The sequence below is a fragment of the Vipera berus genome (genome assembly GCF_964194415.1).
Source record: "Vipera berus genome assembly, chromosome: 2".
NCBI classification, from domain to species: domain Eukaryota; kingdom Metazoa; phylum Chordata; class Lepidosauria; order Squamata; family Viperidae; genus Vipera; species Vipera berus.
Window position 1 is genome coordinate 59,212,537 of NC_138203.1, and position 72,089 is coordinate 59,284,625.

The 72,089-nt window shown below is 38.8% G+C and overlaps 1 protein-coding gene across 2 annotated transcripts; it reads left to right on the top strand.

Moving 5' to 3' along the window:
• The first annotated feature begins 2,013 nt into the window (after positions 1-2,013).
• AUH (AU RNA binding methylglutaconyl-CoA hydratase) lies at positions 2,014-31,099 on the top strand. Of its 2 annotated transcripts, XM_081319357.1 has the most exons (10): positions 2,014-2,253; positions 4,231-4,298; positions 4,381-4,468; positions 8,976-9,062; positions 10,689-10,781; positions 12,075-12,131; positions 23,124-23,311; positions 28,326-28,376; positions 30,123-30,170; positions 30,507-31,099. In XM_081319357.1, exons 1-10 carry the CDS (start codon positions 2,055-2,057, stop codon positions 30,582-30,584), a joined length of 957 nt encoding a protein of 318 aa, XP_081175483.1. In that variant the 5' UTR covers positions 2,014-2,054; the 3' UTR covers positions 30,585-31,099. The 2 variants fall into 2 exon arrangements, with proteins under 2 accessions (XP_081175483.1, XP_081175484.1); XM_081319358.1 differs by lacking the exon at positions 12,075-12,131.
• Positions 31,100-72,089: the final 40,990 nt, after the last annotated feature.

A 72,089-nucleotide genomic window follows, 5' to 3' on the forward strand; every position in this document is an offset into this window, starting at 1 on the left:
TTTTTAATCTGTACGGTGCCCAGAGTCTGATTCAAATGGGAGACTTTCTAAATCTAAATTAGAAATAAAGAAATGGGGTGTACTTAAGAAAGCAGCTGACAACCACTGTATCTCCTTCCACACAGGATGATATGGCATGTCTAGTGTCACTTAATGTAATGGAACCAGACCATTAGTCACAAGCGGTGACAGCCATTAAGCAAGACAACCTCAACAACTTCCTGATGCAGATGTTAAATGAAAGTGCTAGTATTGAGTGCATGGTGCCTTAGGGATGGGAGAGGCCCTGGGAGGCCACATACAGAGACACCCCGGGCTCGGGTACTCAGCCCTCAGGGATCCTCACAATCCATGGGCCTTCACATTTAACTGGGGGAATATGTATTGTTTATTTATTGATTGATTGATTGATTTTATATACCGCCCTATTCCCGAAGGACTTATGGAATAAATATGAAATGTTTTAACTCAGGGCTCTTCAAACTTGGCCCTTTTATGACTTGTGGACTTCAACTCCCAGAATTCCTCAGCCAGGCACACTGGCTGAGAAATTCTGGGAGTTGAAGTCCACAAGTCATAAAAGGGCCAAGTTTGAAGACCCGTTTTTAACTGGTCTGCAAAGACTGCAGAAATGCAGATTGGTAGAGTGCTATAAGAAGGTAGCAAGAACAAATGCAAAAACTACATTACTATTTGCTTAAGCACTCTGAGAAGGTCCTTGGCAGAATTTTTATTGAAAAAACCCGCAGTAAAATTTGGAAATGGGGGGGGACATCATGCTTAGCTACGGTACACAGATCAGTTTTGGTTTTCAGCAAGCCATTGGGAAATATATGCATATAGGGGGAAAAAATTATGTGCATTTGCTTATTTAATCAAAACATACAATTGGCTTGCATCATGAAATTTTTGCATGAATATAGACCGCTGAAATTATATTGCTGAATTGCTCTATTATGTTGCTGAATATACAGAAACATACAAAGCATATATTCCACGCTACCATTCCTGTGTTTTTGGTCACCATTAAATGATTTTACACCTGAGAAGGAAGGACTCACTGGAGATGAGCCTAATGCTGGGAAAGACTGAGGGCAAGAGAAGAAAGGGACGACAGAGAATGAGGTGGCTGGATAGAGTCACTGAAGCAGTAGGCATGAGCTTAAATGGACTCCAGAAGATGGTAGAGGCCAGGAAGGCCCAGAGGAACGTTGTCCATGGGGTCACAATGGGTCGGACACGACTTCGCAGCTAACAACAAAATGATTTTAATATCAATTTAGAGCATTTTAAAGTTTTAATTACACTTTAAATAACCAATACGTAACAATGTTTTATTAATTCTATACTGAAACTAGAAAATAAAATCGGTGAAAATCCCGACGATTACTGATCTTACTTATATATCAGCACCACAGCCCCCTAAAAGAGTCGAGGCACCAAACAGTAAAAGTCACACCTCCATTTAAAAATGAAGGAAAACGCCATTCTTTTCGTTGGGAAATATTTCCACCCTCCCTTTTCCATCCGGTGGGAAGCTTTTTAAAGTAACAGGAAAAGTTGGCTCGTAGCCTGGCAATACGAAAGGCACGTAAAGTTAGGGCCATTCTTTAGTCCAGGGGTCTTCAAACTTGGCCCTTTTATGACTTGTGGACTTCAACTCCCAGAATTCCTCAGCCAGCAAAGCTGGCTGAGGAATTCTGGGAGTTGAAGTCCACAAGTCATAAAAGGGCCAAGTTTGAAGACCCCTGCTTTAGTCCTCAGGGAAGGGCGAAGGGGTATAAAAGCCAGGGCTGGGGAGACGCAACCCTCCCCGAGGGGCAAGAGGATCGCTTTCCGTTCATTGGCTGGAGACTCGATCGACTAAAACCGGCCACTGGAGAGCTGGACTCCCAAGTTGGACTCGGGAGAGTCACGTGCCGCTCCAGGCCCCTTGGCGAGGCTGGGCCCGCTCATTTGGCCGGCCGCGCTCAAGGGGCGGTCACGTGACCGCGCTGGAGACGGGCTCGGGGGTGCCGCCGGGCTCGGCGTTTGCGTGCTCTCGGACAGGCAACATGGCGGCTACCGCGGCAGCCCGGATAGCTCTTAGGCTCTCTCACCATCGAGGGGGTTTAGCCCCGGCCTCGTCCTCCCTGGGCCGCCTGGGCCCGAGCAGCTGTTCAGGCCTGCTCGCGGCCGTGAGAAGATACAGTTCCGAAGCCAAAGGACTGGAGGAGGAACTGCGGGTTCGATATTTGGACGACGAGCATAAAGGTAACGGCAATAGCCGGCGTGGAAGGCGCGGGCGCGTCTTTTTTGTTGTTGTTGTTGTTGTTTTAACCTGTCGGTCGGCCCGTAACCTGAAGCTCCATTTCCCAGCTCCAAAGCCATCTGTCCCTCTCTCCCTCCTTCCCCAGTTCTGCCCAGCAGGTAAGGTTTGGATGTCCCTTTTTGCTTGTCAGCAGCGGAGACTCATCTACGGGACGCGTCCGTCTCCAATCACCTATCCCAGGGGTAGGCAACCTCGGCTCTTTTATGACTCATGGACTTCAACTCCCAGAATTCCTGAGTCAGCATAGCTGACTCACTCAGTACGCTCACACAGAGAAGGCCTCCTCAGGGTACCGTCAGCTAAGCAATGTCGGCTGGCGACCCCCAGGGGGAGGGCCTTCTCTGTGGGAGCGCCAACCCTATGGAACCAGCTCCCCCCTGAGCTTCGGATGGCCCAAAATCTCCAATCGTTTCGCCGCGGCCTCAAAACACTCCTATTCCACCAGGCTGACCTAGACTGACAGGCATTTTAATTAATTATATTTACATTTTTTAATTTATTTTTAGTTTTTAATTTTAATTTATTGCACAGATGATTTTAATTTTATTTTTATCTTAATTTCTGTACTTATTATATGTTTTGTTGTTAGCCGCCCTGAGTCCTTCGGGAGATAGGGCGGGATATAAATCCCATTAATAAATAAATAAATAAATAAATAAATAAATAAATAAATAAATAAATAAATAAATAAATAAATAAATAAATAAATAAATAAATAAATAAATAAATAAATAAATAAATAAATATTCTTATTTGAATTCTTATGTTCTGCGTATTTGAGAATGCAGGACTTCTTGGGAAAAATATACACCGATAAATACTCAAAATCATTTTGAAATCTTAAATTTATAAATGTATCAAGAATTTCTGCCCAGACCTTAAAACTAAAAGCACAATAAAGTCTTTGCATTTTAAACTGAGCGGATTGGACGCGCTGATACAGTTATACTGATTTCTGGAGTGATGTACAGATTATCCTTTGAATATCATACTTTTGAATTTTACACTATATTCAGAGATCAATATAAATGACTATTTTAGATAAGTAAAATGAGAAAAGTGCACTTTGAGAGGAAAAGCATTAAAAATCATGCTTTGTGAGAAAATTCATCTCTAATTTTATGTTTGCTTTAATTCACTTCCTGTCTTTAATAAAAATGGAAGATTGGGACATGAAACACATCTATTCTGATTTCTAATGTATTATTTATAGTGAATAGAGAGTTCTAGATTAAATTTTCAACTAGTCATGCAGCTGGTGAGAGACTTTGAGGTGCATAAAGTATAGTTTTCTTCTAAGAGATGTTTACTTTCTTAAGTAATTTGAGTATAATTTATTTCATAAGTATATAACAAATCTGCAATTGTATTTTTGTCTGAAGAAAGTAGGGCACAACTATTGGTTTGTAATTTTTTTTGCCATTTTGTACTGTTTTTCTTTTACAGTTTTGCAAAGTAGTTTTATAGTACTGGTAGTCCTCAACTTACAAGAGTTCATTTAGTGACAGTTTGAAGTTATAATAGCACTGCAAAAGTGACTTGTGACTGGCTTTCACACTTACGACCATTTCAGCATCCCCAATTCCCCATGGTCATGTGATCAAAATTCTGACTTGGCAACTGGCAACTCATATTTATGATGGTTGCAGTGTCCCAGGGGCATATGATCATCTTTTGTAACCTTCTGACAAGAAAAATCAATGGGAAAGCCAGATTCACTTAACAGCTGTGTTACTAACTTAACCATTGTAGTGATTCATTTAATGACTGTGGCAAGAAACTCAGATAAATGCCCAGCAATAATGATTCATATAAATTCCTGTATTTTTCCCAAAAGACAAAGAAGTCTTAAAAATATAGCATTAAATTTTTCGGAATGCTTAACTGAGTCTTGTAAATTTTTTTTGTCCTGCATACAGGAATTGTTGTACTTGGAATAAACAGAGCACATGCAAAAAATGCACTTAATAAAAATCTTATTAAAATGGTAAGTAAATGAACCTTTAGCTAATTATTAATGTGAAAAACTGAAAATTAGTGTTGATACTGTCCACACCTTTTCTCTGTAGATATCAAAAGTTATGGACGCTTTGAAAACAGACAAAAAAGTACGGACAGTTATATTCCGAAGTGAAGTTCCTGGGGTATTTTGTGCTGGTATGAAAACTTAATTTTTACTATCCATCTGGAAATCCATATTTATTATACTCAGCAGAAATAACTCAGAATCCTTTATTTGGGAACTAAATATAGATAAGTTCTATATCTAAGTAATATTTTTTAAAAAGTTCCATAATATATATTGAGATATAGAGAGAGCTTTCCTGACTGTGTGTGTATATGTATGTGTGTCTAAATATCGATATCTATGCAGGTAGTCCTCAGATGATGACCATTTGTTCAGCAATTACAAGTTACAACAACGCTGAATGAGGAGGACTTAAGATATATGCTCGGAATTACAGCCCTTGCCATGTCCCTGAAGTCATGTGATCCATATGCTTGCACCTGGCTTGTGATTATGACATTTATTTCTTTATAATTGAATTTCTATACCGCCCTTCTCCCGAAGGACTCAGGGCGGTGTACAGGGCAATAAAAGCACTACAAAAGTTACAAAAGTTAAAAGTAAATTAAATTAATGAAGCCCTAACAATAAATAATTAAAAACCCCAAACCCTTAAACCAGGCCGGCCTGTTCAAATAAATAGGTTTTCAGATCCCGGTGGAAAGAGCGAAGGTCGGGACATCTCAATGAGCCACAGTCACACGATCACAATGACCAGCATTCCCTGATTGCTTCCTAAAAGCAAAGTCAGTGGGGAAGCTGGCAGGAAATTGCAATCAAGTGAGGTCCTGCTTTAATGACCCAATGCTTTATATAGCCTCTCATCACATTCATGACTCTGGATGACTTATAGTTAAAACATAAACATTTAAAATTGCCATTCTTTTAAGGACAGCAAATATTACTTCCATAATTGTCATTGTTAAATGAGGCAATCATGTGACTTCACATTTTATAAGAGTGATAAGAGTTCCCAATCCCAATTGCCATTGTGATCCATGGACTGCCTTCTGTTTTGAACTGAAGCCTCTTAAATATTCCTCAATAGGAATTAATTAGGGCCTGAGTGATTGAGCATAGAAACCTCCTGATCTAGGATTGGGTGCGACTGGAACACAACTGAAAGCTGCACAAAGACCCTTCTAGCTACAACATTCACCTCTTCAAGCAACATGTCAAAGCAAACAGAACAGTTGTGACTCCAGAAGATATGCCTCTCCCCCAATTGCATATCTGGTCTGCCTGGGGAAGTGCAACCACGTATAACTTGGAGATCAGTAGTTCTGATAGATTATGACAATCCAATATAGTATCTGAAATTAAGCATTGAAACAAGATCTATCACAAAGGACAAATACGGTGAATTTTGTATCTGTTTGCATTGTCTAAAGTTAGAAATGTAGTGTATATTGTAGCTTTCTAAAATTTGTTAGTTAGGGGTGTTTTGTCTGACTCTTCAGCTGCATCTTTGGAGCATCTTCTGATCAACAAGAAGCAACACACTCAAACCAGTAAAGAAACTTAGGCAACCTGTGACTCACTGGATCACTGTTTCAGAGATATTTCCTTACTTAAACAGATACAGAATGACCATGGACAGCAGAAACGCAGTGGGAGGAGAAGTGACTTTTGAGATTCTGTCAGCTTCCCCACTGAATTTCCTTGTAGGAAGCTGGCAATGAGCATTGGAAATCTCTTTCCTTCCCTGCCGTACCCCGTCTTGCCTCACAAAGGATTGTGTGATTGGCTAGGAAGCTGTTAGAGAAAGTTGGAAATGAATATCACATGACTATAGCATTGTGATGGCATTACTGAAGCAGTAGTAACGCAGCGCTGAAGCAGCCACAACTTTCCCAAATTTTCATTCCTTTGGGGAATAATGGGTCCCTGCATTCTGCAAGTTAGTCATTTTAGATATCTTGGTTTAAAAAGATTACAGACAGAAGAGTTGTAATAGTATATGGGTGCAATAAAGAGCTACAGAAAAGGGTTAGCCTCCTCTCTTACTAATCATTTTACAGTGTTAGATTTATATTGAAGAAATATTTTTGAAGTAGAGGATCTAGTATATAGCAGCCAGTAAAATATTACTGTTTACTCCTCATTGGGAATGAAGCAAAACTATATGTTTAAATACTCAGTTCATTATTTTATGTTGCTACCATGGTATGGCATCTTCTCTCACGTTTTCTTTAAAGTTTCAAAATTTAACTTGAGCCTTATACTCAGATAATTCAGTATTGTTTAAAGTACAGTGCTACAGTAATTGCATATTCATGCAGCTCACCATTATTAATTTTTATCCATTTTAGCTAAACAGCAATTGTAAAGGCAGTACATATTTTATTGTAAGTGTAACTAGTGGCCAAAGCAATAGTTTTGAAGAGACTTTTATTTCTGTTGCCATAATTTTAGCAGAGGTCTGCTGAGTTGTGTAGGCTGAGAATAACCAGAACATATTGTAACGTTATTTTCTCTTCTGATGCCACTGACTTAGTGCTTTGTCAGTTTAAATTTTCTGATACTTAAGCTTTGATTGCTAGATACCTAGATAAGAATATAAAAAAGGTATATACTCTGCTATTGTGACTGAAACATTTCATATAATTATCCCACTCATATATTAAAAGTCCAAGATGACTTAATTAGAGGCAGAAATTACATAGCTATTTGCAAAATTATTCTGAAATTGATTTTGTAAGAAAACGTGTGAATAACTTGCACCTTTTTCAGAGAATAATTTCTTTAGATTATGTAAGCCTTATTTTATGTCTTAATAGAGCTGTTAGATATGATCACATAACTGCAAACATTCAGACGTTTGCAATAGTGGCGTATATCTGTAGCTTTGGTGTAAGATGAGGTCAAAGGTTCTTTCTCCGAGCCTGTGAGTTGGTTTCTGAATGTTTCATTACCAGGCTAGCTAACATCTTCAGCGGTGTTTAGGGGATGTCTGTGTCAGCACTGACACAGACGTTCCCTAAACGCCGCTGAAGATGTTACCTAGGCTGGTAACGTAACATTCAGAAACCAACCCACAGGCTCGGAGAATGAAGAACCTTCACCCTCATTCAAATGTTCTTCCATCTAATAATCCTTCTAATTATAATCTTTCCATAATTGCATTCCTCAATTTCAAATCCAATGAAAATAAATTACAGCTAGTTAAATGAAGACTAATATAGTAATCATTGAAATAGACAAGATAAACTGAATATTTTTCATTTCTTGAATTAGGGGAGCATATAAATTATATATCAGTAGAAAATACCATAGTTATTCTTATGTCCTACTCCAAATGCCTGATATTTATTTATTTACTTAAATTTATATGCCGCCCTTCTCCCTAAGGACTCAGGGCGGCTCACAACAATAAAAATTTAAAAAGAACAAACATAGAATGAAAATTTAAAAAGAATTAAACTAGTAGATACAATGATAACATGACAATTTAAAACCCAGTAAAAACCTAATTAAAATACGTAGTCAGTCCAGACCCACTTGTTGAAACAACCAAGTCTTCAGGTCACGGCGGAAGGTATCTCTGAAAATGTACAAGTGGCACTTTTTAATCTAGCTCTGACTCAGATTTTTTTTTACTTGTTATTTTTATAATCTTGGCAGAAGTAAAAATGGCTATTGCATCATTAATTTTTGTCATCTTGGACTTTTAATATATGAGTGGGATAATTATATGAAATGTTTCAGTCATATTTAATTATGGATACGCATGCATGTGGGCTACAATCATAAAACTTTATATAGCTTTTACATAGAAAACTTGTTTTTAATTTAAATTTAAATAACTGGCTGTAGACTTAGCAAATTTCTTCTCTTGTTAAATTGACTGTATAAAGTAAAGCCTCTTAAGCACTCTAATGGAGTGCTTTGTCTCAGTAGAGATTTAAGCATGAAATTTGAAACAATTATTTTTCTGGTGTTGGATAAAATGTATGACTTTTATAAATCATTTGTTGGATTGTTAAAGAAGCTGTGTTCCTTATTTTCATTTTCCTTATTTTGTTTGTAAAATTATTCATTCTGTCATAACATTCAAAAGATAGGGTCCTGTTTACTGTATAACACCAAGAATTAGAGCTAGTTTTGTTATCATGAATAAACAAATCCCTTTTTACATGAACAGTTGCACCCATCTGAAAATTACATTGATTTGTTTTGTTAACTTTCTCCTTTTCTTGTTTTGCCCTTTATGAAATAAGGACTGGTTTATTTCCATGTTTTTTATGAAATATACATATAAAACATGCAATGAAGTATGTTTTAAATATTTTGTAAATTGTATATTTTTTTTGCTTAATATCCAAATGTTTGTAAAGAGAGGTGACTGAGTTTCCACATCTTGTCAAGAAATAGATTTACATTTACATTTGTTCCATGTTGCTTTTCCTGAAAGTATGAATGGATTATGCCATTTTGGTTTATTTCACTATATTGCCTAGAATTCCTACCCAGTGTGACCATTCATGAAAATGCTGAGGTTCGTGCATTTGAAGGATATTTAGGTTGGGGAAGATGGTTTGATTCAAACAGAAACTATGATGGTATTTAAATATGACCAGAAAATGTCATTTGCAGGTGCTGACCTTAAAGAAAGAGCTAAAATGCATGCTAGTGAAGTAAGCTCTTTTGTCTCAAAGGCCAGATCCACTATTAATGAAATGGGTAAGTACAAGTCTCATTGAAATATTGCTGATAGCTAATCAATCATGAGTAGTAGTAGTAAGTAAATTCTCAGTGATCAAAAAAGCCTGTTTAAATTTTCATAACTCTGTAACAAATTAAGACTAATTATCATCAACATGACAAAGAGATATATAATATAATTGTCACTAAAGAACATTAATTTTATTTTACCTTTTTCTGCTGTTAGATACACTCAATACTGAATTGAGTGTAAATAACCCCTCTAAATATATAGACAGTTAGATAAACTTAGTTGGCAAGTAAGTTAAACTCTCAAACAATTTCAATAGTGTCAAAACAGAAAAAAAATCAAAATGTTTCCTACAAAACTTTCATCAGAAACTTCAATTGACTGGATGTTAAAACAAATGTGTTCATTTCTGTTGATAATGAATTAAACTGGATTGAGGGAGATAGTCAAAAGGAGTAGAGCCTAAGGCGCTTCTTTTTTCAACAGTATCAGAATATTGTAAATAATTCAAAGAGCTTACAATTTTTTTATAATTACATCTCAAACTGTCAGTTCTGTTTTTTATCTATTTTATTTATTTATTAAATTTATTTGCCTCCTATCTTGCTGTGGGGCTACTCTTGGTGGCTTACAATAATAAGAAAGAAAAATGAAAAGAGTGTAAACAGAAGTAAAATAATAGAACAGAAAAATAAACAGTGAAAAAGGAAACAGTGAGAATATTACATCAGTGTGATAAGCAAAAAGATGGATGGGTAGAGACCAGAGGGCAGGGGAGGATGGAATCTGCCATCAATCTAGCAGCTACCTCTGTTCATGGATCCATCACTGAACATGCCAGTTGCTAAATATTCTTTTGTAGAGAGGGAAATTAAATTAGAAGGAGTGTTTCCAAAAATTCATAAAAAGTTTTTGATAATGTGGTTAAGAATTAATATTGTAGGTATGCTTGAATATGTACCTATTGTTACCTAAAATTGGAATGACTGTTTTTAAAGAATTTCTTGTCCTTCAGCAATAACTTCCTGTTAGGACTGAGTCAGTTAACTTACATTGAAACAAGCAACTAAGTAAAATTTACATATTCACTGGTAAGGTGTGTGAATGCTGGTGACAAGCAATGAATAGGGTTGTTATTTTCATGCCCTGCTTATGTGTTTTCCAGATCTCTGTTAATAACACAATTTTCATCTGATCCTTTTCATCTTATAGCTCCTACTTGAACAAAAGGTTGAGTCTGTAGCCTTGGCTGTTTGGAAATGGAGTGGAATATAAATTAAAGTAATAAAGTAAATAACTTCTATATGTGTTAGTTTCATGGATAGAACAACATATCTATTTTGATTTGCATATATACAAATCAGGATTTGCTGTTTTATCATAATTGCTCCTTATTACAATTAATTTTGATATCTTGTTCTTTTTATTGCTGTTAATATGCCAAATATCTCTGTAGTCAGAATTTATTTTGCAATTAATATTGGAAAGAAACAAAAAAATGCTATTATCCATAGAGTTGCCTTTAGACAAAATGGGTGGCACATAAATTAATAAATAGAAATTTTGTAAAATTAATTTTATCGTAGAAATATTGACAACTGGCTGAAAGTATTTTTGTTAATTTTTCCTTTTAGCTAATCTTCCAGTACCAACTATAGCTGCAATAGATGGCATTGCATTAGGTGGTGGCCTAGAATTGGCTCTAGCGTGTGATATAAGAGTGGCAGGTAAGATTTAGTCCTAAAAAATTAAAGCATTCTCTAAACTTTTTTAGTTCAAGTGTAGAGAAAACAATTTCTTAATGTTATTTTAATAAAATTTTGAACATCTCAACTGTGATAATTGTTATAATACTCACATTAGTGTTAATATGTATCTTAATTTTTGGATCCAAGGTAAATGTAATATAACAATTTTGTGATTTGTGTCATGAAAGGGTTTTTGCTAATAAGCACAAAAGAGGATAAAGAAAAAGGAACAGGTTAATGAAGTGTTCACATGAAGACAATAATTTCCACTTTACGAGAGTAGGTGAAGGGTTTTTAGCATGTCAGCTATCTTGGAAAGATCCTCCAGCTAGGAATATTGGATGGAGGGCCAGAGATGGTTGCCCCAAACTGGAATGGATTCCTCACCTCTTACTTGTCTCATTCATATACAGAAAATTACAACATTAATAAAACCAATGTTGGAAAAAGGTAATCAGCCTTTGTCTATGCAGGCTTTTCAAGGCTTTTACTCATAAAACCAAACACTAAATCTAGGCAAGATAATTGTATCATGGATATTGTTCTGTAGCCTTGCTCTAAATGAGGAAGTTCACAGGAAGGGAGGAAGAACTAAAACTTCTTGTAACTTCCTGCTCCTTTTAGAAGCAGTGTTTTTAATATATTAATACATTTATACCTTGCTTTTTTCTTTGTATAAGCAACTAAGTTGGTTTACAGCAATCAAAAAATAAAAATATAAACAATAACTTCAAAAGCAATAGCAATATATCCCAATTAAAATATTTAATCATTGTACTGTCCAATTTACTACAATTTGCCTAATTCAGCTGGAGATCAATATATTGAAAAACTGATACATATAGAAGAGTATTCTAAATAGCTGTATATTGTATGCAGAACAATTGCTGTACAAATAATTTTGTTTTTCTGGATATGAAAACATTAGAAAATCATGACTCATACTGGCATTTTACTGAGAACAGAAATGGATCTTTGCAAAGGTTGATTTCCTACATCCTGCATGCTTTTTCTGCAAAATGAAGGGCTACAGAGCCTACTGAGAGAAAGTTTCCCATACAACCTAAGGCACAGTGGGATTTGTTTTTGGTTACTAAGTGCTATAGCTTAGTGCTGAAGTGAAACATAGCCATTGACATTCTGCTCTTTTCAATGTTTTCACTTTTATCCAAAACTGTTACAGTGAAGTTACAGCTTATTTTACTAAGTTCCTTTTATTTTTTCTAAGTAATTTGTAGGCTTTTTAAAAAACCAACTTTGTTTTTTTTTTAGCTACTTCTGCAAAAATGGGTTTAGTTGAAACAAAATTAGCGATCATTCCTGGTGCAGGTATGGAATTTTTTTTTCATAATTATGTAACCGTTCTTTATGAATTTTTTTTGTTATGCTCCATCTCTTGTACGTTGTCCAGAGGCTGGCCAGTTTTGAACAACAATATTTTCATTCTGCATTCCAGGTCGTGAATGTACTTAATATAGTCCTGCCTCCTATTTTCACCACAGCAATAGCCCTGTGAGATTGGTTGGGCTGAACCAGAGTGACTGGCCCAATATCACCCAATTGTGTTTTATTCCTAAGGGAGGTCTAGAACTCACAGTCTCCTGGTTTCTAGGCCAGTATATCAACCACTTCATCAAATTGACTCTGAATACAGTTTTTCCATATCTATTGTTTGGTAACTGTCGTAATGTTGTGAGTGTCTTACCAATTTATAAGATCTAAAATGAGTAGTCACGGAGAATGGAAAATGAAGCCAGGTTGGGCTGGTGAGGATATCTACCTACTCTTAGGCTGTATGGCATTTTGCCCTCTAGTGCTATTGTACGAGCAATGTGTGGATATTTGCCCATTTTAGCTTGTGAAGATTTTTAGCATGAGGGAACAGCATAGAAATGCACTCCTTGGTACTTGGCCTGCTACTTAGTTTTCTTCAGTGCAGCAAAAGCCCCCAATTTATTCAAAGGGGAAGGAGAAGTTGCACTTCTTTAATTTTCTTCCTATGTAGCCCTTGACTTAAAACCACAATTGGGACCAGAATTTTCATTGCTAAGGAAGGCAGTTGGTAAGTGAGTCTTGCCCGATTTTATGACTTTTTTTGTAACAGTTGCTAAGTGAATCATTGCAATTAAGTGAATCACACAGTCCTTAAGCAAATCCATCTTCCCCCATTGACTTGTCAGAAGCCAGCTGGAAAGATTGCAAAAACTGATCACATGACCCCGGAACTGCTGCAATAGTTATAAATACACGTCAGTTGCCAAGTGCCTGAATTTTGATCATGTGATCGTAGCTATGCTGCTATGGTCATAAATGTGAGGACTGATCATAAGTCACTTTTTCCAGTGCTGTTCTAACGTTGAACAGTCGCTAAAGAAATGGTTGTAAGTTGAGGACTACCTGTAGATATAATTGTACTGGCCAGATGATGCTTAGATTTGGCTGATGAACATTGAAGATCCTATCTCCTTAAGAACATAAGAGTTAGAAGAAAGGAGAAACAGACTTATTCTATATTGTTTTATCTTGGCTTCATGAAGAAACTATACCTACTTCAGTGACTAAGGTCTGAAATGGGGACATGAAGAGAAAAAAAATCTGACTGTTTATCAACCATACGTCACTTTTCTTCACGATAGGTAGCTGAATATTTTCTCTTTCAATATTTACTATATCTGTTTATCATTTGTCTAATGTTAAATATTTCAAAGCTTGATGAATGTGAATAATGTAAAAATAGTTGGTTTGTATAGTTAAAATGCTAATCTGTACCTAAAGCTAACAAAAGGAGAAAAATTTGTACAAAAAAAAAAGAGATGACTGTTTTCACCAGAATGTCTATCAGTAAATTCATGGCAAAATGTTGGAATGAGGTTGCCATTTCATTCTCTAGTAGATACTTTGTTTATGACATGTCTCAAGGGTGAACTATGGAGGAATATACATCCCCAGTGATAATAGCAAGATGCACAAACTCATTTATTACCGCATGGTAAAAATTTATAAAGGTGCATACTGGCCATTGAATTGCAAAACAAAGCATGTGGTGATTTACAGTGGGGAAAAAATTATTTGATCCCCTGCTGATCTTGTATGTTTGCCCACTGATAAAGAAATGATCAACCTATAATTTTAATGGTAGATTTATTTTAATAATGAGAGGCAGAATAACAACCAACAAATCCAGAAAAACGCATGCCAAAAAAGTTATAAATTGATTTGCATTTTAATGAGTGAAATAAGTATTTGATCCCCTATCAATCAGCAAGATTTCTGACTCCCAGGTGTCTTTTATACAGGTACAGAGCTCAGATTAGGAGCACTCCCTTTAAGAGTGCTCCTAATCACAGCTTGTTACCTGTTTAGAAGACACCTGTCCACAGAAGCAATCAATCAGATTCCAAATTCTCCACCATGGCCAAGACCAAAGAGCTGTCCAAGGATCTCAGGGACAAGATTGTAGAACTAAATAAGGTTGGGATGGGCTACAAGACTATCGCCAAGCAGCTTGGGGAGAAGGTGACAACAGTTGGTGTGATTATTCACAAATGGAAGAGACACAAAATAATGGTCAATCTCCCTTGGTCTGGGGTTCCATGCAAGATCTCATCTCGTGGAATTTCAGTGATCATGAGAACGGTGAGGAATCAGCCCAGAACTACATGGGAGGACCTTGTCAATGATCTCAAGGCAGCTGGGACCATAGTCACCAAGAAAACAATTGGTAACACACTACACCATGAAGGACTGGAATCCTGCAGCGCCCGCAAGGTCTCCCTGCTCAAACTTGTCTGAAGTTTGCCAGTGAACATCTGAATGTTTCAGAGGAGAACTGGGTGAAAGTGTTGTGGTCAAGTGAAACAAAAATCGAGCTCTTTGGCATCAACTCAACTCGCCGTGTTTGGAAGAAGAGGAATGCTACCTATGACCCCAAGAACACCATCCCCACCGTCAAATGTGGAGGTGGAAACATTATGCTTTGGAGGTGTTTTTCTTCTAAGGGGACAGGTCAACTTCACTGCATAAAAGGGACGATGGACAGGGCCATGTACCATCAAATCTTGGGTGAGAACCTCCTTCCCTCAGCCATGGGATTGAAAATGGGTCATGGATGGGTATTCCAGCATGGCAATAACCCAAAACACACAGCCAAGGCAACAAAGGAGTGGCTCAAGAAGAAGCACATTAAGGTCCTGGAGTGGCTTAGTCAGTCTCTAGACCTTAATTCCATAGAAAATCTGTGGAGGGAGTTGAAGTTTCGAGCTGCCAGACCTAGTCCTCTAAACCTTAATGACCTGAAGAAGATCTGCAAAGAGGAGTGGGACAAAATCCCTCCTGAGATGTGTGCAAAGCTGGTGGCCAACTACAGGAAATGTCTAATCTCTGATTGCCAACAAGGGTTTTGCCACCAAGTACTAAGTCATGTTTTGCAAAGAGGTCAGATTCTTATTTCACTCATTAAAATGCAGATCAATTTATAACTTTTTTGAAATGAGCTTTTATGAATTTTCTGTTATTTTATCTCTCACTGTTAAAATAAACCTACCATTAAAATTATAGATTGATCATTTCTTTGTCAGTGGGCAAACATACAAAATCAGGGGACCAAATAATTTCCCCCCCCCACTGTAACACTGTATCTTTTTTGGACCTGTGAACTTAAGAGGATTGACATATTTCTTGAATGACACAAAGAGGCACTTACAAAATTAAAGGATTTTTATATACAGAATCTGAGTAATTATTGTAAATCTGGCTCTGACTATTTGAGTTCATCATTAATCTGAAGTCTTGATGTTGTAATCAAATTATTTCTCATCATTGCTAGTTTGTATGAAAACTTACTTTTATTTGCTTTTTATATTATTTGAAAATGTTTGTTTTATGCTTACAAAAATAAATACCCTCAAGAGAAATGGTAATTATAGTATAGAAAGCAGATGTTTGAACAGCCAATCTTATTTCCAAATAATTACACAATGTATCTCAAATGCAAATAGAGGTGAATTAATTCTGTGTCTATAAATTAAGAAGAATAATGTGGCTTGTATGTGTTTCCTGCTTGCTGTCCCTAAAATAGAATTTGATTCACATGAATTTCATTGTAACTGATTTAATAAATCTAGCAGTAGTTTCTCAAATGTTCTATTATCTGGTTTTTTTAAAAGCTTCTTTGCATTATATAGCATGTTAAAATACTTTTCTAAGACATATCGAGAAGCTGCCTAGAATTCTTAGTTGTACTTGGAATAAGTAATATAATATCAGGTGACTTTAATTACCAGTCTTGCTGGTTCAGGGTATTAGCTTATTTGTGTGGAATTTGATAAATATGAGAAACAGAATCTGTTTATATTATCCTTTCTATACCCCGGCAAAACTGACCAAAATCCTTACCCCAAGTTTCGGTGCAGATCAGTAGAGTTAGAGAAGGGGAGGAAGTGGGTGGTAAACACCAACTGATGATGTTTAGTAAACCTAAGCAATATTGGTGGATTCTTGATTTTGAAGCTTTTAATATATGTATTGCTACAACTGAAAAATACAGCTATTGAGTGAAAGCCTTCAAAGTACAACATAAATCAACAACAACATCAACATACTTTGAGTTACAGCTGAGTTAGCATAACCATGCATTTAAAACAGATTTTCTTTAGTCATTATTGAGCATGAAGCATGTATTCGGAAGAACAGATTTTTAGAGGTGATGATTATCCATTTTGCAGGTCAATTCCTGACAACTCATATAAGAGGAAAAATGATCTACCCCTTTCTCTGTTGTTTTTTCTGCAGGCCACAGTGCATCACACTTTATGTTTTGTATTGTAGTATGTTTTAATTTAAATATGTGGTTTTGTTGATGCTACTGTTACTTTAATTTATACATAAGACACAAAATATAGTATTGTGGACTCAGGTAGTCCTTGACTTAAAACCACAATGGAACCATTTTGATCACAAGTTGTTCCAGACATGTGATAATCTTCCTTAACTTTTTATTCTGAACAATAACCTAGTACTGCAAAGTAGCAGTGTTCTCAGCAAACCAGTATGATGCCAAAATGACAATACAAGCACAATGATGTCATCACATAAATGCTACCTACCTGCTTTAGACAGAGTGTGTGGAGGCTTGTTCTGAATTAGAGAAAATCAATGTATACATTTTACATTTGGTTTGAATGATGCAAGCTTAGGTTATTAGTTTTTAGCAAGAAAGCTTTCACAGAATATTCTGATTCTGAAATTGACCACTTTAACAATTTTCTATATTCTGGAAGTGATCTGAATTTGAAATAGGCTGTTTAGGTACCAGGATGATCCATTGTGTAGTTGGAATGGTAGCTTGGGGGCCAGAACACTTCCAGAATACTTGTTAGTTCCAGAATTAGAATATTAAATCACAAAATGTTTGGCGCATCCCTAATTTCCTGTATGGTAAATTGGATGATGATTGCTGAGGGTTTTTAATGTCTTACAATATTGTCTTAAAAATAGGAAATTAGAAAATTCTACAAGGGAAATGGTATGACTTTGATTTTGAAGCCTAAACAGTTGCCTCTTTTTAGTTTCCTCCAACTGCGTGAACAAAATTGCTGATATAAATAGCAAGTGATGCATACACATACTTTCACAGTTTGCTTTAACAACTGGGACATAATATTACTTTAACAATATGTCTTGTAAAATGAAGAAGTCACCCCCCTCCCCCTCAGCTGTACTTCAGATAATAGGGAGAAAACCTGGACAAGCATATAAATTCACTTGAAATCCCTGAGAGCCACCTCACATTTTGTTGGGCTAGAAAGAGCTATATGAATGTGGGATGTTTTCCTATTTATATGAGAAGCAATAGTGAAGTTGGAATGAATAGTGAAACTTGAGTTAAACTATAAATGGATGAGAAAGTAGATTGATGAATCTGGATCCTTGTATATCTGGGATCTATATGGAGACCTTAAAACTATGATAGCTCAAGCTCTTAAATTTTATAAGGATTTGGAAATACTGAACTTATTTTTATTTCATATGGAATCAGAATTAAGGCCTTAGAAGAAAAGGAAAAATATGATAAATACATTACATTCATTAATATCACATACTTAAAATACATAGACAACTTATCTGAAATAACTTTTAAAAATTAATTTGCTTTTGGATATGCAGAGCAGTTGATCTCTTTGTTAATTTTACATACAAGAATGTAGTTAGGAGATCTTCTCGTTGCTAGCTGATTCTAGCTGTGGAAATGAAATAAGTAGGAAGTAAAATAATGATTTAACCAGTTCTTCCTTTGCAACTGCTAAATTTAAAGAGGAAAATGATTTGGCATGTCTGTGGACAGGAAACAGTAAACTTAATTATTTTTACATCCAGCAACCTACTGTCTTTCTTCTGGGAGAAAATATTTTAAAATGTACCCATTCTGTCATGTGGAGTTCTTACAGCTTTTGCATTTATCTGGTTTTTAACAAACTTGTTTCCCCCCCCCCTTTTTCAACAGTTGTGAAGCTTCCTTTTCTACATTTTTATTTCCAGAGTGAGAGATGTGAGGAGTTTTAAGCCAGAGCCTATCGTAGATTTATAATAAAGGGCTTTTTTGCTCATTTTTAATATTAGTATAGTAACATTTGCATTTTTGTTATTATATATTTGAATTATAATTAATTTCTTTTAGTTTAGATCTGAAACCATTATTTTAATGCTTCCTCTTTATGTATCTACTACTTTTTAAGCTTCCACAGAACAAGATGTCTGCCATGTTAGGAAATGGATCTTGAGAAATATTTTGCCTACATGAAGGCATGGACCTAAATAATCAGCTAGAATGTAATTGGGCTCAGATTAAAAAAGGGGGTAGGTGGGGAAATTGGTAAATCAGGAAAGTTTTACAGCGAAATACTATGTTGCAGGAAACATTCTGCCAAGTGAACTACTTTTCTTGAGGCCTAGAAATTGGATTGGACAAACCTGTATTAGTATATGGGTAGTTATTATGGGACGCGGTGGCTCAGTGGGTTAGGACGCTGAGCTTGTCGATCAGAAGGTCGGCAGTTTGGCGGGTCGAATCCCGAGTGCCGCGTAACAGAGTGAGCGCCTGTTACTCGTCCCAGCTTCTGCCCACCTAGCAGTTCGAAAGCACGTAAAAATGCAAGTAGAAAAATAGGGACCACTATGGTGGGAAGGTAACAGCGTTCCGTGCGCCTTTGGCGTCTAGTCATGCCAGCCACATGACCACGGAGACGTCCTCGGACAAACGCTGGCTCTTCGGCTATGAAACGGAGATGAGCACCGGCCCCTAGAGTCGGAAACGACTAGCACGCATGTGCGGGGGAACCTTTACCTTTACCTTAGTTATTATGATTAATAGCAATTCCAGAACTGATGTACAATAGAAGCTTTGTGACAGTGAATGATGCTTTATTTTCTTATTAATATAATAATCTATTAATACTGTTGTTCTGATTGACTTTTATGGCCTCAAGAATAACTTCTTGAAATATTACAAAGATGTTTTCCCAAACCTTATTACATTCTGTCAACTCATAGTGATTTTAATTTAATTCAGAATTCTCAGCTACATCAGAAATTCTCCAAATGACCATGTTACCTATTCCCACAGTTTGAAAGTATTCCGAGCATGCACTGTTTGGTGTATTTGAAATCTAAAAATTAAATGCACATGAAAACATTTTAACTAGATTTTTTTAAAAGAAATTTTCCTGCTCTGAGGGATTCATTTTTATGTAACACTTAATAGGATTCATTTCAATTGCAGGCCATGTTTCAGTGACTCATTTTGAAATTTAAAAAAATGATAAATCAACCAATTTCAGATCTATCTGAATATTTTCTGTTATAGATTTTTCTTGCAACATAAGATAAATGAAAATGGTTTCTTTTTCCTACAAAGATGTTAGCCCTTTGGGACACTTTTATATAAATAATAAAGAGCATAAAAGAGCAAAAAGAGACTTAGATATTTTAATTGTAGGCAGCTGGAAAATATGGTTGAAGACTCACATGTTATTTATGCTAGAAACCCCACAGATAAATCATGTCAAATATTTATACTACCTAAATTGGTTACTACTTTGAGAACAATTTTTTGATATGCATTAATTAGAATTTTTAGGAATCGGGTAAGAAAACAGGAAAACTTTTTTTGGTTCCTTTGAATCATCTGTAATAGATTATTTCAATATCATGGTTATTTGTGCAGTGCTGATTATAGATTATTGGCACTGTAATATTTAGGTAACCTAGACCATTAAAGATAAAAAAGAAGGTATTATATCAGTATTAATTATGATTTAAAATATGAGTATTAATAAGAGACTAATTTAGCTTTTACATCCAAAGCTGAATATAACAATAAAATGTAGCTGCACTTTATATTAAAATATTTGTTATACAGTAAAGGTTTCTGTCTTAAGCTGATTACTTAATATTAAGGTCTCCACTGTAATATTATTTACTGTTGATTCATGTTGAGGGGAAAAAATAAGCACAACAACTGAAAAAAAGAAAAAAACAAGGATACTTGGTTTCTGACTTCCCCCTTTTTTGTGCTTCTGCTAATTTACAATATTCATAAACATTTAGGTTCACAGAGAAGTCAAACTGTAAATGTTTATATTTGACATGCTGCATGATATCTTGTAATTATTCTTGCTTACATTTAGTTAGAATTCTGTTGTGAATATATATTGTTAATTTTGCCATTACTTCATATTTTCCAAATTTACCGTAAGTTCCCAATTAAATATTGTTGGGATTATATCTTCCACTGTGGGGCAAAATTTATTCTCCCTGCCATAAGCATGTACTTCAGTAAATTATGATATTTCTTGTAGGTATCAAGACAGTGTTGAATGCTGGTGACTGCCTGAATTAGTCTTTACTGTTTTCCTGGCAAGAATTTCAGAACTGATTTGCTATTGTGTTTTTTCTAGGACTTAGAGGGAGTAACTAGCCTAAAATGACTCAGCTGGCTTTGTGCTTAAAATGGGACTAGAAGAGTGATCCCCAACTGTTCCAGCTTTGCACCCAGCGAGGGGGAGGGAAGAGGGAATGGTTACACGCAAGTAGCAGGTGAAAGCGCACACATAAACAGTTCCATTTGCACGAGCGGTGGGCATATGTGCCTGCTGCTAGCACAAATGGAACTTCACACATGTGCACCAGCCCACCACTCACATGGAGCTGCACGTGCACATGTGCTAACCTGCCACTACCTCAGTCCCGTTCTGGGGGTTGGGGACCCCTGGACTAGAACTCACTGTCTCCCAGTTTCTAGTTGGTTGCCTACACCAAACTGGCTGTCATACTGACTGCAATACAATTATCCATAATTACATTAATCAAGAACATCTCACATCCTTGTCTTATTCCCTTGTCAATATTGAAATCATTTCCTAAACAATCTACTTATTTTCATATATATCTTGCTTTTAAATACACTGCTTTTACCACATAGAGCAGCCATCCTTCAATACTATATTCAAGCAAAACATTCTGTAATTCAAACTTTCAACTTCATCATATGCCTTATTTAAATCATTAGAGATACATAAAATTTCTCATATTCAATGTATCCTATATAAGAGTACACTTCTATGGCTTCCAGACATTTTCTTGCAGACAAGAAAATGTTGGTTTACAGCAGGGGTGTCCAACTGCCTGCCCACGGGCCGGATGCATCATATTGAAACCACGCCCACCCCATTGCCGGCAGTAGAAAAAAAGTCGCAATATGTTGCAACATGTCACATGACGTTGCGAGTTTGACACCCCTGGCTTATAGAGTAGTCTGTAAGACTCTAAATCTAAGCTTGCACAAAATAGTAAACTTTGTTGGGTAAAACATAGCTTTGATTATGATTATTGCATATTAGCCAAAATATGCCAATAGTAATATTATTAATTTACTTATTTAAATGTATTATAGCCACCCACTCCCATAGATTCTTTGCCTCTTATAGGTACACATTAATAAAACAGTTAAAAGTATATAACCCCACAAGCAGCCCAGCCTGAAACAATCAAATCATAACAAATAAAACCAAAATACATCAACCTCACAAACACACAAACCTAACACCAAAACCAGTTCTGAAATATTTTTCAGAACCATAAAGTGCTTTCTATATCTCCGTTGGGAGGGGGGAAGGATTGCTATTCTAGAGGATGGGAGGCACAATAGAAAAGTCAAGTTTCTTCAGTTCCACAAGATGATAACATTTAATAGAAGAGACCTGGAGTGTTTGCTATTTATTATTTTTATTTATTAATTTTTTATGCTGCCCATCTCTTGTATAAAGTGATTCTGTTCCCATTCTGCTATCACATGTTGGGCAGGTAGAAACAATTAAATTGAGCAGACCCTCAAATGAATTCACCAACGAATGCACCATCCCGGCTTTGCCAAAGGTCATTGACAAGCATGACTAGCACTGTCTCCACAGAGTACCCCAGTCTAAAACCCAACTGAAACGTGTCCAGTTAATACATTTCATCCAAGATCCTCTGTAATTTTGCCCAACAACTTTCTCTACAACCTTTACCATAAAGGGGAATTTGGAGCCTGGAAAATAATTGTCTGGAATAGTGTAATGGCCAGTGATGGCCTCCTCAGAAGGGGGCATGAAATTGCCTCCTTCACAGACAGCAGAACCATTCCCTCAAAAAAGCAGAAGTTACTGCACGGACCTATCCCTTGATTACGCCCATGTCATCTTCATAACTGGGGAGGGTTCAGGATCTAACAATTGTGGCTGAACTAGCAGTCAGAAAGTCCTTCAGTTAAAGACTGAGTATTATTTTCTCTGGTTGGTAAGAAGTATACTCTACTTATATGTTATCATTGTCTAACATCCATCAGCAATGTAGATTATCTGTTTTTTTTAATGCAGCTGATGTCTATATAATAAAGGGTACTGATTTGTTAGATAATGAAAATTAAAACTTCCTTCGTTGGGCCAAATTTCAGCATATATGATTTCTTTAATTGTTTATGAGATAGGTGCATTTTTATAAATAGGTTTAACCTATTTTCTGTGTTGGAAAATTGCTGAGTGGAGATGACCTGTTAAAATTGGATATGTTTGCTTACCTTGAGAAAGAAAAGGGCTCTGAATAATGTGTATTATGTTGTGCTTTAAATACATACACATTTTCTTAAAGTACTTGAACTCTTACTCTGCTTATTTTTTTTGTAGTAAAATCACTCTTAAGTTTATTAATCAGTCATATTTTTACAGTTTGATATGTTACTCCATAGCATCAGTATTTGTATTTTCTCTTACATTTCCTAAACTATAGGTGGGACACAGAGACTACCTCGTACCATTGGTGTGTCTCTGGCAAAAGAATTAATATTTTCTGCTCGTGTACTTGATGGTGAAGAAGCAAAATCAATAGGCTTGATCAGTCATGTGGTTGAACAGAATGAAGCAGGGGATGCTGCCTACCGAAGAGCTTTAGCCCTGGCAACAGAATTTTTACCTCAGGTACAGTCTCAATGGGTGATATTCTTTATTCTGCCATTTTGTTGCAATAGATGACTATTACCATAAAATATATTGAAAGCCCTCCATTACTTATAATTACTTATAATGCCAAATCTTCCTTCCTTGGTTGTCATTACAGGGATATTATTCATCTATCCATGATTGTGTTACAAATCTTAAAATATTGAATTATAAATATTAGAGGGTTTTGTTATTATTTAAGCTTTAGTACTTTAACTGGTATTTTTGCTTAGTATCCATCTTTTTCTTAGGCATCTTACTATGGAAATTTGTAAAATTCTTTTCTCTCTACATTTCCTAATTATTTTGACGTTCTGTTAATCAGTAAAAAGTAGTGAAGTAGCACTTTATAGCCCAAATACTAAATATAGATTCCATTAACTTGATGGAAAGTGTATACTTATGAATGTATTTAAGTATGAAGCTTTATATATTATATAATATCCTCTATAATAATATAATATTTGTTTATTTGATTACTATCTAGATATAGTGAAAAAAATATTTTGATTTTTATTGATCTGAAATTAAAAAGAACCACTTTAACATTTTAAGAAACAATAGATAAAAGAATATTTTCTGTTGTCAAGTATAGTAGACCTAGCATTTTCTTTGTTAAAGGTCAGTATCTCCAAGCTCTCAAGCAGCTTTACAAAGTACATTTTAAAATTTCCTTAGGTGAACTATGTAGTATATAATCTATTTTGTTACCTTCTGCAGGGGCCTTTATTATTTGTTTGTTAATTTGTTTATTCAATTTGTATGCCACTCATCTATCAAATCATAATACTTACCATCCCAATAATACTTTTCATATTAATATTAAAATAACATTAATGTTACATATATTAAAGCATAACTCAATGAAAATCTGTATCTTTCAATTCTATTGTGATTTCTTAAAAGTTACTAGAATGATTAGACAATCATTCTGCTTTCATGAAAGCTGTGATTTATAGGTTTTTGTGTGCAATTTTTAATGCTCGAATTTTAGTGCTGTTTCTTTAATATGGGGAAGCTCACGCCTACTGCTTCAGTGACTCCATCCAGCCACCTCATTCTCTGTCGTCCCCTTCTTCTATTGCCCTCAATCTTTCCCAGCATTAGGCTCTTCTCCAGTGAGTCCTTCCTTCTCATTAGGTGGCCAAAGTATTTGAGTTTCAACTTCAGGATCTGGCCTTCTAAAGAGCAGTCAGGGTTGATCTCCTCTAGGACTGACCGGTTTGATTGCCTTGCAGTCCAAGGGACTCGCAGGAGTCTTCTCCAGCACCAGAGTTCAAAGGCTTCAATTCTTTGGTGCTCAGCCTTTCTTATGGTCCAACTTTCACTGCCATACATTGCAACTGGGAAGACCATAGCCTTGACTATACGCACTTTTGTTGACAGGGTGATGTCTCTGCTTTTTAGTGTGCTGTCTAGATTTGCCATTGCTTTCCTCCCCAGGAGCAAGCGTCTTTTAATTTCTTGGCTACAGTCCCCATCTGCAGTGATCTTGGAGCCCAGGAAAATAAAATCTGTCACTACCTCCATTTCTTCCCCATCTATTCGCCAGGAATTGAGAGGGCCAGATGCCATGATCTTGGTTTTCTTAATGTTTAGTTTCAACCCAAGTTTTGCACTCTCCTTCTTCACTCGCAACAAGAGGCTCTTTAGTTCCTCTTCACTTTCTGCCATTAGAGTGGTATCATCTGCATATCTTAGGTTGTTGATGTTTCTGTTGATGTTTGTACTATTGTACAATGTATATTGTACTGTTATACAATATTACAACAGTACAATGCTATTGTACTGTTATACAATATTAAATAGAACCCCACATTATATAGATTAAGAGTGGAACTCTCCCACATTGGCTGATACCAGCCCCATAAAAAGCAAGCAAACCAGCATAGTGCATTGCTTTCCACTTCCAGTCCATGCACAATGATATCATGGTTGAAGGGTGCCAAGAAGAGCAAGAACAGATGCTTATCCCTGCCCTACTTCCACTAGAAATCATTCAAAAACATGACTGTGTGGTCTTGGTCCATGTCAGGCCTAGAGCCTGACTGAAAGGGATCCAGATAATCTTCTTTAACAAGGGCCTGCTGAACCTGTTGCACAACTACCTTCTCCATAATCCATAAGAATAAACACTGGAAAAAAGCTGTCTAGGATCCCTTCTGTGGTGAACTGATACCTCTCTAAGATGTGGAGGAACAACCCTTCTATGAAGAATTAAGCCTTCCATCCACATCTTAACTCCTTCTGCTTTACAGCTTGATGGCATATAATCAACCAATCTTACAGCTTAGATTTGACAGTCCTTCCAAAACAGGATGGAAGTGACTCAGTTTCTCAGCTTTCTACAGAGCTAAATGGAAACGCAGAAGCAGTAATTGAATCTTGCGCAGTATTGGGGCCACCATATTTTACCTATTGTCTTGCATATGAAATAACAAAATTTGGCTCACTCTTCAGTAAAGTATATCTTGCAGCCTTCACTTCCTTCTCCCCATTGCTCAGCACTTCCTTTCTTTTTCATAACCCACAAGTGAAACATTTCATGAAAGCCCTAGAAAGTCCTTACTATCTGATTCCCCACCACTTCTGGTCTGCAGCATTTCCTTTGTTTTCTCTCTCTTAATGTTGAAACTCTTTGAATTAATAGCTATAGCCCTTATATATCAACTTTCTAATGATTGTGACATCAGATTGTTGAGATAGAGATATGTATGTATGTATTATGATGAGGGCCTTCCATATTTTCCATATAACAAGATAGTCCTTTATCCAGGTATTTTTTTCATTCTGAATAGTCTTATTTTTCCAATTTCTGAACATCATTGGAAACACTGTGTAGGAGATGACCAGGCTGAGCCTAAGGGAGGGGTCAAATGCATCATCAGTTTCAAGTCCCTTCTCGCCCACAAGAGATCTAAGTCTAGCCCATCTTGAATTCCATTGACTCTTATCTACCCTCAATTTGCTTTGACTGTTAGTTCAGATACTTATAGAGCGTATTAGCATAGAACAGTGGTGGCGAACCTATGGCATGCATGCCAGAGGAGGCATTCAGAGCTCTCTCTGTGGGCACCCTTGCCATGCCCCGGAGATGGCAACCGTCCCTCTTCAAGCAACCCGCTAACTCACCGAGGCCCCATGTGGCCGGATGCATCCCGGCACGGCTTGTTTCCCTCCCCCCGTCCTGTTCCTCCTGGTCTCGCATGCTCTCCTTTTCGTGGGCATGACCCACTGCATCACCTCCTCAGCTGTTGGCCATCCATCCAGGTCAGAGGCGGCTTCTTTGAACTGCTGGTGGTGGGCTGTGGAGCCCCAGAGTGTGCCGGTCGAGGAGCCAGCAGGCTGTGGCTGCTGATGGATACTGTTGGCCCCCATGCGCTCGCTGGCTTCTCTATGTGGGAGCCGATGGTGTCAGGCAGCAGCCACCCTGGCCCTTGCCTTGCCCCATGGGAATGGCACCCCCGCTCTGCCTTGCCTCACCCCATAGGACGAGCCTCCTGCATACCGCCCCACCTGCCAGAGACCCCCCTGGATCTCCTCCATCCCTGCCCAACCCCCACAGACATCCCTCCCCACCAGCAACATGGAGGTGACCATGCCCACCTTGGCCACACCCATCCAATCTGCCATGACCACCTCAGCTACGCCCACTCAGTGGGTCACGCCCACCTGGCACCCGGTGATAAATAAGTGGGTTTTGGGTTGCAGTTTGGGCACTCAGTCTCTAAAAGGTTCGCCATCACTGGCATAGAATAAACCTATATTCATTTAAACTGTGTGGACTCCTGATTTCCTGTTCTTGACACATTGCTTTATTCTTTTGATGCTTATGCTTTTAATTTGGTTTGGCCATTGCACTGGGACTGAAGTTTATCCTTGGTTTTTCAAGGCCCAGCGTTGTCCACACTGATAATGGGGGCCATAAAGGTTTGCTCCAACTGATGTTATCTGATTCACATTCATCACTGGTACCTTTCCTCCGGGGTATATTAGGTGGCTATGAAAATTAATCCTCACCTTCACCTACCAACATAGGAAATGGAAAGACCATTGCTTTTTCTGACACATTGTGATGGCCAGAAAGAAACTTTTTACTTATACATTTGTTTGAATTGATAGATGACCACTTGCAGTCCTGTATTGGCAGCCAAGAAACCTTTTCTACATTTGTTGTCCTATATTAAAGAGACAGGTCTTTCTCATCTTGGTGCTGTATTTGGTATTCACTTTCGAAATGCAAATTTACTTTTCAACTTTTTAGCTCTCATACATCTAGTAGGTGCACAAAACTGGCCAACAAATCACAGTATTTTATATTCTAGAAATTCTTACAAAAATGCAGTGTTTTTCTTTTTAAAATGTATCATATTGTTCATATTTCTTAGGAAAAAATTATAACGCATATAGAAATACAAATAGAAGTATAAATAAAAGATCTTGCTAAATACAGCTTTGTATATATGTACGTGTATCTATTTTATAGATTTATATCACATACTTATTTTATATAACTCATGGTATACTTAATCCTCTCTCCTATTTTCCCTGTAACAACAATCCTGTAAGGTGGTTATTCTAAGAGGAAGAACTGACTCAGCTACCAAGCCAGTTTATGTGCCTATAGATGCACTATGACTCATAATCTGTTTTTTAATCCAACACCTTTATCATTGGTTCCAGATTGCTGATATAGCATTCATTCTATTATGAAATATGTTTTAAGCTCTTGAGTACAAAGCCTATTCTATGTAAAAGAAGTGTTAGATTCAATATTGTGTTTATTGAAGTCAGCTTGTCAAAATGAAGTTACAGATTTAGGTCTTAATTCTTTCCCTTAAAAACTGTTATGGTCTTCATGCATTTCTTTCCCTCTTAATCTAACAATTAATACAATTGACTTCTGACAAAAGGAAATGTTGATATTTGAATCCTTTTTAAAATCACAAACTTTATTTTCTGTGTTGAAACTTACATTTCTTTTTAATTTTAGGGACCCATAGCAATGAGAGTTGCCAAATTGGCCATAAATCAAGGAATGGAAGTAAGAAAATCTATTTGTGCATACTATTTAATCTTTTTCTTTTCAGGAGCAAAGTAGTTGCAGAAATTGCATACTTGATATATATGGATCAAAATCTGCAAAACAGTAGTTGGATGTATTGTCTCAAGCACAGTTTGGAAAGCTGAATCTTATCCATACTTTTTCCTTGACTACTATACTTTTAGTCTCATAGCCTCACAGAATCAGGAAAGTTTGAATGTTATCCTCCTATTGCACATAGAACAATGCAAATTATGAAGATTCCTCTCACAACTTAGTGCTCAGTTTGAAAAGACTAAACCTACAAATCAGCTTATTTATTCCTTAACTTTAGATTAGAAAGTGTGCTAAGCTATGATTTCTTAGTTCATTTTCGAATTATTATTTTGAGCACAACATATTTTTATCGGACTTGCAAATTTCTATTTGAATAAAGACAATATTTTTTTCTATCCTCACCAGGTTTCTGAAAACATGTATTCTAGCACAATTATAATGCAGAATAGTACCTTTAGACCTTTAGTGAACAGTATCCTTTTATCTGTTTTTACAAAGCGTGACCAAAAGCTATCTTCTTTAACATAATGTTATTAAAAGTTTTAAAATCAAGAATAAAAATTAATACAAACTAAGAGGAAGAAAACATAATAAGGAAAACATAAAAGAGAAAGCTAAAGTGCAAGAAGAAAAAAGTTAGCAGAAAAATTGAAAAGGAAGAAAAAAAAATAAAGAAGTGACTTCTAATCTCCTTTATAGCAGTTACAAATAAAATTATAGATTTGTCTTTCTCTACACTGTGACTATTTTTTAAAAAATCCTGATTGTCACAACCAAAGATCCTAAATTAATTTTTTCTGCTTTATGCAAAAAGTTCAAAAGGGATACCAAAAGCTATCTTCTGATGTATTTTGTGATTTGGTTTTCTGAACTATGATATTGATCTATGTATTGCTTTATAGGAGTATGTATGTTATTTATAGATAGTTTTATATCCCATAGTTCTTAAGGAATATGAGATGCATATAAGCGCACAGTAAATGTATGGATTCAGCAAAAGTATTTGTGAATTTTTGTTGAAATAGTTCGTCAAATGGAAATCCCAAATGGTCCTTTGAATGCCCTTAACTGTAAATGGAGAATATATCCTGTTACATGCATTTAGTTGTTTTAGAATTTGGCTAAGATTGAATTGCGGTTAAAATGTGGGAAAATGTTAGGGATCACTTGATTTCTCATATTTTTCTTATATTTCATTTCATCATGCCCACTTATCCCTTGTGGTTTTGTACACATAAATGTTTTATATGGTTCTTTATTTTAGTTTATTATTTTAAAATATTATATCAAGTGACTTTACTATTATTCATATAAATTAGTCATAAAATGGAATGCAGTGTGCATCATGTAGCAGTTAGAATATAAATTCTTGGAATAGTATGTTGACATTCTGTTAAAAGTACTTCAAAAACATTAGCTGGATTTGTGTATAATTGGGACACATTTTCAGTATAACAAAACTCTAAATAAAATTTCGTGGCCTATCACCAAAGTACAATTAGATTAGGGCTAGAGGATGAAAGCTATTAGAACCTGCCACAGATTCCGTACATCCTTATGAAATTTGAACCTGAGATTCTATTGAAGTATAGACTCAACTATTATTATTATTGATAAGAACTCATTTTTGAACTGGTATGCAGAATATTTTCTATACTGTTATAAATTTATTCCACTTTTGTTATTTAGGTAGATCTGCTAACAGGCTTAGCAATTGAAGAAGCATGTTATGCTCAGGTATGAAATTAAAATTATCCGTCCTTGGTGCCTTCCAAAATGCCTGCTGCCCCCAAAATTATTTTCCTTGTTTAAATATTGGTAATATGCAAATCATAATGTCATCACCCAATATCAAACTAAAATAGTTGATAGTTCAGTTTTGATAATGGGGAATTACGAATATCTGCTTTACACCTCATGTACCTCACTTTTTGGATCAGAACTTTACTCATTTACTGTTCAATTGTATATGTGCCTGCTTAGAAATAGGACTTAATTCCAGATTAATATGTACATATGTTAATGTAAATGTAACTAACTTACAAGAACTGAAAAAGATTTTCTTCTTTGTAGACTATCCCAACAAAAGACAGAATTGAAGGTCTTCTTGCTTTTAAAGAGAAAAGACCTCCTCGCTACAAAGGAGAATAAGGAAAAACTTTTAAAATGCAAATGAAATAAAAGGACTTTTAGCTTACTTTTTGCCTCAGAATGTGGACATGGCATGGAAGTAAATATAAATACCCCATAGGTTGATATTTATAATGTATATGTACTGAAGGCTTTTCTGTGAAATTGCAAGGTCATTGAATTCTACAGCACTTTATTCCACATCTTAGAATTGTATATCTTATCAATTAAATATATACATTCCTAAAGAGACTAAACAATGTAAGTGTTCTGCTGTTGGAACAAAATAATTCTGCACACCAGACACTGTAGATTATATTGAATAAATTTATCAGTAGATCAGGAAATACATTTTTATTCCATCTGAATGTGTAAATTTATGGCGTTTCCCAAATCGATGAAAGAACAACCGGGAGTATATTTATATACTCTTGAAACAACTGTACAGCTTGTATAATTGTAAAGAGTTATTAAGCATATTAATTGTGCTATGCTTTCATCATACGATTTTAACAATAAAATAGAGACTGAACTTAGACTTTTTTTTTGGTTGAGATTATTTGTATGCAGCACGAAGATTATGAGTTTAGCTTTTTTTGTGTATAATGGCACATGAGTTTATTATTGTGTGTATACAGGTAGTTGTCAACTTACAACAGTTCATTTAGTGACCATTCAAAGTTACAATGGCAATGAAAAAGTGACTTATGACTGTTTTTCACATTTATGACCATTCAGTATCCCCACCGTCATATGATTAAAATTTGGATGCTTGACACTGGTTCATACTTACGATGGTCACTGTGTCCCAGAATCATGTGATCACCTTTCGCAGCCTTCTAACAAGCAAAGTCTACGGGGAAGCCAGATTTACTTAACAACTGTGGCAAGAAAACTTATAAAATGGGGCAAAATTCACTTAACAAATGCCTCACTTAGCAACATAAATTTGGGGCTCAATTGTGGTTATAAGTCGAGGACTAACCTGTAGATGTGTACACACACACATGCATACACACAATCACACATACACACCCAGCAATGACAGGTATTCTAACTAAATCCAAGAATGGATGTATAAAATAGAATTAAAACAATAAATGCATAATTGAAAATATATTAATAAAGCAAACTTAACAATAAATCAGATAGCGTTACCCTACATGCTAATCAAAACAAAGAACCTTTTAACTTATAAACCTGTACATTTTAAGCGTGCATAAGAGTCTTAATAATTCATTTTAAAATAATAGGACACTTTACCAGCGTATGTTACACCTTACGTATGTTGCTCATAGAATTTGCTGCCGTTGTGTTGCCTACTAAACATAGCTCTTCATTAGAAGGCAAATAAACTGAAATTGCTATAAAGAAAGTGACACTGCCAGCCATGGGTTCTACACTCCTGATGGCTCCAGAAAAGGAGTAACTAGCACTGCAGCCTGTCTGCTTGGAATTGTCACAGCTTTAGAAGCAGCTGCCTTCTGCTGAGGAGGTAAGAAGCGGCACTGATTTTTGTTTTCTCATCCTCAATTTACAACAGTTCATTTAGGGACCATTTGAAGTTACAGCAGCACTGAAAAAAGTGACACTACCATTTTTCACACTTAGGACTGTTGCAGCATCCCCATAGTCATACGGTCAAAATTCAGACACTTGGCAATTGACTCATATTTATGATGGTCGCAGTGTCCTGGTGGCGTGCGATCACCTTTTGCGACTTTCTGTCAGCAAAGACGAAGGGAAGCCAGATTCACTTAATAACAGTGTTGCTTAACAACTGCAGTGATTCACTTAAAAACTGACAAAAAAGATTATAAAATGGGGCAAAAACTCACTTAACAGCCATCTTGATTAGAAATTTTGGGCTCCACTGTAGTTGTAAATTGAGGACTACCTGTAGTATAATTTACAGTTTAGGAATGCATACAAGGTTTATTTAAGGTAACTCCTTGTTCTTTTTTAAAAAATTGAAAAGAATGATGAGACAAAAATACAATTAACTAAAATACATGTTGCACTTCAGAAATCTTACCCTTTCTTTGTTGTTTTTAGCTGCGAAGTCGTGTCCAATCCATCGCGACCCCATGGACAATGTTCCTCCAGGCCTTCCTGTCCTATACCATCTTCTGGAGTCCATTTAAGCTCACCCCTACTGCTTCAGTGACTCTATCCAGCCACCTCATTCTCTGTCGTCCCCTTCTTCTCTTGCACTCAATCTTTCCCAGCATTAGCCTCTTCTCCAGTTAGTCCTTCCTTCTCATTAGGTGGCCAAAGTATTTGAGTTTCAACTTCAGGATCTGGCCTTCTAAAGAGCAGTCAGGGTTGATCTCCTCTAGGACTGACCGGTTTGATCGCCTTGCAGTCCAAGGGACTTGCAGGAGTCTTCTCCAGCACCATAGTTCAAAGGCCTCAATTCTTTAGCGCCCACCCTTTCTTATGGTCCAACTTTCACTGCCATACATTGCAACTGGGAAGACCATAGCCTTGACTATACACACTTTTGTTGGCAGGGTAATGTCTCTGCTTTTTAGTGTGCTGTCTAGATTTGCCATTGCTTTCCTCCCCAGGACCAGAGCTTTTCAACCTTTTCACCCATTGTACCACTTTTAGGAGATGGCAATATCTGAATACCACCAGTCGCCTAGCAAGGTGTGAAAAACTTGATGATCGGCGCTTCTTCGGGACTGTCAGGGCTCAGCGGAAGCACCAGGATCAGCATCGCTTTCCAGCTGATCGGCGCTTCTTTTGGTCCCAGCAGACGCACTGGGATCAGTGCTGCTTTCCAGCTGATTGGTGCTTTTTCAGGGCTTAGCAGAAGCACCACAATCAGCACCGAGCTCCAGCTGAAGCCTGGTGCTGATCCTGGTGCTTCCACTGAGCCCTGACAGCCCCGAAGCGCCGATCAGCTGGAAAGCAGCACTGATCATGGCATTTCTGCTGAGCCCGGACAGCCCTGCAGCTCCAGCCATCTCTCTCTCAGGCTTGTGTGGTGCTGATGCCGGTTCAGCTTGTTCCCCTCCCCCGCTACTTTTCTAGGATGGCTGCGTACCACCTGCCAAATGCCAATGTACCACAGGTGGTACCCATACCACCAGTTGAACAGCCCTGTTCTAGACAGCTAAAATTAATAAAAGATCATATGACTGGCCAATCTTTTCTTTTGTCAAGGCAATAAAGGGGCTTATAAGGATTCTTACTCTCCCATCTTCATGCATAATATTTATTTATTTATTTATTTAGTTATATTTATATACCGCCCTATTCCCTGAGGACTCAGGGCGGTTTACAGGGAATTAAAAATCCAAAATACAAAAATTAAGAACCAAATTAAAAATATTAAATTGACCCTGTAGTCAGTTAAAAAGAACCCCAAATTAAAAATTTCTCCTCAGTCTGGGCCCGAGAGCTCGAAGAGCCAGGTCTTCAGGCCCCGGCGGAATGATCGGAGGTCGGGGGCAGTTCTCAGCTCCACCGGCAGCTGGTTCCAGAGGGCAGGCGCTCCCACCGAGAAGGCCCTATCCCTGGGTGTCACCCGCCGGCAATCTCTTACCGGCGGGACTCTGAGCAGACCCTCCCTGTGGGAGCGCACTGGGCGAAGGGCGTTTGATGCCGGCAGCAGGTGTTCCCTCAGATATCCCGGACCCAGGCCATGTAGGGCTTTATAGGTGATAACCAGCACCTTGAATTTCACCCGGAGGGCAACCGGAAGCCAATGCAGCTCACGGAGTAGAGGTGTTACATGGGAGTATCGGGAAACCCCCATTACAACTCGCGCGGCCGCATTCTGCACCAGTTGAAGCCTCCGAGTGGTCTTCAAGGGCAGCCCCATGTAGAGAGCGTTACAGTAGTCCAAACGGGAGGTCACAAGCGCGTGAGTAACTGTGCGTAGGGCGTCTCGGTCCAGATAGGGACGCAACTGGCGCACCAGGCGAACCTGAGCAAAAGCCCCCCTGGTCACGGCTCCAATATGGTCTTCGAAATTGAGCCGTGAATCCAGGAGGACGCCCAAGTTGCGAGCCCTATCGACGGGGGGTAACACCTCACCCCCCATCATTAAGGATGGAATAACTTGGTTAACCCGAGATGCCGATATGCACAGCCACTCAGTCTTGGCGGGATTGAGACGGAGCCTGTTTCTCCCCATCCAGACCCGAACCGCCTCCAGGCACCGGGACATCACGGAGAGGGCATCACTGGGTTGGTTCGGGGTGGAAAGAAAAAGTTGGGTATCATCAGCGTACTGATGATACCCCACCCCAAAACCACGAATGATCTCGCCCAGCGGCTTCATATAGATGTTGAACAGGAGAGGCGAGAGAACCGACCCCTGAGGAACTCCACAAATGAGAGACCTCGGGGCGGATCTCTGCCCTCCTGTCAACACCGACTGCGAGCGGCCCTGGAGGTAGGAGGAGAACCACCGTAGAACGGTGCCTCCCACTCCCAGCCCCCTGAGACGCCGCAGTAGGATACCATGGTCGATGGTATCGAACGCCGCTGAGAGATCTAATAGGACCAGGACAGAGGAGCAACCCCTGTCCCTAGCCCTCCAGAGATCATTCACCAGCGCGACCAATGCCGTCTCCGTGCTGTGTCCGGGCCTGAAGCCCGATTGGTACGGGTCCAGATAATCAGTTTCCTCCAGGAACAGAGGGAGCTGATGCGCCACCACGCTCTCAACAACCTTCGCCAGAAAGCGAAGGTTGGAGACTGGACGGTAGTTGTTTAAAACAGGCGGGTCCAAAGCAGGCTTCTTGAGAAGGGGTCTCACCACCGCCTCCTCCATTCTCTGTGCAATCCCCTTCCATCTTAAACAGTAGAACCAACATGTTACCTAGATTCATTTTCAGCTTTTTGATATCATTTGCAGCTTCCAAGCATTACACATATATAGATGATGCCCAAATTTTGGCTGTTAACTTACCCTATCCTTTATAGGGAAACTTACTCTATCCACTAAATGAAATAGAATGAGGGTTCATCTATGAATGCAGTGTATGCCAGGTTTTTTTTTTTTACATATTCTATTACCTAACATTGTTATCATGGAAAAATTATATGTAATTTTGTATGTTGCATGTCAGTAATAAATATAAGAATGGATCATATGATGAAATAAATATTAAAGTTAACATTCCACCTTTTGATAAAAATATTTCAGTGGACTTATCACTATGCTGACTTACTATTTTATCTATTACCGGTAAAACTTAAGAAAGAAAGAAAAAGTCTCCAAAAATATTAAAATTATGTTTGCATTGTGTAAGATGAAATGTTTAATAAAGTCGCGCATCAAATTAAATACTGTATACTGAAGTGTACAGACATCACTCAGATTAAATACATATAGTATATAAAAATAAATTATAATAATGCATGAGGAATGTCATTCATCAGAATCACTTATAAAGGAATACAAAAATATCTAATAAACTGAAATATTTAGTCATATTTTGATGTCTTATGTTTTAAAAATTATCCTGATTTAAGACCATTATTTATACAGTTCTCATTTTTTCTTCACAAGATGAAGTATTATGTTGCTATTTGCAGGCCCTTTATCTGGTTACTTGTGTGCATAAAATATGGTATCTTAAGTTGTAATGAATTCCAGAAGAAAGATTATTCAGAAATACCACAGCATGTCTACATTAGGCAATAATTTCTCCTATGTTTCTCCCTCATTTCTCTTTAATTTATGTTGGTTAATCATTTGCCAGAAAGAAGGGGAATAAATTGTCCATTGCCTTAACACTTGTTAAGCTGAAAATTCAGTACATAATCCTTTTGTGCTGATTCTGTTTGTGCCCACCATGTTAACCTCAAAGCAGAGTAATTTCTCAATCTTCTTAAGCTTTTTTGGAGAAAAGAATCAGCTGGGAGAAAAAAAAAGTTATTCTTAGATCCTGTACAAGTAAAGCGATTTATACTCATTAAAAAAAAATCCAAACTCTTTATCTCTTGATGAAGTGTATATCCAATTAATATATTATTTATAGTGCATTTATAATGCATACTCTTTTAGATTAATTATCTCAAGTGGAACCAAAGCATGGATTACTTACCGCTAATTTTTCTAATTGCATTGTTACAGTGTGATATATGGAACACAATCTTTAGAGAACCTGTAGTTTTCTTTGAAGCAGAAGGGCTTGTCAATATGTAATCACTAGGTGAGTTACACATCTGGATTTATTGCTTGCCATAGTTACCAAGAAAAAAATGCTGTGGCCTCTTAAGCCATTTCGGTATATTTGTTTGTTTTTGTTATGGATCATTGGAAGATCAAATAAGTAGAAATGAAATTCACTATGAGAAAACAGGATTTATAGCGAGACATCGTAGGGGTATTTGATATTATTGGAAAATAAGAATCCTTGATCTTTTATGGGATATCCCACTCATATTTTAATTTATTTCCTGTTTACAACATTTATCTTACTAATGTGATGATGAGCAAAAATATGTAAATATATTGTTTGCACATCAAATTACAGAAAAAATATTGCAAAGGAAATGGAACGTGTTCTATAGCAAAAATGAATCCAAACGAAATCACTATTTCACTGTACATTTTTGCAGTTTTAAAAATGAAAATAAAAACTGAAATAAACTACTATAATGGGGGAAAAAATCAAAATAAGAAATCAAAGAGAAACCAAAGTTGAAGAAAGAGAAAAAGGTAGAAGAAAAATAGAAAATAAGCATACAATGTAACTTTAACCCTTCTTTACAGTCAAATTATGATTATAAATTTGCCTTCGTATTCTAAAACAACATGACTCTATAATTTATCCAGTCTAATTATCAAAGAAGTCAATTTGGCCATCTCAGTAAGTTCTATCATTTTCACCAACCATTCCTCCATTGTGGATAATGCTAAATCTTTGTTTATGTATACAATAATCTCATTGCTATTACCAACAAAGTTCCATGATTTCTTTCAAACTGTCCCTCGATTCCAATATAAAAACTTCTCAGTTGTTTATTTTACTGTTACTTTAATTATCTTTGAATCAATGTATCTATTTGAACTTTTTTTTAAGCTTTTTTACATGTCTACCAAGTATGATAAAATGTCCCTTATTGTTCACAAGGACTCAGGAGGATTCTTGTTATTATAATGATTCCAGGAAGAAGACTCCAAATTTTGCAATGTTGATATTCAGTTAAGTACCAGATATTTTTCAGTTACTTATGAACATGCTTATTTTGGGGAATTGCACTTAATTCATTTAAGGCATTTGGATTGTATTGGTATTTCCATTTACTAACTGTAGCTATTCAAACTATTTTCCCAGCTGGTCGAAAAGGGAAAGAAGATTGAAATGGCAAACGTCATAAGTTGGTGGGAAGCCTGGAAGAAAGAGAAACATTCAGCAGCAATACTTCATATCACTACGTGAAATACTCCTGAAAACTCAATTGTTCTAGGGATGAAACAGAAATTACATAACTTCCTTTCTCCATGTCTTCATCAACATTTCAACAACATGTATTCTTTTAGTTCAAGCATTTCTGTCACATAACTTCCAAAATCATTAAATTTTAAGTCTAGACAAAGAAATTATTCTGGGTATCAGCTTGTAATTCCCATTGATGAAAAACAACTTGCTTTAGATTTCTATTAAAAAGTGAAGGGAAATTTGTAGAAATGCTTGTGGATGAAGCTGTTGTTGCTTTTAATGGATTCTGATGAGCCATGGACAAGAAGTCACGTCTAAAAGGTACAATCCCAACTCTCTATCCCAGACATGTCAAACACAAGGCCCGGGGGCCGGATCCGGCCCGCGAAGTGGTTTCATGTGGCCCGCGAAGTCATCCTGGAAACAGTGAGGGAAAGGCCCTCACTGCCTTGGCCCTGGCCCAGAGACCCTACTTCTGCCAGAGACCCTCAGATCTGTCCCACTCCTGCCCAGGCCCCCATAGCCACCCTTGATGCGAACGATGTAGAGCTGGCCACGCCCTCCCAGTAAGCCATACGCACTCTAGCCACGCCCACCCAGTAGGCCACACCCACCCGGCCCCCTAAGGGCAATCGCAATGCTGATGCGGCCCTCAATGAAATTGAGTTTGACACCCCTGCTCTATCCCATTAAGTGGAGGTGGGGGCTTTCCCCCCTGCTGAGTTGATAGGCAAGCTTTGCAGTGATGTTTTGCCAGGACTAGATGGATAATTGTGGGTAATAAATAAAATTAAAGCCAAATGTGGGGAGGACACTCTGCCATGCGTCTTATTTGATTTCTTCCCTCATCCCTTCTCTTTCTCTTATTAAAAAAAAATCAGATGGAGGGGGGAGATTTTTTCCACCTTAAAGTTAATTGCCAGTAGGTGATGGATATTTTTAGAGGGTGGCATCATGTGAGAAAGGCTAAGCTTTATTTTTCTATTGTCTATTTAAAAGCAGCATTGAGAAATGAGAAATGGCAAGCTGGATTTGAAAGAACCTTATCAATTTGACTATCCAAGTTCAAGAAGTTGGCAGTTCCCAAACTGCCCTCTGCTTTGTGTTACTACTGTATATGTTCTAAGCAAACACAGAGAGAAAGAGACACACACACATGAATGACAGTGTAGGAAAGAAAAAGGAATACATTCAGATTCTGATTAGAACATAGCAGTCATTTGCTGTTGTCTTTACATGTTTTTATAGTTATTTTGATATTCCATTTTTCTTTGTATTATATGTCCTAGGTCATCCATCCTTTGCACAGTTTTGAATGAATTCTTCTTCCTGTATATCCTACATATATCATTACTTAACAAGTTTTTAGGAAGGCAGTTGAACTAAGAACACAATACCTTGAACAAATTGCAAGGGAGATTCACCAATTGCTGACTGATTGTATTACCACGTACTACATGTATTTTATCACTGTCTTACCTTCCATCTATTTTATCCTGAAACCAGATTATGTATTTTATTTTTCTTTTATAAATGTCACAAGCTTAATCAATAAACTATTCTAAACATTTTAATTCTAATTCATTATTTATCAGTTTATCATGTATATTCCTTTTTCAAGAATTTTTCAACTCAATTATACTTTCTATTAACTCCAGCAAGCCTCTGGCAGAAAGAAACCTGGCTGGTTTTGCCTGCATTAATCACAAGTTCACAAATTACAAAATGGCTATATGTAGAGAAAACTACTGATGCACTCTGAAAATTAAGCTTTATTTTGTTAGGAGAAAATGCAAATTTGGACCATCAATTTCTTCAGCTAATTACAAATTTCAGTTGGAACAGTCTAAAAATTTGGAGAAAGTACAGAGGATGGGTGGGAGTCCTATTATTCCATTTACACAATGAGAATAATATGAGTAAATAAAGTCTGGCTTTGTGCAGAATAGGCAGATTTAAAGCTTGTGAGGTCTACATTATTTTGCTAGAACAGTGTCTACCCACCTGCAAAGCAGTATATTGAGAACAGATTATACATTCAGAACAGTGAGCATCTCCTCAGCCAACAGTTTGTTTTCAACTGCACAAGTAAACTAGTCTCAAAATTTTGTCAGACCAATGCACTCTTATTTATTAATTAATCATTTCTTTCAGATTTTTTAAAAATACATTTTATTAAAATTTTAAAAAGTAATAACTGATACAAACTAACATAAAATAAAGGGGGAAAGAAGTTAAAAAGTGCAAGAAAGGGGAAAATGTAAAAGAAATATAGAGAAGAGAAAAGGATGCAGAGTATCTTCCTATCTTCTTTACAACAGTTATAAGTATGATTAGAAATTTACCTCTTACTTTATGGTTAAAACATAACCCTCTTATTTCTATAATATACCCTATCTAATTGTCAAAACCATAAATCATATGTTCACTTTTTTTGTTTCATGCAAAAACTTTATAAGGGAGTTCAATAAACAGATTTTTTTTGATCAAAGAAAATACAGATCTCAGTAGGTTCTATCATCCTCACTATCCATTCTCCATTGTGAATAGTGTCACATTTTCCCATCATTGTGCATACAATAATTTGCTTCAGTTACCCTATACACAAACAAAGTTGAGATGTGTTTGAATATTAGTAGCTTGGGTTGGTAGTTGGGCTGTTATCTTGATCTCTGAGCTTGATGTTTTAGCTGCAAACGTTTTGTCTCCATTTGTGGGGGGGACATCTTCAGTGCGCTTTGAAATTGTGCTTGTGTGTGAAAGCAAAAAAAAATAAGTTCCGTAACTTTTTCTCAACTGTTTGTCCATCATTCCCAAAAGAAATGCCTTTGGTTCATTTTTCCCATCTCTGTAGTCTAATTTTAATTAATGTAAATTAATAAAGTTCGAAATATTTATTATAAATTATCCAAAGATTTTCCAGTATTCAATCTATTTTCTACCTATACCTGGTTCAGCAGTTTCCTTATAATGCAAGTCTATATTCTGCTTCTGCTCCTAGTGAGTTCATTGCAGCTGCCGCTCTCGCTATGAGAACTTACTGGAACTTCTAGGATATATCTGGAATATGACAAGTTGGGAAATGACTGGTTTCAGTGGGAATTTAGTCATTTAACAACCATGTTCAAGATTTCACAGAACAAAATGGATGCCAGTAGTTGGTAAAGATATTTTTATGTTCATGTTTTCATGTTCATCTGCTATCTATAATAGTTTTAAATGGGTGTGGTTCTTTTACAAGCCATGGCTTCCTTTGTGCTTCTTAATTAAGCTCTGTCTCCAGAAATATTTATGCAAATAGTTAAAATTATCTTATGCTGCAAAACCCTTTTTATTATAATTATAGCATGCTTGCCTGAATGGTTTCCCAATTGTTCTTTTAAGTAATACTGGTAGGAGATTAAGTAACAGCTTCTTGGTAATGTTATTGCTCAAGAACTTCAAACACCATTGTTCTGTGCTGAGATTTGATGTGCCATCCATTCCTTTGGCTGTCTTTGTTCCTCTGACCTTTATACTTCTTTGACAAATAAAGCAATTGTGTGTGAGTGTGCATGTGTGTGCACATGTTTCTATATGAGCATGTGTTTTCTCTCCTACAAATACCAGGAACTGTTTGAAGTCTTTATCGATTCCAGCTTTAAAAAAGTGGTGTTCCCAGTGGACAACATGGCTATGATTACATTTATTACAGCAGAAAGTAAGATCTTGAAAGCTGCTTCTTAAAGGTTGAAAAGAAGACAATTTTGTCTTCCTTCATATCATCAAGTCTAATTATTGGCATTAAAGTTCCAGTTGGCAAGAACAGCATGTCACATGGATCCATTTCTGTCTTAGGAAAGGTCAGCATATGGCATAAACACTTTGTCTGTATTTTGTAGCCTTGTACTCTGATCACATAACACATGTTTTAGAAAGCATTATGCAATGTTATGCTCCTGACTAATGACTGCTTGCACAAGACGTTTTTCATTAGCCTGAATGTTTATATCCTGGGAATGATTAACTTTGTGACATAATTCTCATCACATAAATATGAAAGTCTCAAACTTTTCAAACTCACATTTAAAAAATGAAGCCTTTTCTTTTTGGTAATGTAGTTCAGCTTCAAAGTTCAGGAAAGAGTTTTTTGTTTGGCAAAGGGCATAGATGATTTATTTCTGGATTGCAAAGTATTACACATGATTAATTTTGGAAATAGTTATACAAGTGTAACTCATTTTGTCTAAATAGTCAGATGTGTTTATTCAACAAACAAACTTAACTATTCTTTTCTGGCCATTACTAATATCATAATTATTCCAATGATCTTATTTATTCTTGCTTTTTATTAATCCAGCTGAAGATGCTAATCATTTACTTATTTGTGTATTTATTGCTATGTTTTAACCTTGAGCTTTTCTCTGGATCAAGATAATACATTGAGGGTCTCCCCTTATTTTAATCTCAAAATAGCCCCCTTGAGATGGATCCCGTGTCATACAGGGGCCTCCATAATGAAACAGAGACTTGAATCTATCTATCCCATGCTTCCTTTGAACATCTTAATAGCACAGAACCCATGCTCTCAGTGACTTCAGGCCCAATATCTGCAGAATTGCTTCCTTTCAACACAATCGGTATACTAAGCTATAAAACATGGTTTGCCACACCAGCAGTATTTACACACCGCACTAAGCCAAAACCTAACATATCCCAAGATGATTTAGTACTAGACCCTATCCACTATAGCTAGGTAATAGTCTTTAAAAAAAACACACAAAAAACCTTTCTTTATATAGGTTGGGCTCTTTAGAATATTGATCCATCTACTGATACAGGAAGAAGCAACATGCTATCCTCTCCTCCTGCAACTAATTTTGCATATCCCGAAATTATACAAGACTATTTTTAACTCGAAAAGGGCAGCATTGCCTTTTCCCTCTTCAGTGAAATATTTGTCTGCTTGGAAAATGGTCGGCCTCAGCATGAAGAATGAGCAAGCAAGCATCACTCACATAAGTTCTCCATGGAAATTCAGTGTGTAAAAAAGGCTGCATGACCTGGGTGAGAGATGCATCCATATTCAGCTGGGAGAGGCAGAACAAGTAAATGCTACCACAGAATAAACTGCAGCTACAGCCAAAAGCAAATAAAAAAGTCAAACATTGACTTTAAGTGAGTTCTTAGGAATCTGGGCAATACTTCTTCCTGCATTCCAGTTCCAGCAAGCAGTAACAGCAGCAGGGGGAAAAGGAAAGAGTTTTGGTTACCATTGTTTACTAGTATATGTGCAAGTTTACTCTCTCTCTCTTCTCCCTGGGTCTACGTGCAAAGCCAGCTAGTTTTTCAGCTGGGATGATGAAATAGCATGCCTTTCTTCTTGGAATAGTACACAGATAAGAGGCCACTTGTTATGCTGAAGTTTCAAATGAACTCCATGAAGAATTTCAAAACACTATGTCACAATTTGATCAGATTTCTTTAGCAACCAGTTTATTACAGAAATCTGTGAGATAAAAAAGGGAAAGATGATTATGTACGTGTGGCTATGTGTGTGCTGTGTTTTTCTTTGTGGTTTAGCTGTTTTCAGTTTGCTAAATCATGATTATGAAGATGTTAACTTTTATAAAATTTCACCCTTCTGGTGTCACATACTGTATTTTTTTTTCTTACCCATTAGGTCTGTATTTAGAAAAACAATTGCTGATGTGGTAAAGAAAATGATATGTTGCCAGTGGTTATTATAACAAACTGGATTTTGCCATCTAAAGTCCTCCAGGCAAAAGTTGAAGTAAGCTGAAACTCATTATATTAAGGACACTTGAAACCATTTCCAAAGATGAGGCAGAATTGAGTACTGATATATCTGTATGAACTTAAATCCTGTAAGTATGTTTTGATCATTTGAACTATCCTCAATTGCAAGAAAGGAAAATGACCACTCATTTCCACAGTTCATATTCTTCTATGCCTTGGCATAACCCCCATCAGATACAGTATTTTAATTAATGGGCAATATAGTGTAGTGGGTTGTGGACCACATGGCAATGAATGAGTAGATGAGTACCTCATGTCAGCTCTTTATTAGTGGTAGGCGCGTACTGAACTAAGGGGGTTACCTGGACCCCTTATATACCAGGTGACATTCTGGCCAATCCATCCGTCCGTATCTCCCACCCAAAACCCTTCAGCCAATCCGGCCACAGCACAGCGCCACCTGGTGGAACCTGCAGAGCTTCTCACATCCTATACATAACACCCCTTCCCCCTTAAAGATGACACATATATATAAAAAAAACAATTGTCACGCATGATACATTATAAACACAACATCAACGAGCGGTGGCTGGCTCTGGGCCTGTTCAGGATTGCTCATAATCTGCAAGATATGTCGGTGGTCTGTGAGTCCTGATAGACCATCTCAGCCCTTGCTGGTCTTCCAAATCATCATTGGTAATTGATGAGCCCAGGTCCCAATGTTCTGTTTGACCCTGCTCCTGGTCTTCCTTATGTTGATCAGATGTTTTTTCCTGTGGTTCCTGTGCTTGGTCCCCCTGTGTCCCTTCAGGAACCTGCTTCCTGATTTGGTCTACATGATGCCGGATCTGGCGATTCCCCTCTACCCCTATAATGTAGGACACTGGCCCAGTTCTGTCAACCACCACCCCCGGAATCCAAAATTGCCCCGGTTTATAGTTCCTTGCCCAAACCAAGTCGTTATTGAGAAACTCTCTAGGGGATCTGGGACGCTCAGTCTCAGCAGCCACTCTGTCCGGGTGCAGCCTGTCCAATTTGGTGATCAGCCTCCTACCCCAACAAAGTTCCGCTGGGCTCTTGCCTGTGGCAGTGCAGGGTGTGGTGTGTTGAGCTAACAGGAACTGTGCCAACCTTTGATGCCAGTCGCCATTGATGATGCGCCACAATGCATCCTTGGTCGTTCTTACCATGCGTTCTGCTAATCCATTGGTCGATGGGTGGAAGGGCGCCGTTGTAACATGCCTAATCAAGTTGGCCCTGGTGAATGCCTGGAATTCAGCAGAGGTGAATTGAGGCCCATTGTCTGAGACCAACACGTTTGGAAGGCCGTGTGTGGCAAAAAGCCCCCTGAGTACATGGATGGTTTTGGCCGAGGTCATGCTAGTGACTGGTATCACTTCTAACCACCTAGAGTGGCTGTCTACCACCACCAAGAACAACTGTCCCTGGAAAGGGCCTGCATAATCAATGTGTACTCTGGACCATGGAGTGTGTGTCTCTTCTCATTTGAGTACTGCTGCATGGGGCATGTCAGGTCTGGACCTTTGGCAGTCATAACCACCATTAACCTGTTCCTCAATAGCCTTATCGAGACCAGGCCACCACAGATAACTCCTTGCTAACACTTTCATTCTGACTATTCCTGGATGTCCTTCATGTAATGACTTAATGATCGTGTTTCTGTGTTTGGGGAATGATGACCCTGCTTCCCCATAAAAGGCAGTCCTTGTGTGCCGACAACTCATGCCTCCTGTTGAAGTAAGCCTGTTATTCGGTTCCTGGAGACCTTTCTTGCCACCTCGTGACTACCCAAGACTGAACTCTGCTTAGGACTCTGTCTGCTGCTGTTTCAACGGCTATGTCTTTTGCCTGCAGGGGGCACTCTGGTAGATCTTGAATGGCCAGTATCTGGGCTGCGGGTGCTGGATCAGGTTCAGCCTTGTCTAAGGGCAACCTGCTTAATCCGTCTGCATGACCTATCTCTTTACCAGGCTTGTGAACTAACTTGCAAGAGTATGCAAATAGGAAGATGGACCACCTAAGCATTCTGGGTGATAAAATTTGAGGTGTCTGTCCATTGTGAACAACCCCAGTAGAGGCTTATGATCTGTGAATATGGTGAATTCCCTGCCATAGAGGTAGTCATGGAATTTCTTGACCCCAGCCACTATGGCCAGAGCTCCCTTATCGATTTGGGCGTAGTTCCTTTCTGCCCTAGTCAATGTGCGTGAGTAATAGGCAATGGGCACTTGGTCCCCATTGTCTTCAAGATGGCTCAGTACAGCACCCACTCTGTATGGGGATGCATCACATGCGATGCATATAGGTTTTGACTCTATGAAGTGGGTGACAGTGGAGTTACTAGTTACTAGTTACTAGTTACTAGTTTTTTCAGTTGTCTAAAACTTTTTTCATGCTGCTTATTCCAATTCCACACAGCTTTCTTGTCTAGGAGCCTGTGCAGAGGCTCAGCTATTGCAGCTTTGCGTGGAAGAAATGAATGGTAAAAGTTTAGGAGCTCCAGGAATGCTTGTAATTCCCCCTTGTTCTTTGGAGTGGGGGCCATTTTTATTGCCCTCACCTCAGATTCAGCAGGATGCAACCCCTTGGCATCTATTCTGAACCCTAGGAACTCAGTAGATGTCACCCCTATGCTGCACTTGTCTTTCTTAAGTTTGAGCCCTGCAGAGCGAAATCTGTTTAAAACAGCCTGCAGTCTTTCAACTAATACCTCCTCAGAACTTCCAGCGATGAGGACATCATCAAAGTAAGGGCATACTCCTGGAATGCCCTTCAGTGTTTTCTCCATCACTTCTTGGAAGATCCCTGGTGCTGAAGAGATACCAAACTGCAAACAGTTAACTCTGAAAACTCCTCTCTGTGTTACTATGGTTTGCGTGTCAGCAGTCTACGGGGCAACCAGGAGCTGCTGATACGCTTGCGCCAAATCTAGCTTTGCAAAGATGGCACCACCCTGGAGAGAGGCGAGGATGTGGCTGACCGTCGGGACCGGGTAAGCATGCGAATTGAGGGCCCGGTTCACAGTACATTTGTAGTCAGCACAGATCCTCACCTCCCCGTTAGCTTTTAGTGGGGTACCTATAGGGGTCTCCCATTCACCCCCTTCCATGTGCTCTAACACCCCCTGGTCCACTAGCCTGTCCAACTCCCTCTCTATTTTACTTTTAAGGGCAAAAGGAACCCTTCGGGGTTTGATTCTAATGGGCATAATGTGGGGGTTTAACTTTAACTTGATGGGTGGCCCCGTGTATGTGCCTAGCTTGTCCTCGAATATGTCTGCAAACATTTACAGACGGATTCGAGGCTTGTGGAATGGACCCTATGGATCCCTGAGATGGCTTTGCCCAGTGGCCCGAACCAGTCCAGCCCCACTAGGCTAGTCCTGCGGCCATCAACCACCAACACATCCAAGTCCCCACGGAACCCTCTGAACCCCACCAACAGTGTGTCCTCCCCCTTAATTTTTACGGGAGCATGCTGGAAGTCAGTTAGTTTTAGGTTAGTCCGTCTTAAGGTAGCCCACTGGTTGCTCCAGCTGCACACTTGTTTAAAAGTCTCCTCAGAAATTATCGAGACAGCGGCTCCGGAGTCTAGATCCATCTTACAGGGTATGCACTGCAAGTGGACTTCTAGCATAATTTTGGGGGTGAGTAACCAATGGACCCCCAAATGGGAAACGGCCTTAAGCTTCACTACTGCATTGGAGGTTGCGTTTTGGGGTGTCCCAGTACCTTTTGACGATGCGTCCTCGTTCCTCTGACAGCTCCGGCAGACCACAGCGATGTGGCCTGTTTTCCCACAGATTCGGCACTTAGCCAAGCGAAATCTGCAGGTCACTCTTGCGTCTTTTCCCCTGCAGCCGGCACACTTGGGACTGGTCGCTCTGGCTTTTGGAATAGTGTCAGTACCGACCCCACCGGCAGTTCTCTGCAACGCCATCGGTCTCCGCTGAGCCCCCTGTTCTACCCGCGGTCACGTTGGTTGTTGTTGCGTCGACCTCCGGTCTACCGCGTCGATCTCTGCTGCCTCGTCGTCGTCCGTTCTGCCATACGCAGTGCTCTCCTAGTGCACTGATCCCCCGGAGCTGCTGCTGGGTTGGTGGGTTGTTTGACCATCGCCGCTGGCCACCTCATACGCTTGGACCTTGTCCAAGATCTCTTGCAGGCTCATTTTCAGCTTCGTGAGCAGTTTCTGCTGCAGCCGCTTGTCGCTCAGCCCGAAAGTGATATGATCTCGCAGGTGGTCCTCTAAGTCAGGAAACTTGCAAAGATGAGTGGCTTGTCGCACATCGGCAATGAAATCAGTTGTTGACTCACCCGGCCTCTGGATCCGCTGGACAAACTGGAATCTCCAAGACATCTCAGACCTCTTAGGCATAAAATGCCCGTTCAGCTTGCTTATGAGGTCGCGGTATGGAACAGTTGCAATAGGCGTGGGTGCAAACAACCCTGCGGCTACATCATAGATGGCAGACCCACTGATGTACAGTAGTGCCGCCGCCTTCATGCGATCCTCAGTAATTCGATTAATGAGGAGGTAGCCTTCGACCTGGCCCAGATGCGATTCCCATCACTTGGGCTGGTGAATGTCGAACTCATGGATCTGAGTTATTTTTGCCATGGCCAGACCGGTTCTAGGATGCTGCTTCGGCAAGGATCGAGAAAAGAATTCTTTTCCTCCGATCCAGTGATTTCAGCTAGTGACTTCAGCTAGTGACTCAGCTCTGCGTGAAACAGCCATCCCACCTTCATCGCCACTATAGTGTAGTGGGTTGTGGACTGCATGGCAATAAATGAGTAGATGAGTACCGCATGTCAGTTCTTTATTAGTGGTAGGCGCGTACTGAACTAAGGGGGTTACCTGGACCCCTTATATGCCTAGCCAGGTGACATTCTGGCCAATCCTTCCATCCGTATCTCCTGCCGAAAACCCTTCAGCCAATCCGGCCACAGCACAGCGCCACCTGGTGGAACCTGCAGAGCTGCTCACACCCCATACATAACAGGCAACTTCTTAAGTAAGATATTTATAATTTATATTAATACAAACTATCTCTCACTGTTTTGACTAGGAGCTGAGCTTTTAGGACATTAATATCAACACTTTAAATTGTGCCTCTAAAAGCAATGATCAGGATAAGAGCTTTTAACATAGATGTAATATGTTAGTAGCCATATTCTGTACCACATGTACAGTAACTTTCGGATAGTTTCCAAGAAGTTGTCAGATAACAAAGAAGTAGGCAACTGTTGCTAGGTCTAACCAAACTCAAAAATGATGGATTAGAGATAATGCAACTGCAAACATAGCCATCTGATAATCCCCAGTTGTAGCACCTTCCTTGCAGACTTGCTCATTCAGGGACATTTTAATTTGAGCTCAAAATCATTGCTTCAGGTTGTTTGGGTCATGGATCACTGCAGACCAGAAGAAGCATCACTTCCCCTTTCCCCACCTTCCCTGTTCCATTCCTTTATTTATTTGTCAAATTTAAAAACAAAAACATCTATGTCCTTCACAGAGGGATTTTGGGTGGTGTACAAGCACTGGGCACTCCCACAAAGTAGGAGACAACTCCTCATTCCTAATCAACACTGATTGAAACCTAGAGGAAGGAGATGAACCAACACAGTACTGTGCCACCCACCCACCCCCAACTCCCTAAGTCAGCCCAGAAGGATACCATAGTTGAGACTTATCTCCACCAGTAAATGGATTTGGGGAGTAGGGAGTACTGACTGGTCTTTGAAGACAAGAAGAAACATCATGCAGAACCAAATTCTCTATCTTGGTCCTGAGAAATATTGTGCTGATCGGGAATATCTAGGTTTCTGTGCCACATTTCCTACACGAGTATGTCTTCAAAACAGTCATTTCACACTTTGGGCTATAGCTCCCAACTGCCCATGCAACCATTAGCAATGGTCAAGGGAGTCCAAAACATGGGGAAGGAATAGCTTGAAGCTATTTCTTTCTGTCCCTTAGAAATAGTTCCCAGAGCAGCCTTGCATCCTGATTCCAACAAATAAAAAACCCACCAGACCTGTTTTCACTTTGTTTTTATTCTGAAATATTTGGGACTACTTCTTGTGTACTGGGTTCATTGTGCAGGAATGAAGACGAGGTGAGTGAGTTCAGCAAAGAACATGGTTTATTGCTTGCAGGATCTGAACTAGAGAACAGGGCTGCAGCTGCAGCAATTTATACCTTGGCCCCTAGGCGGCGGCCAATAGGTTTGAAGCAACATATTGCCACCCTAGGGGCAACCAATATCAGCGCTGGAGACTGGTTGTCTGAGATGCTGGGAGCCGTTAGCTAACTCCCTGCTGTAGCAACCTACCAGCCGTTAACCACGTGGTGTTAACAAGCAAGCCTAATACATTACACCCCACCCCCCTTAGAACGAACAACACTATAGCAACAATAGAAAATAATTACAGCAATACGCTTACAAAGACTTAACACTGGTGTGAATAGGTTCCACTTAGCAGCACAATAAAATACTTACAACATTATAGCTCCATTGTCTATTACAATCTTGTAGGTCAGCATTAAATGCAAGGTACATACAACATTATAACTTTATTATTACCAAACAAAATCTTTCAGATAAGCAGGAGGTTTGTGTGGCCTTGTGGAATGCCTGGGGGACCCAGGCATGTCCTGGCCTACCAGCTTGCCCGCCGGGCTGGGTAGACCAGTGTCTCTTAGTTCAAGTGATTCTGAGTGGCTTGGTGCTCTCTGGCTAGCCTTTCCAGGTTGGCACACCCCAGAGTCAGTTTATTCAGCAGAGTTAGCACAGCGGCTGTAGCCATCAGGTTGGCTTTCTCCATCATGGGACCCATGTTGCACGTCTGGGCTCCCCTCCTCTACGGTCAACTCCTCGTTGCTTGGGCTGTGTGAGCCATCATAGTCTATGCATGGGCTGGCTTAGCTGCTGGTTTGTGGACCTTGGTAAGGACTTGTGACGAAGTCCTCGCTTTGTGGCCATTCTGGGAAATGCTTCCTAAGCTGATTGGTGTGGCTCCGGACAACTCGCCCGCCCTCCAGCTCACTTCGTAAGAGAGGGGGCCTGATGTTTTAGTAATTTTTCCAGGCACCCACAAATTCCCATGCCCATAGTTCCTGGCCCACAACCCGTCGCCCACTTGCAGACCCATAACCTGCAGTCTGAGTGTTGGTGGCAGCCACCACAACCTGGACATCTAAGCAAGGAATCTGCCTTGTAATTAGTCTCTTGCTGCTTGCTGCTGCGGTGCTGTGGGTCAGGCTGTCTGTGCAGCTTGTCGACTTTGGCATCTTCTTCTGACTCCTCGGTGAGTTTGGCGTCCTCGTGGTAGACGGCTTTTTCACGTTGCATCATTTTGGCTGGCTGGATCGTTCGGACGGCTCCAGCAGCAGCTTTGTCCACCATGACCTCGTTCTGGGCATCTGCGAATGACAGGACCTCTCTGGCAAAAAGTTTTTGCTGCAGCTCTCGATTGCGGAGGCCACAGACGAGCTGGTCTCGAAGTCGCTCTTCAACATCTGAAAATCAGCATGGGCCTGCCTCAAGGCCACGATGTATTCAGATGCGGTTTCTCCCGGCTGCTGTATTCATTGTTTGAAGGCGTAGCGCCATGCAATCACCGACATCTTTGGTTGGAAGTGTTCTCCGAGCTTCTTCAGTTTGGCGTAGGAGTCGAATTCCAATGGCGTGGGCACAAACAGGTTTTCGGCCAGATCGAACGTCGCTAGGCTACACACACAGAGCAGCGTGGCGGCCTTTAGTCCATCCTCTGCGACCTGGTTTGCCCAAAGGTAGTTCTCAACCTGGGACAGGTACGAGGGCCATCCTTCTGGTTTCTTGATGTCGAACTCTCGCAGCCTTCCGACCTTGGGCATTCTGCTGGTCTTGGCAGCTGGCTTCTGCGTCTTTGAATCCTGCCTCTCCATTGCTCAGGGACTGGTCCTCTGAGCACGTGGTTGCTAGCGTGGCTTAGCTAGCCGACCGTAGGGGGGGAATTGTTTTTCCCACCAAGCGTGCACTGCCTCTCCCCTAATGACTTTCAGCTCCGACAGAGAAGCAGGATCCCACCTTCATCACCAGTGTTGTGTACTGGGTTCGTTGCACAGGAATGAAGATGAGTTCAGCAAAGAACATGGTTTATTGCTTGCAGGATCTGAACTATTTATACCTTGGCCCCTAGGCGGCGGCCAATAGGTTTGAAGCAACCTATTGCCGCCTAGGGGCAACCAATATTAGTGCTGGAGATTGTCTGAGATGCTGGGAGCCGTTAACTAGCTCCCGGCTCTAGCAATCTACCAGCCATAACCACGTGGTGTTAACAGGCAAGCCCTATACAGTACACTACTGTTAATTGGTTTGGGAATTAGCATGGAAACACATTTCCTAAAATGGCATATGCTGTTATGCAGAGCTAATTTATACTGAAGCCAAAGAACTGTGACAAATGACTTTTGATTGTTATCTCCTATGGCTAAGCCCCTGTGCCATAGCAATGTGGCAAGTAAATATTCAACAGCTGAACCAGTATGTGCTGCCTATAGGCTTGTGGCACAAGTGTTAACAATAGGAGAAAGGGGACAACAGCTAACTAGACACAAACAGCTTCCTAAACTGGGAAAACATTTGTTTTGATGTTTGATGACCTGTGTCAGCTTTCACTGATTTGGCTGACCTTTAGTTCCACTTTCCAGCACATGATTGCAGAATCCAGAGAGGGTTAGATTCAGGTAGTAATATAATGCTTTTTCCATTATTAGCTTTTTTCATTATCTACATTATGATTTGAAAGTATAACAGGAGAATTACATAAAATGTGATTATGCAAATACTTTCATGAACTATTGTCTACTTCCTCAATAACCTGGGAGGTAATAAATGTTCTTTATCAGTACTCAGGAGCTTTTGTTGTTGCTTCTGGTTTGACAAGATATCTTGATTAGTAGCCCTTCTAGGCATTGTGAGATGGAAAACCTAGCTGTGCCTATACAGCTGCAAAATAAAACTGGGGTCTAAATATATTTGCCTCCAGTCACAACAAAGTGCATTTAATTAAAAGAACAACATTATAACATCCAATGGAACATTCAAATGATATACTTTTAAAAGGGGGTAGAAAGACAATATGCATCTATGGGGTTCAGTGCATGCTAACGCTTTTTACAAGAATCTGAATGACTAACAGTCAAAGCAAATTGGCGGTAGATAAGAGTCAATGGAATTCAAGATCTCTTGTGGGTGTGAAGGGACTTGAGATTGATGAAATGCTTGACCTCTCCTTCAGGCTTAGCCTGGACATCTCCTACACATATTAAATAACCTAGCTAATAAAATCTTGTAGATGTTTATTCAAATATACATTCTAGTACAGGGGTCCCCAAACCCCAGGCCATGGACCAGTACCGGGCCGTGGCATGCCAGCAACCAGTCCACACAAACAAGGAAAGCCCATTTTGTGAGATGTAGGCTGCACACAAAACCACGCCTCCTCTGGTCTGTGGAAAAACCTCTCTCCATGGAACTGGCCCCTGGTGCCCAAAAGTTTGGGGACCTCTGTTCTAGTATATTAATTGGTATTTATTCCCATATATGTAAACTTTCTAAAACAAAGAAAATACTTTTCTATCTAATTAGGTATTTGCAACTTGAATGCTCTGTTTGCACAAAACATTTAACCCAATTAGGTAACCTACTTAGTCACAAACTCTCTCAAATCTCCTTACTGGTGATTCTAGCAGGATATAGTCATTCAAACTGGGTCAAAGTTTTCTATTTTGAATATATAAAGTTCCCGTTCACTTTCTCCAGGAAGCACCTGGATAATATTAGCAGGAATTCGTGTCATCAACAATTCTAAAGTACAGAAATACGTGAGTGAAGTTAAGTTAGCCCAGTGAAAGACTATATTTGTTTTGGATTAAATCTAAACTAAAATTTGTTGGCTGGGGTAATTGTTCTCTATCTAGTGTTTTTGCGGCATTTTAACCCCTTCAGTGAACTCAGTCAATCGTGATAAGAACAGGACCTTATTTGTTGCATATTCTTGACTTTCTTGCTATTCTGATAACACGAACTCAAGGTGTGCCCATTCCTCATCCTTGGTTGTTAGGGCTAATCGGGTCCAATCAACAATGGCTCTATTATATACAATTTTGTTTTTTAAAAAAAGAATATAAAAGCCAACATAAACTAATAGGAAGTAAAGAAAAAAAGGTTTTTCAGGTTGTGCTGAAATGGATAAATTAACTTCTTTGATTAGAAAAAAGACATAATCTACATATTTTATTGACTGGAAGCCTCTTATGGATTTGATGTGTAAAAATAAGAAAAGTGAACTTGTGACATGATTAGACAAGATACATTATACATAAAAAAAGAGTAATATGATGTAATTTTATGGAGTGGGAGGTTAAAATATATTCGTACTTATAACTGCATTGAAGAGTATCGGAAGCCACTGTCCTTTTTTCCTTTCTTTTCTATTTTCTTTTCTTTTTTTTTATTGAAAAGTTTTAACATACATTTTATCTTTAACAATCCCCCCTCCCCCTTCCGTACCCATCCCTCCCTACCCCTCCCCCCCTCCCCCCCTTTTCTATTTTCTTAACTATTTTCTTAAACCTTTTCTTTTTCTTTTGATTTCTTACTTTTTCTTTTTTCTTCCTTACTTTCTATTAGTTAGTTTTTATCTTCTGGTTTAAAAGTTTTAATAAAAACTATGCATAAAAATACATTGGCTCAGACTGTCCATTATTCTGGACTGCTCTCCCAGGAAAAGATTTCAGATCACCATTGTTTACCATATTCCTCCAAAGCAATCATATTATGCCAATATGACGTTGATCCTCCCTTGAATGAATAAATGCGCATGGACTGATGAACACCATGAACTATAGTTAGCCCTTGACTTACAACAGTTTGTTTAGTGACTGTTCAAAGTTACAATGCCCTTGAAAAAAGCGACTTATGACTGTTTTCCACACTTATGACCATTGCAGCATCTCCACGGTCATGTGATCAGAATTCAGACATTTGGCAACTGACTCATATTTATGACGCTTTCAGTATCCCAGGGTCATGTGATCACTTTTCGTGACCTTCTGACAAGCAAAGTCAATGGGGAAGCCAGTTTCACTAAACAACCAGGTTACTAACTTAACCACTGCAGTGATTCACTTAACAAATGTGGCAGGAAAAGTCATAAATGGGGCAAAACTCTCTTAACAACTGTCTTGCTTTGAGGAAATGTTGGGCCCAATTGTGGTCATAAGCAGTGGTGGGATTCAAATATGTGATCAACCGTGATCAACTCTGTGTGCATGCTGCTGGGTGCCAACTGGCTGAATCCCACCACTGGTCATAAGTCAAGGACTATCGATATTTGCTTCTGACCTGATAATATATTTTGGGTACTATCTTCCCTAACCTGGTACCTTTTAGCTAAGCTGAACTGCATATCCAGGAGAAATAAAGATAGATACAGTACACATAATTAGCTAATAAGGTAGGCAGATGGATGTTTCCATGAGCATAGCTTATTTCTCTTACTTTTTTCAGTATAATCAGTCAATTCCTTAGAAATTGGCAAAGAAGTGATTATACTCTTGTTCAGGGCAGAAGTATGAGTGAAGACACATGCAGGCTGACAGAATTGTGGGTTTTAGTGATGGCGGTTTTCTACACTTACAGGCTTGATGGCATACACTTGATGGCATTTTACACTTCCCCCTAATACAGGGGTGTCAAACTGCCGGCTCGCAGGCCAGATGCATCATGTGGAAGCTGCGCCCACCCCATTGCCGGCAATGGCAAAACCATCCCGATACGTTGCGCGATGTCACGTGACATTACAAGTTTGACATGTCTGCCCTAATAAAACTCAAAATGAAGAGAATTTAAAAATAATGACTTTTCATTTGATGTTTCAGATGACCTCATGCAAAAGGCGAAATAAAGGAATAGGAAGATATTAAATCACGTTTTTCTGTGCACACAATCCTTTATCTCAAATCAGTTTTCCGTTATAGAAGTTCACTGGATACTTCATTGAAATCACTATTTTTATCTCACTATTTAAAGGAACAGAAATAATTCAGAGTTAACATTCTCTGCCAAAATACACGGTCAGCACATTTCTTCCCGAGCTGAAGCAGTCAGCAATTCTTTTTATATATTATAATATGGCATGTGCTTTCTTTCTTTAGATATTATAATTAAATAAAATATCTTTATAATGGAGTCAATTCTAAAGTGGCAAAATGTCAAAAATGCCATTGGCCTTCTCCTATTGCTCTGTCATCTTGATGAGGTCAGCTCTCTGTTAATGTTGAGGAGCAAAGTGATATGAATTAGAGTTCAAAGTCTGGTCTGAATCTGGCATCCTGAAGGTAGAAGCTGCAGATGTTTAAGCACACTGTCTAAAGCCAGTGCTTTTTTTGTAAAAGAAAAAGGTGCCGGAACTCACACATGTCATACAACCCGCCTTTGCCTACCCTACAAGGTTCCATCCCAAAAAGGTGCTGGAACTCCGTTCTGAGCGTTCTATGAGAAAAAAAGCCCTGTCTAAAGCTATGCAAAGATAAGCAGTGTGAATTGTGGCCACAAGAAAATCATTCACGCTGTGGCTTCGACCAATGTCTTTAGACGTTTTCATTGTGTTTGTATCATAAGCACAGTGATGGTTTCACTTAGTAACTGCTTTGCTTAACAACCAAATTGCTGATCCCAATTGGGGTCACTTAAATGAGGTCACGTTTTTCATACAGTATTCAGTGCTATAGAATATTATAAAACCCGTACAGGTAATCCTCAACTTAGGCCCACAACAGGGTCCAAAAATTTATGTTGTTAAGTGAAAAATGTGTTAAGGGAGTTTTGCCCCATTTTACGATGTTTCTAGCCACATTTGTGAAGTGAATCACTGCAGTTCCTAAATTAGTACCACGGTTGTTAAGTGAATCCGGTTTGCCCATTGACTTTGCTTGTCAGAAGTTCGTAAAAGGGGATCACATGACTCCGGGACACTGCAGCCATCATAAATGTGAGTCAGTTGTCAAACATCCAAATGCAAATCTTACATGACCGCGGGGATGCTGCAACGGTCATAAGTGTGAAAAATGGTCCCACGTCACTTTTTTCAGTGCCATTGTAACTTTGAACGGTCACTAAATGAACTGTTGTAAGTCGAGGACTAAAGTGTTGAGTTTTAAGTGAATTGCATTCTATTCTTCTGCTCTTTGGGGCTATGAAAGAGAGGTTTGAAAGCTATTATAATGGAAACATAGAGAGAAGTCTAGCTTTGCAATCAAGAACAGTTGCACCTTGGATATTTGGAATTCTAAAGGTATTGGACTCTTCCTGTTCCCTGAGAAAATAGAGCATTGGAAAGCCTGCAGGCTAGTTTCTGAACCATTATTTATACTTTTTTTAAAAAAAACACTGAAATCAGGATCCAGTCCAATTGTTGAACTACTGCCTCAGTCATCACCCTTCATTGCTTCCATTACCTGAAGTGACTGTTGACAATCTATGACCCCAGATCGGTATATTATTCTTGAAAGCCTTGGGTGCTTTCCAGTTGCCCCTCAAACATATTTAACAAACTGTAATTTTAATGTTAAAGAAGGGGAAATTACTTAATGCATGGAAAATGTTTGCTTCCAATGAATGAAATTAAATTAACTTGTACTTACTCATTTTTAGCTTCATGAAAAACAAAACATTTAAATTAAACTTTTGTATTCGTCTTGCACACCTGCTTTTTCCTTTACACCCCCACCCCACAAAAAAAATTAAGTCTACTGTGAGTTTTGGCCCCAGCCACGTTGGAATACAATTCTCAAGCATGTCATTCGAAGCGGGTTGGTCTTGGACCATAAATAAATTAATAAATTGACATTAAAATACCATTCAAAGGTTAATGGAGGTACTTTTGATTTGATCCATCACATGCACAAAATCTAATTCTGTTTTAAATAAGTAGATTTATTTTTCTAAAAATGTATAATATAAATTCATTCTCTTTCTATATAAAATCAGAGTCTTTTAACTGTTGGAATATTTGTTTCTTTAATATGGGTATTTTCCTGCTACTTCAGTTGACTGAATCTAAACAGCTTTGTGGTAACTATTAGGCATGTTGCCTAGCAGGGAAAAAAACCTGTTGCAAAAACTTTTATCTGCCAATATAGTTTGCATTATTTCATAATAAGGAAAATATTAAAGAAGTCAATTGCCCAGAAAGGAAAATTTGTAGAAGAACGACATTATAAAGTAAAGGCATCCAATTTGAAGCAGCCAATCAAGTTTATAATTCTCTAAAGACTTCTATATAAATGTTTGTTGTCTTTGTAAATCTTCCAGTTATTATGGTTAATGAAAGAAACCTTCCCATTGTGCAAGGATTGAGAGAATTTAGTTCTTATTTATTTTTCCTCAAGAATTGTCTCTGGAATCATGCAAAATCCTGTTATGGGCTCTATCACTGAACTGCTCTCTTTCCTATTGGGGAAAAGTCAAGGTTTTTAGATAGAATTGATATTTTATAAATTATTACTTTAATTTTGTCTGTACTGCTGGGAGGGAGGCAGATGTTGAACCGTGTAGTTTTTAGCTCTCTTGGACTGTGTGTCAGCTTTTCTATTTCAACTGAAAAAAATAAAGTCAGTTTACTGCAATTGTAGAATACTAAATACTGAATCCTCCTTCACTCGAAATATCTTTTATGGATTGTGGTTCAGGCTTAGGCTTTTATTCATTCTAAATATATTATGTATGGGCTTCTTATTGGAGCTGTCAGTTGAATAAATAACAGGGAAGAAGATGCAGAATCAGGATTTATGTCTATGAATTATAGGGAATAAAACTGACATTCTGAATTACAGGAAAGGAGTTCTATTAAAGAGTTATTCTAATAATAAATTAAAAGAAAACAGGACAACATCTACACAAAAGAAGTCACAGGCAAAATAAACCTATGTGAAATGGAAGCTGATAATTTACGGAAGAGTTTTGCTTTATTTATACCTCCTGACATTGTGATAAGGTCTTGCAAAACTGTTGAACGTGCAGTCTAAAACACACATAGTCCATATTGCTCCATGAGAACAAAGGTCAGCAGGTAACAAAAAATTTCCCATAGCTAGTAGTTTATTCTCCAGAGGCAGGAAAATACAAAAATCCATACAAAAGAATATATCTTTTCCTTAAGCTCAAGGTATAAAATTCTTTATGTGCCTGGGGTTTTTTCCAGAACATTTCATCAGGCAGATCCTTTACTTATTTATTCGATAAATAGCCCGCCTTTTGTCCAAGAGCTCAGAGCAGATTAGGCATCTTCTCTTATTACTGTAATTAATTCTGTTATTAAACAGCAGAAACCCATACAAGTAGGTAAGGTAGGCTGAAATGGAGTGACTAGCTAAATTTCTAATGCTGAGGTAGATATAAATGTGGATCTTCCCAGTTATAATTCAACACCTGAACCACTGTGCCACACCAATTCTTGTATATAAAGCAGACAACATAAAACTAAAGAGATGAACTCATCAAGATGACAGAGATAAAGAAGCTAACTTTAAAAATAGATACATAGACAGAGCTGGATCCGTAAGGCCATGGTATTTGTAGTTTCACATTAGTTTTGAGTTTGAGCTGAAACTGAATGAAAACAGTTTAGGATATTGGATTACATCCAGTGCAGAAGAATATAGGAAATGGCAAATCCTCCAGCTCTGCAAATGCAAAATCATGATGTCCCTACCTGTCAGTGGCAATACAAATGGGCCCCTTGGCCTGGCAGAGCGGAGACACAGAACCATCTTAGTACTAACATAAGTAACACCAAGACAGTAATTGAATTAGCTCAATGTTAATTCAGTTATTTTTGCATTTAATTATTATACTTAACCCAGATGAAAGTAATGTTGTAAATGCTTGCAGCAGCTAGGAGGCTTCCTCATTTTCTGATTAAGGCAATGGATACAATTGGTACACTGGTTTTTAAAAGTCTGAGTAGCCCTACTGAAACGAGAAAGAGACAGCCCATGGTTTTTGAAAATAATGTGTTATTTGAATAAGTGCTTATAACTATCTACTTACAGTTGCATTTTCTATGTTCTATTTAGCTCAGATACTGCTCAGAAGCTTTCCTTCTCATTCCAAATGTCTTATTCCCTGAATCATTAAAAAAGTGATGTATTAAGGACTGGGTCATACAGAGCTGTTAGTACTTGCATTGCTATGACGTATTCTTCAAACGCAAAGTGTAAATTCTGGTTCTCATATGTCATTAAGTAGGTTAATCTCCATGTTGTGAAGAAGGTCAACAATATAGGTCAATAACTATTGCCACTCCACAACAAGCGTAATCACAGCCTTCACTAGTTAATTAGTATCTATCTTTCAAACTTTTAGGTAATTCCAGCAAAGTCACAAAGAATGCTGGATTTTATTTCATTAACTGGGGTAAGTTGAGGCAGACACTTTCCTAATATAGGTCAAAGTAGTATGGTTAATTATAACAATGATATAATGATATGAATGGGATTAAAATAAAAAATAAAAATAAAAATAAAGTACTACCTGTTATTATATGAACTCTATTACAATAGCTTGTGGGCAGCTTGTTCATAGTCCGTTTTACAGGGAGTATAGAAATAATGGTCAGAATCACTCTTATGACTAAGAAATATAAGGATAAAAATAGCAAAAGTTGATAAAGTCATTAGTGTACAATGTAAAATGTTATCACAGCAAAAGCCCAGTTTAGAAACTACTTCTAGTTGAAACTGGCTCCGATTCCATTTAGGGCTCTAATCTACACTGGATGTTCCTAAGCATTATTTGCTGGCATGTGAAATTAAACCTTTGTATGATATATGAGAGTTTGCACAGTTATCTCTCTGTCTCTGTCTCTGTCTCTGTCTCTGTCTCTGCATCTCTCTCTCTCTCTCTCTCTCTCTCTCTCTCTCTCTCTCTCTCTCTCTCTCTCTCTCTCTCTCTCTCTCTCTCTCTCCCCCTCCCTCCCTCCCTCCCTCCCTTTCTCTCTCTCTCTCTCTCCCATGTCACAGTATCTATGCTGATGATATGCTGAAAGCCTATTTTCAGAATAGCAATGAACATTTTTTTTAACCAGAGGAAGGTATGATGAATTTTCAGAGAAATAAGGAAAGTTCTGCCTTTATTGAAGCACTTTCCCAATACAGAAACCTCAACTTGTTTTTATAGATCTTTTTTAATTGCTGTGAGGATTATGCAACCCTGTCTATAAGAATAAAAAAGCAAAAATGGCAATGAATCATTATTACAGCATTGGGGTTTTTTTTGCACTTTTGATTTTACATAACTCTTACCCTCTTAAAATGACATGACATTATCCTTTTAGGTATGTGTAAAAACATGGAAAATGTATTTTTAATATTGATGAGTTTCCTCATTGGAACTGCATTTTGCTAGCTGATATTAAATGATATTCCCAGAAACCTTGCACAGCCCAAAGAGCTTCTGAGGGCATAAAACCAGCACATGTGAAGAATCAGCACAAAGACATTTTCAAAGATCAGTTATTCTGCCACTTTGGAGATGAATTGGCAAGTGTCTTGTTTGGGCAAACATGTGTTTTTTTTTTCAATTAAGGTCCCCAACTGTGCTTTGTGGGCTGTGTGGTGGCTCAGGGGTTAATCGCTTGGTTTGTCAGATGGCAAGCTGGCAGTCCAGGTTTGAGACCCAAGACCATGTGATAAGGTGAGCTCCCGTCCTCATCCCAGTTCCTGCCAACCTAGCAGTTCGAAACCATGCAAATGTGAGTAGATAAATAAGTACCCCCTCGGTGGAAAGGTAACAGCACTCCATGACATCATGCTGGCGCCTGAGGTGTAAATGTCTTTGGACAGCGCTAGCTCAATGGCCTTGAAATGGAGATGAGCAGCCAGAATGACTAGCAGAGGAAAATCCGCAGAGATTTCTTTACCTTTTTACTGTGCCATGTATTCAGTATTTTGGTTATATTTGTTTTGCCTCACACATATGGTTTTGCCTGTCAAGCAAAAATTGTAGTTTCAATGAGTAATATAGTGCCTGAATTCTAAGGCACACCTCTCTCTTGAGCTTAGATTCATGGACATATTGTTTTACTTTGATCTTTTATGAGTTTGCTTGCTATAAAAAATAACAGTGTTTTGAGATTAGCCCTGTAAACAAAGGCAACCTTTTTCTGCATGGAGAAGCTACTCTTTTCTTCAAATGGATGTTTTATGGGATTGCTCACAACATGGTTTCAATGATCGCATAGTTGTTTTATGTTCTTTGTGGACAATAAAGAGTACATAATCCATAATACAACCAGTGGGTCTCCACAACTGCCCTACCGTAAAGAAGAGCAGCCAAGCTTTTAAAGACTTTTGGATCACCTTCAGGCACTCTATCCCAGAGGGCAGGCATGGTGACAGAGAAGGCATGCTTTCTAAGTTCTGTTACTATAGATGACATTGTTTAATCGAGGGAACCTGAAATTCATCAACTCTGCTGGATTTTAATAGATGGACTGAAGCCAGGGAAGATAGGCAGACCTTCATGTAACCTGGCCCTATGCCATGTTGGGCTATTTAGATTTATATCCAGCATCTTGAATTATATCTGGAAATTTATTGCAATCAGTTTATTGCAGCTCATTTTACAGTGGCATCACTGAGCATACCAGCCATATAGTACTGTCACTGCCTACTATATTGTATGCTGTAGCCTCTGAGTGGTCATTAAGAGAAGCTGCATGTAAAAACTATTGCAGTGGTCCAACTATGAGATGCCCCGGGTATAAATGACTGCCAGGAAAACCTCCTGATCCTGGGGTGATGCAACTAGTGCATTAGTTAATTTAATTTAATTTAATTTAATTTAGCTTAATTTAATTTATATGCCTCTTGTTTCACTATCCACAGTGACTCTGGACAGTTTACAATAGGATATTACATTACATGAACTTGTGCATAGGTACCCTTGGCCAAGCTTTCTCCTGCTGTACAAGTAGGAGGTATGAGTTCAAGATGACCCTCAGATTGCTTACCTTAGTCTGATGTGCAACACTATCCAACATTAAAGATGGAAATTTGCCAGACTGCCGGGGGGGGGGGCGGGGGGGCGGGGGGAGGGGAAATCCATAGTTACCTAGTCTTGGCAGGATTAAGTCTGAATCAGTTCTTTCTCATCCACACCCACACAGCCTCCAGACACTGTGGCAAGACATTGAATACAGGTGAGCGGCCAGGAGTGGGACCTTTGCCTCTACCAATATTGACTGCAGAGAAAAGAAGTGAATCACCATAATACAGTGTCATAATACAGGATACAATGATTAAAGGTATTGAAAGCTAGTGAGACACCAAGAAACACAAGGATGGATGCAACACCCACACCCCAGCTTTGCAAGATGTCATCAGTAAACATGACCAGTCCCATGCTATAGTCCAGCCTGAAACAAAACTTCTTGAGAATGCTAAGCTTGTGCTTCCCAATAGGTTGATTTCAACTGGGAGAAATGGTTTGTTGCTCATGTCATCACTAATGAATCCCAAGTCATTATAGGACTTCCATTGCTTCTGTCAACAAAGAGTTTGGTGACAGTACATTATATTCTGTTTATTACTCAGAGGTTGCCACTTTGCCTATTCTTATGCCACTTTGCCCAGTCTACCAGGTATTTTAGGTGCTGCTATCTACAGCAACTCATTGCCAACACTGTATTTCCTTGCACCTTTAGTTAAAGATGGAGCTCTGTTGTTATTAATTGTTTCCTCCTGCTTCATCTCACATTCCTCCACTCTGTCCTGTTATCCAGACTATTTTTGTGGACAGAGTTAGCTCCCTCTCAGAAAAGTGTTAAGCTGAATTCATAAATAGCCTGACTGACAAGTACAGGTATGGAGCACCTCTGAAACTGCTACCTGTTTATTAAGCAATTTGTCAGTTGACTAAATCAGATATTCCAGGAACCAGTAATGATGGCTGGGCAATGTATGCCAGTATGAATTCCTGCTAGCTCGGATATTGAAGGATAACATTTACAGCAGCATAAGTAATTATGACCAATTTCCAGAAACACTTGGTGAGATTGTTGAAAACTTGTTATAATCAGAATAGACCTTTAGTAGTCCTCTGTGCAGTGTTTTAACCCTGACAAACCCTTATTTGCCTGCCAACATGTTTAGTATGATACAGGCCTTTACTGAGACAGTTGGTAAATAGAAGGTCAGCTCTATTTACATCATTTCTCAGAATCCTGTCTAGTTTGGGGCAGGGTTCAATAAGTTCATTTAATGACAGCTAAACCTAGAAATGCAATACCAGTTTCAGAGTTTTATTCATTGGATGTTATGTAAGGGCAGTGGAACTTTGAACAAAGCAACTGCACCTTTTTGTAGGCCTAAAGATACTTGGTGTCCCTTCCAGCTTTCCATTTTCTTGAACCAGAATATATGTTGACTTAGACTTTCATTCATAAACCCTCATGGATCTTTCAGATGAGAATGATACATATCTTTCCTTGGATACATATATAAAGATATCCAGAACCACCTTCAAAGAAAAAGGCTAAAAATAGTAAGCCTTGCAACAAGGAAAAGAGTGGTCAGATGAAAGATCTCCTCAGAAACACACCAGGAAATGCAAAAGGCAAATCTAACAAAGGCAGTACTGTATTAAAGTTTTCAGATGGATATACACCAATGCACAGAATAAAGGGGACAAAAAGGGAGCAATAGGTCCTAGTGTGAAAGAAGGGAAAGAATACAACATTGACCGGTAAGATAGAACCCATGATTGGACTATGGTACTGGAAGGATACAGTTTGTTCAAAAGAAACAGACATAACAAAACAACAAGTGAAAGGGGTGACATTATATGTGAAGACCTACTACAACAGTATGGGAATCAGAAGTATTTGACTGAATATTTATTTATTTATTTTTATTTTAATCCCATTTATATCCCGCCCTTCTCCGAAGACTCAGGGCGGCTTACAATTTAAGCACAAACCAATGTGCTTAGCAATAGCCTTCATTCTATGTATATATATTAAGAAGGAAAGAAACAATATCATTGTTGTGCACTACAAGCTACCCAACCAACAGAAGATATAGATGAAATGGCTGAGATGTCAAGGAAACATATTATTTTAATAATGAAAGACTTCACCTACCTCCCAAATCAGCTAAGAATCAAAGTCTTCAGCAAGTGGAAGATGCAACAGATTTTTTATTATCCAAAAGATGGAGGAGAAAACTGGACTTAATGCTGACGGGAAAGAAATGGTTAGAAATGTGTTAGTTTCATTTTTGGGGGTGGGCTTCATATAAGCCCTATCCCAAAAATAAATCCTAGTTTTGGGGCGAGGTGCATGCCTAAAAATCAAGCTAGGGCTGGGTAGAGCTTACCATTGCAGCCAGGCCTCCCGTGGATCGATACTTGTCTCACCGGCCCACTTCTTCTGTGGCTGAAGGAGCAACTTCATTCTGCAGCTGAGAATGGAGCTCTGGCCTGCATTTGCTGTCAGAAGCCTTTCCAGAAGGTCTCTGCAGCTAAGAACTGAGCTATGGATTCAATTGGTGTCACCACCATGAGATGAGTGGAAAAGATGCCACCGCCGCCACCACCACCACCACCACCACCCAAAAAATAAGACCTGGTGCCTCTTTTGGAGGCAAACAAATAATAATATAAGACTGGGGTCTTATTTTTGGGAAAACACGGGTATTTATTAGAAGGATTTACGTAGATGTCCTGGTAACCATTTTTTTAAGCACAAGCCAGCAGTGTGCTGCAACTGTCAAAAAAACAAAACAAAGTAATCTTGCACCAACAGAGAATAATGTCAAGATCAACTGTGACAGGTAGTGATAGTTCCACTCCACCCTGTATTGGTCAGACAGCACTTGGGGTACTGTGTCCAGTTTGGTTGTCACAATATATGAAGGACACTAAGGAACCGGAAAGTGTGCAGAGAAGAGAAAGTAAGATGATGAGGAGCTTGAACACTAAATCCTATGAAAAATCATTAAAGGTTCTGACATGTTTATCTTATCTCTACCTATTTTCCTGTTTTAGTTCTGCTTTTGGTTTATAATGCTTTCTAAAATCATTATTATATATTTTATAACAGTTTTAGGTTTTATATATACATATACATATACATATACATATACATATACATATACATGTACATGTACATGTACATGTACATGTACATGTACATATACATGTACATATACATGTACATATACATATACATATACATATACATATACATATACATATATTTCATTGGACTCTTTGTTACCCACAGTCACTTTCCACTAGATGGGCAGCCATACAAATTTGATAAATAAATAAGTTCAGCCTAAAGAGAAATCTAAAGGAAGGCATGATAGCAATCCTCTGTACCTGAAGTCTGGATTTATTCTCTATAGTGGCTGAGGGTAGAAGAACCAACAGGTGGAAGCTTTATATAGAGAGATACTAATGTGAAATAAAAAGGAATTTCCTGACCCCAGATTAATTAAGCAGTGGAAGACCCTGCTTCCTGGAGTAATGGGAGTTCCATCACATTTTCAAGCAAAGGTTGGAGGTATCTTGTTCTGGGCAAGGATTGGACTAAAAGACTTGTGCAGAGTTGGACTCCACCTGGGCAAGTTCAGTGAGCTCCACAAGGCACAATCCTGGGAGGCTATCTGGACTGAGTTTGAATCTGTAATGGTAAGGAAGTGGACAGTCCTCCTGTCTCTTAGCTCAGCCACCAATCTGTTAGATCTGATCCCTCCTGGTTTTTAAAATGGCCCAGAAGCTGAACAAAGTATTGGGCCCTGAGGAGGTGTCTGCTCTTTGAGAGAGGAGGTGGGCCTGCTGGCAAATACTTCTATATTGGATAATTATTATATCTATTCCATTGTTTCTCTCCTGGACCTGTTTCAGTCAGGTTTCAAACTAGTATAGGCAGTCCTTGTTTAGCCACTGAACTGCTGTGTGATCATTCACAGTTACAGTGGTGGTGTAAAAGTAACTTTGTAGGCAATCCTCATATTTACCACCTTTGCTGGCCGGGAAAACAAAGAAAAGCTGAAGTAAGAACATAAGCACAGTTGCGGTTTCACTTAGTGTCCATGTCACTTAACCGAATTGCGGGTCCCAATTGTGGTCCCTAAACAAGGACAACCTGTATGTAATCTGAAGACAGTGCTGGTTAGAACGTTGATGATCTTTGGTGGACTTGGATGGGAGTGGTGCATTCATCCTGGTGTTCCATGATCTCTTACTGGCTTACAATGCCATTGATTATTGTATTCTTCTAAAGCACGGGTGTCAAACTTGCCACCTCACGTGACATGTTGCGATATATCGTGACTTTTTTTGCATTGGTGGAGCTGGGGTGGGCGTGGCCCCCACATGATGCAACTGGCCTGCAGGCTGGCAGTTTGACACCCCTGTGCTAAAGTGCCTTGGGGGGGATAGGAGTGTGAAGCACTATGTTGCAGTGGTTCGCCTCCTTCTGTCTATGGCTGATTTCAGTTGATGTTTATCAATGGTGGAAGAGATAACTTCCACAGGCCCTTACTGGTGGGGTGCCTCACATCTCCTTTCCTGTTTAACATTTACATGAAACTGCTTAGTGAGGTCATCCTCTGGTTCAGTATTATCAGTATGATGGTCTCAATTCACAGGAACTGAAAAGAAATAAATGAAGCTATTTTAAATCCTCTTGAAAATGTCACTACTGTACAAGCAGAGAAATGTCTGATTTTTTTTCCTTCTTCAAAGCCAGATATAGTAGCAATTAAGCTAGGATAATTAAAGGAACGGTGATAATTTGGTAGAAATCAACACTGTTTTTTACCAGTCAATCATTAACTCATTGTCTCTTTATACCATGCAAATATGATGCACACTAGCCAAACATAAGGAGTTAAAAACTTAATTTGCCAAATGCCACTTGAGAAAGAGGCATAAAGAGTGTGGCTTGTTGTTAACTCAAACTAATGCTTCAAGGTTAGTGCAGGAATAGAAGGTGACAGTCTCACTGTGCTCTTGTTTTTATCTTTATTGATTGGCCATTTACCAGATGCCAAGTGCCTGTTTCCCCTTCATGGATTACTGCCTTGTCATCCATGGTGAAGGAGCTTGCGTAATTCAATGAAGCTATGAGCTATGCCGTGCGGGGCCACCCAAGACGGACAGGTCATAGCAGAGAGTTCTGACAAAACGTGATCCACTGGAGAAGGAAATGGTAACCCACTCCAGTATCTTTGCCATGAAAACCCTATGGACAGTACCAAAAGGCAAAAAGATATGACGCTGGAAGATGAGCCCCTCAGGTTGGAAGGCATCCAATATGCTACTGGGGAAGAGCAGAGGGCTAGTACTAGTAGCGCCAGAAAGAATGAAGCGACTGGGCCAAAGCCGAAAGGACGCTCAGCTGTGGATGTATCTTGTGGTGAAAGAAAAGTCCAATACTGTAAAGATTTTTTCTCCATAGGAACATGGAATGTAAGATCCATGAATCAAGGAAAGCTGGATGTGGTCAAACAAGAGATGACAAGACTGAACATTGACATCTTAGGAATCAGTGAACTAAAATGGACAGGAATGGGTGAATTTAATTCAGATGACCATCAGGTATACTACTGCGGGCAAGAATCCCTCAGAAGAAATGGAGTAGCCTTCATAGACAATAAAAGAGTAAGAAAAGCAATACTGGGATACAATCCCCAAAATGACAGAATGATCTCAGTTCTAATCCAAGGCAAACCATTCAATATCACAGTAGTCCAAGTCTATGCCCCAACCATCGGTGCTGAAGAGGATGAAATTGACCGGTTCTATGAAGCCCTACAGCACCTTATAGAACTAGCACCAAAAAATGATGTCCTTATCATCATGGGGGATTGGAATGCTAAAGTAGGAAGCCAAAAGATAACTGGCAAGTTTGGCATTGGGAGTATAAAATGAAGCAGGGCATAGGCTGATAGAATTTTGTCAAGAGAATACGATGGTGATAGCAAACATTCTTTTCCAACAACCCAAGAGACGGCTCTACACATGGACATCACCAGACGGTCAACACAGAAATCGGATTGACTATGTGCTCTGCAGCCAAAGATGGAGAAGCTCTATACAGTCAGTAAAAACAAGACCAGGAGCTGACTGTGGCTCAGAGCATGAGCTTCTCGTTGCAAAGTTTAGGCTTAAACTGAAGAAAGTAGAGAAAAGCACTAGGCCACTCAGGTATGAATTAAATCATATCCCTGTTGAATATACAGTAGAGGTAACAAATAGATTTAAGGAATTAGATCTGATAGACAGTGCCTGAAGAACTATGGACGGAGGTTCGCAACATTGTACAAGAGGTAGCAACTAAAACCATCCCAAAGAAAAAGAAATGCAAGAAAGCAAAATGGCTGTCTGAGGAAGCTTTGCAAATAGCTGAGGAAAGGAGAGAAGCGAAAGGCAAGGGAGAAAAAGAAAGATACATCCAATTGAATGCAGAATTCCAGAGAATAGCTAGAAGAGATAAGAATGCCTTCTTAAATGAACAGTGCAAAGAAATAGAAGAAAACATTATGTGGATCGAGAACTACCAGAAGTACAGGCAGGATTTTGAAGAGGCAGAGGAACTAGAGACCAAATTGCCAACATACACTGGATCATGGAGAAAGCTAGAGAGTTCCAGAAAAACATCTACTTCTGCTTCATTGACTATGCTAAAGCCTTTGATTGTGTGGATCACAACAAACTGTGGCAAGTTCTTAAAGAGATGGGAGTACCAGACCATCTTATTTGTCTCTTGAGAAACCTATATGCAGGTCAAGAAGCAACAGTGAGAACTGGACACAGAACCACTGATTGGTTCAAAATTGGGAAAGGAGTCCAGCAAGGCTGTATACTGTCGCCCTGCCTATTTAACTTATATGCAGAGCACATCATAAGAAAGGCAGGGCTAGATGAATCAAAAGTTGGAATTAAGATTGCCGGAAGAAATATTAACAACCTAAGATGTGCAGATGATACCACTCTAATGGCAGAAAGTGAAGAAGAACTAAAGAGCCTCTTGTTGCAAGTGAAGAAGGAGAGTGCAAAAATTGGGTTGAAACTTAACATTAAAAAAACCAAGATCATGGCATCTGGCCCTCTCAATTCCTGGCAAATAGATGGGGAAGAAATGGAGGTAGTGACAAATTTTATTTTCCTGGGCTCCAAGATCACTGCAGATGGGGACTGTAGCCAAGAAATTAAAAGACGCTTGCTCCTGGGAAGGAAAACAATGGCAAATCTAGACAGCCCACTAAAAAGCAGAGACATCACCCTGTCAACAAAAGTGCGTATAGTCAAGGCTATGGTCTTCCCAGTTGCAATGTATGGCAGTGAAAGTTGGACCATAAGAAAGGCTGAGCGCCAAAGAATTGAGGCCTTTGAACTATGGTGCTGGAGAAGACTCCTGCGAGTCCCTTGGACCGCAAGGCGATCAAACCGGTCAGTCCTAGAGGAGATCAATCCTGACTGCTCTTTAGAAGGCCAGATCCTGAAGTTGAAACTTAAATACTTTGGCCACCTAATGAGAAGGAAGGACTCACTGGAGAAGAGCCTAATGCTGGGAAAGGTTGAGGGCAAGAGAAGAAGGGGACGACAGAGAATGAGGTGGCTGGATGGAGTCACTGAAGCAGTAGGCGTGAGCTTAAATGGACTCCAGAAGATGGTAGAGGACAGGAAGGCCTGGAGGAACGTTGTCCATAGGGTCCCGATAGGTCGGACACGACTTCGCAGCTAACAACAAGTGCCTGCTTAAGGTAATTGTAGAGCTAATACCCTTGGTTAAGTAAAACAAAAATAATCATAGAAACTAGAGTGGAGATACATCATGTTATGTTCTAGGGAGCAGGGAGTTCTGTGAATGGTATTTTATTGTTTGTTTTCTATTATGTTTGAACAGAAAGTAAGGGCAGGAGGTGTTTTGAGACAGAGGGGTTCTAGCACTGCCAGTCAAACTGTGCATCTATTATCTGTTCCATCTCAATGGATTTTTAATGAAAAGATCATCCAGAAGACAAGGGGAGGCCCAGAAATCTAAGCACTCTACCAGGCGTATTCACATAATACCAAGTCACGCTTAGTAAACAGGTGCACAGACTAAGACCCTTGGATGCAACAAGAAGAAACTTTCCAAATGTGGGATCTGAAATATACAGTTTGACAGTTGTGGATAATTAAATAGCTGAGTTGTAATCATATCAATGACTTCAGTATCTAGTAATTGCAAAGCAATATAGTGATGTAATCTCTATGGTAAAAAGAAAGATCACCAGTACTTGTGCATTTACAGAAGTGGTGAATGCTCCAGCACTGGAAGTTTTTTAAGAAGAGACTGGACAGCCATTTGTCTGAAATGGTATAGGGTTTCCTGCCTGAGCAGGGGGTTGGACTAGACGACCTCCAAGGTCCCTTCCAACTTACTATTATTATTACTTTCTATTGATTTGTTTTGTTTCTGCCACTGATTTTTTAGAATCGAGATAATTAAGACTTTTTAGCTTGTGGGGAGGGGAGAGGCAATTAAATGTTTAATTTTCTGCTCTGCCTGAAGGATGTAGGTAGCGGCAAGGCTGATGACAAGACATCAGAGTAGGCAGGACTGAAATTTTGTTCCAACATTGTTGTGTGTTGTTTGCACATGCATGTTTGAAGGTTGTTGGATGATGATGATGTTGATGATGCGTTAAGGGCCAATTCAATGCTTTTTAAAAAATGAAAAACATCAGGGACTCGGGAGGGTATAAATGAGGTGCAGATTACAGGCAGATTAAAACTGCATTTTTTAAAAAAGCTAGAACTGTACAAAGCCCTGCATTTTCCAATTCTGTAGCTTGACAGATTTAGCAACTGATCTGTCAATTCCCCATGTTAATTGACTTCCTCTCCACACCCCCCCCCCATGTTTTTTCCTCCCATAAAGGACATGCAAGCCTGCTGCACTCTCATTCAACCTGACACCTGCTTCATTTTAAAAGAGACTCCTATAAATAGAAAAAGGAATGCTAATCTCTGGGGCTTTGAATTCTAGAACACGCATTTTGCAAGCCTGGTGATGGGATAGAATGAAAAAAATAGAAAGAGGCTCTATCATGCTTAAAAACCTGGCAGCACTGTTTAAAAAACCTTTGCTTTTCATTAAAATGTTCATTTCTTATTCTATTTTCAGATCCTCTCTGGGATTTTAGGAATGTTGAGACGTGCTAGTTACAAAGCCCTAAATGCAACATGGTCACGGATGGCTAGAATGAGGCATGTTCTAATGGAAACAAATCACTTGTCAGC

Excerpts from the sequence above, each read along its gene's own strand:
- AUH (XM_081319357.1), top strand. The coding sequence starts at position 2,055 with ATGGCGGCTACCGCGGCAGCCCGGATAGCTCTTAGGCTCTCTCACCAT. Across the intron at positions 4,469-8,975 it reads TCCTGGGGTATTTTGTGCTG|GTGCTGACCTTAAAGAAAGA; the intron begins GTATGAAAACTT and ends TGTCATTTGCAG. Across the intron at positions 28,377-30,122 it reads CCATAAATCAAGGAATGGAA|GTAGATCTGCTAACAGGCTT; the intron begins GTAAGAAAATCT and ends TTTGTTATTTAG.